This window comes from Crocodylus siamensis, chromosome 9, assembly GCF_052110815.1.
Source record: "Crocodylus siamensis isolate JL-2025a chromosome 9, ASM5211081v1, whole genome shotgun sequence".
Taxonomy (NCBI): domain Eukaryota; kingdom Metazoa; phylum Chordata; order Crocodylia; family Crocodylidae; genus Crocodylus; species Crocodylus siamensis.
The window spans coordinates 9814230-9875177 of record NC_143403.1 but is presented as its reverse complement, the minus strand read 5'-3'; the positions used below and the strand labels follow the sequence as shown (position 1 = coordinate 9875177).

Genomic DNA, 60948 nt, shown 5'->3' with positions numbered 1-60948 from the left:
CCGTTGCAGGACGGGATCCCGAGATACCCGAGCACATGGCAGGGACACCGTTCTTTTTTTCTGTCTTTCAAATTGTCAACATCAGCTTAGATTTTCTTTTCGATGACTATTCCTAACTGTTAATTAATTTGTGGTAATTTCCTTTGAACTTAATCATGAAAAGGAACTTGACGATAGGCTACATACATTCATTTAAAATGTGAAAGAAATTTTGAAGAAAAAAGAGACTGTGTGAACTAAGTCCCTCACTTGCTCCTTCGTCTTGTTGTAGGATGGAAATAAATTCCTGTATACTGTCAACATATATAAGTTGACATATATATAAATATATATACATATACACATACATACATACACACACACACACTGATATACATATATATATTTATACACACACACACATATATATACATACATATAGAGAGAGAGCCTATCATCAAATTCCTTTTCATGATTAATTTAAAAATAAATTATCACAAATGAATTAATGGTTAGGAATAGTCATGGATATATGTGTGTGTATACGTGTGTATGTATATATGTATATGTGTGTGTATACACACACACACACACACACACACATATACTGTTGACTTATATAAGTCAACAGTATACAGGAATTTATTTATTTATGAGAATTTTTAAGGTTAAAAGAAACTGGGGTTGTGTTATAAATTTGTGTCATAATTCTAGAGGTGTCCTTCAAAGTAGGATATTTCGGGAAGCAACAAGAGGAACCATGGGACATGTTACTCCAAACGTCATGGAAACTAATTGGGAAGACAGAAGCAGCTTTAGGATTACACCCTGTCAATTGCTTTCAGCATCAAGCCACAAGTTTGTTCTTGAATATGGAGTTCATTTAAAGATGACTAGGAGATTGCCACCTCGTCCGGTCTCTTTGAGAGATCTGGTCCAGCCCAGTGTGCCTGGAGGGATGTGCTTTAATCGATTCTAAGGAAAGTCCATAGGGATTTGAAAACAGTCTTGGGGCTCATTCTGTGAAGAGCCCATAGTGTTCTCATCATCTAGTCAGTCTTGTCAAGTGTATGCTAAAGTACCTGGCCTTAAAGAATACACATGGATAAGGGAAATTGTTAAATTAAGTTTACTTTGATGTGTAATCAAAGAGGAAAGTTTCTCTTTGGTCAATTCCAGTCAAACCAGGCTGAATCCAAAGCCCACTAGAATCATTGGAAAGACCCATGGATCCCAATAGTGTAGGGGCAGACAATTATTTTGACAAGCCATCGATGGCTGCATAACAGGCAGCCCAGGGCAGATTAATATTAATTTTCTAAGTTTTTTAGGGAACTGCAGGCCAGATAGAATGGCCTGGCGGGCCACGTCCAGCCCACAGGCCGCATCCAGCCTACTCCTGCAACAGTGCCTGGATCAGTCCTGCAATCCAAAAGACACCATGCTAACTGGGAACATAAGCTCATTGAATTTCTGCTCTCTGATTTCCAGTCTTGATAAGCAAATAAGGATTAGTGTCTTGCTAATCACAAAGTCAGGGTCAGGCCAAATGCAAACAGCCATATCCTTTTGCAAATGCTCTCTGATTATTAGCGAGGTTTTGCCTCTTATAGGCTTTCCTGCTGGGCCAGCTGCACTTGATTATCCCATTCCCTAGCACACCAGCATTGCTCCACAGCAAACACAACTGCAGCAATTCCTCTCTCCCGCCTGTCCAGCCAAAAGCAATGCAAAATTCCTTTTATGATGCACACAGCTGATGGTTGGGAGGGGTTAATACCCCACCTCTAATGTCCTCATTCTCTGAGCGTTTCATGATTAATTCTGGTAGCTCTTCCAAGAATCGGCTCTCCCAGTTATTGACATAACTGCCAACATGTACGGCGTACTAAACACTTCCCGCTCAGGCGAGCAGCGGGGGCTTCTCTCCCGCTGCCAGCCCTCCAGTCCCTTAGCACAAGCCAGCCTCAGTCCTAGGGTTAACACTCACCCTGCTTGCAGACAAGAGCTGAAACAATCATCAAGTTATAGCTGGCACCTGCATCCCCATTAATCAAACAAGGCAGCTTTGTTCCAAGCCACATGTAATATCCCAGCGGACTCCCCCAGCAACTCGTTTCCTTCAAGAGAAGAGGGTAGAGTTTAACCGCGAAGCAGCTTTATCATCTTAGTCTGAGCTGTCGCTCGGATTGATCCTAACGAAGCCGGTTCCCTTCGTGTTTACCTAGGATCTCTCCAGCAATTACTTCGTGTGGTTATCTGAATGCCGCGGGATCCCCGCCAGCTCTGCTGGGCACCTCACCACCAGAAAGGTGTCCAGAAAGTGGAGGGCATTATGAACACAACAAGGATGATTAAAAGGCTGAAGGGAGTGATGTCTGAGGAGAGATTAAATTAGTTACTGACATGTTTGCTGAATAAAGACAATGGAACAGAGCTCACTGTTATCGACTCGAGCAATGTATTTCACCTTTATCCATCAGATGAATTTGGGATGGCATGGTCACGCTCCTCGTTCAGGGAACGCTGGAATTCGCTGCTGGCCCTGGCGAAGGTTGACAGCGAGATGCTTTGCCTGGGCAGAATCCAAGCCATCTATTGCCTTCTCCACTAATTAGGGATGTCAATCAATGAAGAAGAGCAGGAAAAACCTGGACCCTTTCTTCACATACCCAGCTATCCCAGGGGCTGTGGGACTCTGTGCGTGGAGTTGCTCTGCAGGAAACCAGTTTGCCTACCAGCTTCCTCCTTACTCCATCCCTGAAACCCCATGGCCGCATCAGGGCTCCAGTCTGCACCGTGCCGGGAGAGGTGGTAAGACCTAAGCCCGTGGCTCTCAGAATACCTGTCCCCATTTTGGGCAGTGTTGAGGCAGCCATGGTTTCTCATCAGCTACTGGCCTGACTGTATTTGGAGGCCTCAGCTGACCCAAAGCTGTGCCAGGCTCCAGTGGAGATTCTCCATCCGATCCTCCCATAAAACTTCCAGATCCTGCAATACAAGGGGGCAAGACCTCCTAGGTTGAAACAGGTGTGTTATTTCATGTTTAACAGGGATGTAGCCCTGTATGAATTAAGCCAGCCAGGCATGCAAGCCAAATTGGCGGGGGAAGGGGGAATGGAGGTCAATTTGCTAAAGAGAATTTGGGGGTTTAAATCTCTGCCAGGCCATTCTTCTCTGTGCAGCAGCATTCGAGTCACTTCATCCTTGCCCTTTTTTACAGTAGCACTAGAGAGCTGTCCTATCTCTCTGGGGACTGCGTGCACAGCTATCGCAGTCAAGGTTAACTCTTTCCCCGTTTCTTTTATCACTGAGAGCAGCGTTTCTGAGAAGCTGCAGGATCTCTCACTGAGACAGCAACAGCAATGAGGGGAACGAGCATCATTATACTGCAGCGCTCCAGGGGGTAATCTTGTGCAAAGCCTGAGCAAGTGGGATTCCTGGGGGACATCTTCAAAGGGGCTAGATGAGGCGCACTCCTGCCTGTGCCGCTGTTCCTACATTCACAGCAGCTCCTCGGACACCCTACTGGTAGGATGAAGTGGAGGTGTGCCAGGTGGATTATAGCAGCCATATCTCCCCTTTTGCATCTCTCTGGGCTGGATCACCACGTCAGTGGTCTGAATCCCTCAGTACAGCCACACTATGGCCATCTCTCAGGAAGATGGCTTTATAGGCCCTACAGAGTAAGGCAGGCTATGCCTTTCGGTGAGCAAAAAGAGGTGGATTAATTCCCCCTGTATCAGGAAATTCCCTCGAGACTTTGGACAAGGAGGAACAGAAGCCCCACGGCTTGTGTTGCCCACTCTCACAAAGTTCAGCATTTTTCTTAAATAACCCCAGCTCCTGGAGGCACATGGTGATGTGAGATACTCTGCCTCTGTCTAAAAAGAAACAGGTAAGCCTCTAATCTTCAGGTTGCTGCAGAAGAGCCTGAAAAGTCACACAAGTAAAAGTTAAAAAGATGGGGGAAAAAAGCCGTTACTTACTATTGGAAAAAAAAGTACTTTTGCATCAACCTCATGATTTTCAAGGCCTGCTTTAGCATTTTGGAAGGCTTGAGGTTAGTAGCAGCTTTCTATACAGCCTGAAGACGGGCAAGCCTGACTGCTAGAGGTTAAATCACTAGACAGTAAATGCTGCTGGGCTTATATTACCCTACAAGGCCCAGCTGACCTGCATAAATAGGATGGAGTAGTCTGGACTTGTGGCAGTGGGGGAGAGGAGTTGTGGCTGGCTTGTTTGCACTGGGGGGTGGGCAGCTGACTTGTCCTTTACTCTAAAAGCTTCTTTCATTGCAGAAGGGATAGACTGAAGTTTCCAACGCTATAGTTACATGGCAAAAAAAAAAAAAATAGGGCTGGGGGAAAAACAGTGGTGCAAGAGGTAACTAGGCTATTCTACCCTGGGATTTTAGGGTGAGAGTGGACCAGAGCTTTCGGGGACAGGGATGCTTGTGAAACTGTGATATTCTTCACACAGCCCATGATCTTAGCTCTTGCTTGGGTTTTGCAGACCGTTTTCACCATTTCGGCAGCAATATGTTGCTTCCATTTCCAGTGCTTGTGCTTGCTTGCAATCAATCAGCTCCCTACCACCTGCAACCCTTTCAGAAACAGCTCTGCCTCTGCAGAGACCTGAGCCAGAGCTGTATTACTTTTCTGTCAGACCTGAAGCCACTTCCCAGCCAAGTATCATTTTCCTGATGAAGTGCATTTTCCAATAGAGATTATTGCATGTTCCTGTCCTGGCTAATCTTTATAGATGCATTTTCACCCCCTCGCCACACACACTGGTTAGGCTCTCTAGCAAGGGCTGTGTTAGCTGGTGCAGCATCTCGGCTGTCATGGCAAAATACCAAGCTGAGCTTTCAGCTATATGCACCCCATTGTTGCTGTGTTATGTATGGTACGTGCCTCCACAAGAGCTGTGCTGGAGCAGGGCTGAGCCTACGGGCCACCTGACAGCAGGGAGTCATATAACCTGAGTCCTTCAAGTGAAACAGCCGGTGATTCGCAAACCCTCAGTGCAGCAAGCGCAGCACAGCCTTTTTGACTGGCACGCATCAAGCCCTAAAAAGGGACTTGGTCCGAGCGTGGCGTTTTTGCAGCAATTCAGAGAGAAGGCGTTCCTTTCACTGCTAACGCCAAAGAGAGCTGCTGATGCATGAAGTGCTTTTTTTTCCCCCCATCGCTTTCAATGCCAGTTTGCTTCGGCAGATTATTTTTCTGTTATTTCACTCTCATTGCTCCTTTTTCACCCCTCTGCAATGCCTACATTGCGTATGATGCTTGATGTCTCAATGTCAAAATGGGATCGGGGCTCTCATGACTCACCAAAGTCCTTATTGGTCTCCGCGTAACACACAGTATCCTTTCAACGGGGTATTTAGGGTCCCCTATTGGTATTCCATGTTAGTGGGCATATAGGAAAAAGTTAAGTGATTTGTCCAGTGCCATGTAGGTCGCTAGTAGCAGATACTGGACTGGAACTGGGGCCCCCTGTTCTCTAAGCCCCTTTCCCTAGAAAGCCGCACCTGGAACGTGGTTAACTGGAAGTTATTTATAGACATTTTTACTCTTAGCTGAAAGATTTGCTCCAAATGTGTAAGCTGTGTCTTGACCTTTAATATGTAACCTGTTATTATTTCTAGGGTACTTTCTGACAGTCCCAGCCACCTAGATTTGAGAGTACTCTGCCCACAGAGGTGATATGAGCAGATAGGGGTAACAGCTGGAAGGACAAGCTGTTAGGCTGAACCCCCCCAATGTTCAGCCTAACAGCTTGTCCTGGGCACTGAGGAAGAGGACTTGCTCTTTAAAGAAAGAGGCTCTGTAAATGTGAGCCCATTTAGTCAGTCCTACTAGGCCTATTTCCATTGTCCATTTCCCCCGTAATGACTCGGGGAAAGACTGGCCAAACATAAGTTTGATCCAGTGCCACAGGGGGAAATTCAAAGCTCTTGGCAAGGTTAGGCAAGGTAACCAGCCATATACTCATGCCACCCCTCAGATGACTTGCGCTGAAATCAAGGCATAATTTGGGGGTAAGACTATGAATAGCAACAAAAAGCATCACCTATTTATTCTGAATCCCCCCCTTTTAAAAATGTCCCTGGACCCTAAGCTAAATGAGGGGATCGTTTCATTCGGTCTCTTCTGCAACTAGTGATCGCACACTGATGAGCTGTCTGGAAAGCACATATCAGATAAAGTGCACTTCTCTGCCCACCAGTGCCGTTCCATTTAAATCACTGGAATTGCAATGAGAGGAAGACGAGGCCTTTTCTTTTCAGTTATGAAACTATTCTAAATAGCACTGTGAAACCATGGACTGAGTACAGAATTATTCCTAGGACTCCTAAGACATCTGCTGGACATGAGCATAAACTGCAGTGGAAATGTGCTCGAATTTGAAGTAAAAAGATAGAAACATTTACAGCAGGACGTGTACTACAGTGTTTGCATTTGCATGGTGTCTAAAGTGTGAGGTGTCCTTGCATCCAAGAATAAATAAGAGGGGTGATCGCCTAGCGCCTTGAAGTATGCCACTTCACTTGCAGAAGCTGCACAGAAAGAACAGAAGTCGTGTTATCATACTGTCTTTCATGATGCAGTCCTTTCAGGCTTGATACTAATCTATTCCATGCCTAACACATTTGCATCATTTTTTCATTTGACGGTTGCTTTTCTATTCACACAGTCACCATAGTCCCACTGAATTTCTGCTGCAAATGTTTGTGTCTGGATAATGGATCACTGTAGTATTCACCCAGGTCTACAAACAGAGGCTAAAGTAATAGAAGTTACAAGGGACAAAAGGGACAGGGCATAAAGGAGCTTGCCTACCCACCCTTTCATGACTAGCAGCTACTTATACCTAATATTTGCATGGATTCCTTCTCTCCACATTGTTGTGGGATTCTTTGTCCACCAGGCATAACTCCTGTCTCCAAGAATGCATGTAGGTCTTCTTAAACTGGAGGGCATCCTTTCTTATCCTGGACTATTGTGTAAGCTTTCCCATCGACATCTCCAGCTCCCACTTGTTTAAGTAACTCTGGAGATGAAATGGCTAGTTCATGGTCTACAAATCCATAGAATTTCTTAAACAGCTTGGTGCAATTCATTACTCAGCTCACGAAGTAAGGGTTTGTCTACACCACAAACACTGCTATGACTTCAGCGCCAGCAGGCATTCCTCAGCTAGTTTTAAACTAGCGGAGGAGCTGCAGCAGTTCAGAATGGTTGCAAAAACATGCTTTAAAAAACGGCATAATAAGGGAGTCATTAGGTTGTTCTGAACTCCACGCTACTGCAGCGATGTGACTAGTGGTGCCCAAGCTGTCTAGTTTCAGGATAGCCCAGGCACGGCTGCCGCTGCACTGTAGCATATTCGACCGTTTCCCACTTTCCACAAAAGGCGCTAGCTATATAGAAATCCTCCCATATAAAACATGTCTAGCACTAACAGGTGCTGCCCCACATACCCAGAATGCTAAATAATTCTGGTTAGACTTAAGCAGAGGGAGGTTATCAAAATTTGAAAAGAACCTCATGGGGTTTTTTTGCTATAAAAGAATCAGAAGGCTCTACATCTCGAGGAAGAGCATTTAAGCTGCTCTGTCATATGGTAACACAGCATAAATCTGCAAACTTTCCAGAGAGCACCAAAATAGCCCCTAACTGGAGGGGCTATAACAGAATTGATGGCAGGGTAGATTTTTTACCTTACAGACTAACTAAAGCAGAGAGCTATGGCATGAGCTTTGGTGAGCCTGAGCGCACTGTGTAGCAGTGTATCAAATGGATAAAATACATCTCTGACTTAGTCTACAGCAGAGGTGTCCAATTAACTCCAGGCCCGGCACACAGTAGTGCAGAGGTGATGGCATGCACTGGATTGCTCTCAGGCTGTCTGCAATGGGTCTGTAGGCTAGATCCGGCCTGTGGGCCCTATGTTTGGCACCCCCGGTCTATAAGGTGCAAATCTAGCCTGTCTTCTACTTGAATATAAAAGAGATGGGAGGGAGGGGAGTGGGGAGAGGACTGGCAAAACTGGGAGAGGTAAACAAGTAATAAACCTGTAGGAATAAAAGGGGTCACGAAAGCTAATCCAGGTAATGAGATAAAAATCCTTAGTCCCTGATTAGACCAGGAAAGAGAACTGAAAATTGGAGGGACTGCTGTGTCCCCAAATGTCCACAAGATGGCAGGCTTTCTGAAAGGGAATTTTATTTCCCAATAGAGGCACTGCATTGTGAGAGGAGTAGAGCAACAGTTATAGGATTAATAAATGCTTCCATCCCCTTTTGCAGTTGAACTTTCACACCCTTCTGAAACGACCAGTCACTTTACACCAGTTTCTCAATGACCACAAAAATGTTACAATAGTATAAACCAGGATCAAGTAAGAGAAAAATCAGGCCTTTGCTTTCCTCGTATTTCTTGTTAGTAAAAGCAAAAGCTGCAGGTCAGTCACCCACCTACTCCCTACATACATGTACAGGCTGTGAAATTAAGCAGAAATGCAGCGGATAAGTAAAACTCAGTTTCAAACAGGATTTTCCAGGGTTGTGTCTGAGTCTCTTTTGCAAACATAATGTATCATTTCAGTCTATCCTTGCAATGACAGGCACATCCAGAAAAGTAGGAACATGAGTTCCTTCGGGGACAAGTAGTAGTGACGCACCTTGTGCCACTGGTACTTGTATCCGGGGAATGCCTGTGTTACGGATGCTCTGATGCATAGCAGGTAATCCCGGGTAGGGAAGGGAGGCTGAGGCCTGCAACTGTGCTGGCCCTAGCAGCCTTAACAGGGGTCCTCTGGGAGCTGCAGCCACAGCAATCTGGCAGCAGGTAGCCTGATCAACAGCCGGAGTGTGGCTCTGGTCAGTCAGGTTCCAGTTTTGGGCAGCATGTGTTGCCACCACATGTGTGCCTTGCTCTTTTATGGCATGGGTTTTTTTGATCCCAGAATCTCCTGGGGTCAACCCCCCTCTCCACTCTGTGCTGCAAAATAGCACTGTGGGAAATGCCTGCATGTGTAGTGTGTGGCACTGCAGATGGGTCTACAGCACCACATACCACACGTTCATACTCATCTGAATATACCCAACATGTTGAAATCTCCTGGGCCTTTGGGCTAGGGACAAACATTCAAAAAGACTGAGCCTGAATTGATCCAATCTTTGCAGGTCTAATCTGAAAAGCTTGAACTGATTTGGAGGTGGATAGACATTCCCTTTTCATTCCAGACACGCAGGCTCATGCCTGAAGTGGCTAAGGCTAGAAGCCAGGAGGTGCTAGAGCAGCCCTCCCTTCACTTCTACAGTGCTGAGCTCGGGGGGGCAGCGGCATGGCCAGGCCCTGGCAGGACACTCTGATTATTTCCACCCACTCCTAAGCAGCCCAGCAGGGAATGTTTATCACCCCCAACTCAGTGTTTATCTATGCATTAAGGAAACAAAGCCCGCCTCCATTAACTAATGGAGCTCTTCTTAAGCAGCTTTTCCAAGGAAGGACATTAAGCTACCTGTTGATTAGCTCCAAAAAGCCTGTCTGCCTATTGTCCCCTACAGCACGGACTGTAGCCAGCATGTGGTCCGCTAGCTAATGCTGACGTGTCTGCGTAAAGCGAGGGGAGGGAGAAGTCAGGCAGATGCTCTGTGCCTGCAAGTCTCTGCTAGAGCTACAGCCAGGGAGCAGAGGGGAGAGGCCAACCCTGCTGTGGAGCAGAGAGCTCCAGCCAGCCCAGAGAGCATGCTGGAATGCTGGGGGTGTCTGGTTTAGCTTCAACCAGCAAAGGGTCTGGGACAAATCTTGCATAAACCAGTTGGACCCAAATCAGTTAAGTCTGATACTACATTCAACCAGGTTTATCTCAAACCAGCTTCAGCCATTTTCAAACTGGTTGATGTGCACTGAACATCTGTTCTGTTATAGGTTTAAACCAGTTTCTGATCACTTAAACCAGTTTATGTGTAATGTCTATCCCTGAGAACTGAACGTGCATGCACAAGATTTACCAGCTAACTAATCCAGAGCTTGGATTGACCTACTTCAGGTCTGCTCCTCTTGGATTAATGCAGTCATGTTTTGCCTTGTTCTCACCAGATTAGGGTGTGCTGTAAAACATTCACTTTAATGGAGTATGGTTCACTTCAGCATGAGAGAATGTTTCAGAATCTAGCCTTAAAAAGGGAAGGTAGCCTCTGTGCAAAGGCTCTCTTGATGTTAGCATTTGTATCTGTTCTGTGATGTTAAAAGCCTGAGGAGACAATGTCTTATTTCAAAGGAGGCAGCTACAGCAGTGAATTTTGAATTATAAATATCATGGTCAAATGCGTCATTGTACATAGCCTCTGGAGAAGTGAGAGCAACATGAATCTTTAATGCAGTGATGTCAATAATGCAAGAACAGAGATGAGTAACCCAGTCCCTTCTGACTGGGCTTCAAGCTGAAACAAGAGTCCCCTAAAATTGATATTTTAGTGAGCAAGAGGATATGGAGTTCCTTTCACACAGGCATGCCGTGGCCAGGCACATGGTAGAGCCCTGACAAGCATCGAGTGGAATGCCTTGCAATTAGAAACAGCCTGCGGAGGGAAAGGTGGGAATATTACAGTAGGTTCATATTTTGCATTTGTTTGAAATTAGACTTTGCATTTTCCATCTGGTTGCCAAAATGGCATGCTGCCATTAGCCTGCTTGGGACAGACTAGCTCAGGAAAAGGCTTAGATTGAAGTTTAAGTGTATTGCTAATTACATTATCAATATAAACAACTCCCAAGAAGCGAGTCTGCACCATATCCAGGGTGTCTGAGGTTTACTAGCACCACCACCTTTGTAATCAATTTGTGGGAAACGGGAGCTGTAGCCCTGCCATTAAGTCTAAGTACAGACATTCAAAGAGTCCAAGACCGAATTGACTCAATCTTCGCAGGTTCCTCTAACCTGCGTAGACTGAACCAAGAAGCAAGTGAATAGACATTCACTTTTGATTCTAGAAATGCAGCCATGTGCTTGCAGTGGCTCAGGCTAAGGGGTGGGGGGTGCTTGTGCAAGCCCTCCCTTCTCTTTGGCAATGGCCAGAAGGCTGGAGGGAAGCTGAGCTGAGAGGGTGGGGGCATGGACAGGCCCTGGCTGTGCTCAGTATGATTGGGAAGAGGTTTACCCTCACCCTGGCCTGCATGGTCCCCAGCCAGGGTGTGCAAGGTGGGGGAAGCTGCCCTTGCTAGGTTGTCCCCAAACAGCGGGGGGTCATGGCCAGCCAGAAGCCTGGGCAGCACCTCAGGCACAGGGGAGGGAGGAGCATTAAACCCCTCTGCCTCCCCTCTCCCACTGGCACAGGTCCCATGCTTGTGGGAGCAGGGAAGCAGGGATGTTTAATCCACCTCCTGCCCCCACCCTTTGCCCACGCCATTGCCTGGGCCACTGACTGGCCACAGCCCCCAACACTCAAGTGGCAAGCGGGTGGGAGAAAGTCAGCTAGACACCAGCTGGGGTCTGATGCCAGTAGGAGAGGGGAGATAGGGAGGCATTACAGACTAAGAACGAATAAAATAATACTCGGGGCCTGATCCAGTGTGCAGTGAAATAAACAGCGGATCTGTCGTTTGCATCGACTGATTCCAGATTAGGTGGTAAGAGACCAGCAGCGAAATTCATTCATCGGAACTAGTTGTCTGCCATTTTACAAACAGGGCCGGATTACCCTACCTAACCCTCCTCCCCCACACGTCCTCCAGGCACAGTAGGAATCTGCTATTACTGACCGGTGGTAGCAAAATGCTCCCTCCCTTCTATAAAGGCAGAGGCAGCAGCAGACCAGGGTGCTTTATATCCTCGCAGCAGGGTCTCCATAGGATAAGCAGGGGCAGCTCCAGAGATCCCCATTCCCCCCAGAGGTGCAAGCAGGGACAATCCCTAGCATTTAGCCTAGCAGCCGGGATGTCTGGGTTGGACCTTTTCCCATCATGCACAGAAATCCTCTGCTAGGCCAAGGTTGGCAGGGCTTGCTAGAGCAGTACATCTTCTCTTTAACCTATGTTGTTTTACCACTCTAGCAGGAATGAGCTGAAATACAGTATGTTTTCTCTCATCTTTTGTCCAGGGGAAAATTATATGGGCAGTGTAGTGGTTTGGTTTAGTAAAGTATTGTTTGTTCGGCATGTGTCTTGGAGGTAACGTCCCAGTAAGATACTGGAGGCAATTCGTGCCTCTCAGCGTGATTTGTTTGGGGTGTCTTCAGACACAGGCAGACATCAGTGCAGTCGTGGTACTTAGCTTGTGTTTTTGTTACTACCACAGAAACTAAAAGCTTCCTATAAATGTTACATGAAAGCGGAGATTTGGACCACATCACAGTTTCCCAACCTGCAGTTCTAGATGAGAGCTGGTAGTGCATATGCATTTAGCCAGCGCTTAAGCTGAATCCCTAAACTGATCCAAGATACCATAAGCTGAATCCTTGCAGTCCTTTGACAGACCTGAACTGAAATTGCGTGGTCTGCCTGGCCGGTCACAAGAATTCACTCAGCGCCGGCTGAGTCATGCCTTCATCAATAGCAATTTGTGCGGGCCAGGCAAGAACAGTAGCATTGTTGGGATTTTGAAAGGAACTCAACCCCCAGCCACAGAGGAATTGCAGACCTGTACAGATGCCACAGTCACATGGGCCTCACACATGTCAATGAAGGCAGGACTCAGGACTTTGCATTCCTGAAACGGGCCCCAGCACTTGAGGCAAGCATGTTTGTAGTATTCAGGCATATGATATATCCTCTGTATGATATAACCACTACAGAGGGAAATCATAGTATCATAGTGTGTCGGGTTGGGAGGGACCTAAATAGATCATCAGGGGTCATATCACCCCAGTCAAATATCTGTCCAGTCTCCTCTTGATAGACCCCCAGGGTAGGGGGGAGCACCACCTCCCTTTGGAGCCAATAGGGAAATGACCATGCTCTTTAAAACACGGGTGGGCAAAATGCGGCCCACGGGCCAGATGTGGCCCACCAGGCCATTCTGTCCAGCCCGCGGGGCCCCTAAAAATTTAGAAAATTAGTATTTATCTGCCCCTGGCTGCCTGTCATGTGGCCCTCAATGGCTTACAAAACTCAGTAAGCGGCCCTCCGCCCAAAATAATTGCCCGCCCCTGCTTTAGAAGGTGTGACTTCCTATACAGTACAGGAAAGCAGTACAAGTATATACACAAGCCAGCACTTTAATTCTGCCTGGCCTCTCTGGCAACAGGCAAACTGCGCTACCAGTAACCTGTTATGAGCTTGTATATATGTGACTCAAACTGTTTTCCCTGTATATCCCCACTGTATAAGTCAAGGGTTGCCCAAGTTATTTTACCTGGAACTGTCCTATCTATTAATAAACAGTAAGATGGCATCACCGCTAGGCTAGGAAGCATTATACTGGGGACTACAGTGACAAGAAATAGAGTATTAAAGAAAAGAGTGAAACACTCACGAGAGCAATGTTCTCAGATCATTTCCTGAAAGGAAAAGAAAGCACCACACATTATAGGGGAGAAAACACAACAGGTCATCTCTGTTTATAAAAGAGAGAGGGAGAGACGTAGGTCTAAACAAACTTAGCTGCTGCCAGTAAATCCCAAGTCAGGGACTGAAATCTTTGCCAAATCAGTTGAGGTAGCATCTGAAAAGGATCCATTCAGCTACTTCTACTGCAACCTGGGACCTTAAAGCAAACAGGCAAACAAACAAACATGCTTTAAAGCTTTAATTTTTAATCCTAACTTTCATCTTGAAAGAAAAAAAGATTACATTTTATCTTTGACAAAGAAAGTATCATTCTCCCCCTTCCAAAAATGCAGGATGTATAATACATAATAAAGGTGGTTTTATACAAAAAGCACAAGCCATGTCCTGAGTATGACATCGCTAGTCTGCAGGTATATATATTCTGATACTCTGCTTCATTTGCCCATTTTGCACGTTAATCAGTGGAGAAATGTTTTGATGAATAGCTATTTATTTTGCTGTTTATTCTGTCCAATTAAATAGCATGGGGATTTAGGAGCAGTCTAGAAAATGTTCAGTGCTATTTAATCTGGCAGGCAGAGGCCCAATGAAAAATGAGATGTTAGAATTAACTACCTAAATGTTTGATGCAACCCTCCCCGTCAAAAGGGCCTACATATTTAATGCCTAAAACTGTGCTGAAATAGAAAATGGCCACCACTGGCTGAGTTCAGCAAGCTGTGTGGAACTAGGTCTGTTCAGGATATTTGTATATTTTAAAGGTTAATAGACTGTAACCGTATAAAGGGACTGTCTTACTAGTGCATTCACTTCTGGAACAGAAGGTAGCCAAGTATGAACTGATTTGGTTCTTTGTAACGAAACTGCAAAGGGTTTAGCCTCAGAAAAATGTTGTGTTTGGACTGTGACCTGCACACTATATTAAAAACGATATTCACGTGAGGTTTATTTAGAAAATCTAATAAAATATCCAAGCAGAAATTGCAAAATGGTTAGACCAGTGTTGTGAGGTGTAGAGGAAGCTCAGCTCTGACAGCCAGCTCGAAAAGGAGGCCACTCAGATCTTCAGAGGATGGGCCCTTCGTTTGGCCATAATGGATATGAGGAACGGGGCAGCTGAGATCCCCCGCCATTTACATACTTCGACAGAATAAGAGGCCACATCTACTTGAATAGGATGGTGATGTCTGCTTTAGACAGTCGTATGACTAACGCAAGACAGGTTCTTCTGCTGCCACCTCTAACACAGCCAGGGGCCATGTAGGATCCTATTGTGACAAAGACGCAAAACAGAGGAGACAAATATCTGTGTTGAAAACTTAAACTCTTGTCCAGTTTATTCCTTTAGTGAACATACGTTTCTTAGTTTTGTAACTCTGTTTCTAGTTTTGTTCCCTCTGAGGGGGGAACAAGTTTGAGTGGAGCACAAATAAGAACTAAAATAACTAAGAATTAAAATGAGAGGCATCCTGTGAACTGTGGACCATTTGACAGCGAACCCTGGAAGCCCCTCGTGTGATCGAAGTCCCAGCTTAGGACACAATACAGACTTAGGATGTGTTGACTTACTCCAAAAAAATCATCAGAAATATTTCAACCAGGAACTGTATTCAGTACAGGAAGGGGGGTGAGGGGGAATCTCTTTTTGTACAGCCTGGTTTGTGCAGGATAAATTGTGCCCCTTCTATCTCCAATGCATAGGCTGGGCTTTCTTTTAGCAAAAAAAAAAAATCCTTGAAAAGAATACGTCAACATGACATGAAAAATAGCTGGTGAATGCCAACTGGCTGTTCAAGCCCTGAATCTAGTTAAAGAGGTTTCCCATACTATGAAAAGGGCCCATCCCTTTTCCAAACATACTACTTCATTTATAAGGTCTCCCCCCAAATAACAAGTAGCTACCTATGTGTTTCCTTGTTCTGGGATCCCAGCCATGGTCCCTCCTAAAGCTTGCTTGGTGTGAGATCACTTCCTAAAAAAAAAAAAAAAAAAAATTCTTGCAAGGCTTTTTGAGGCCAGCACAACTAAACATACTGTTATTTTCCAGGGAGGGCACATGCGGTGACTTTAAGGGTTTGCAAAACTTGTTGAATTTAATCAGAACAAATAAATATAAGCCAGTCCACGCCACCCTTACCACCTCCGGCAGTCATGAAATAGTAGTCAAAGAGAGAACTTTAAAGACACCTTATTCCAAGCTTGACATCATCCAACTTCAATCAGTTATGTTAATTTGTTGGTTTGTGCCACCTGAAATACCACAAGTTGGGAGCAGCTCAGTGCACTTCTTTGGCAGTTTCCAGATTCCCTTTATGACCGGCAAATAGCCACAAGTTTCACAAGATTTTCCATCCAGGCTCATACTCAGCTTGTTTGTCTGAAACTCTGGAAAACAACTTGCTGTGACTTCTCTAGCAGATATGACAAGAGCACATCGGTTTTTCACTGTATCCAAGAGTGACATCATTAAAATCATAATATATTAGTTTTAAAACCTGCAGGACATGAAAAACCTCTGTAAAATGTTGTTAGACTGAAGCAGTACACAGACCATTTGCTTTTCAGCAGACTGATGCCTTTACCTTCTTCGAAAGTATTTTGACCCGCAGTATCTTCCTTATACCTCACCCAGCGATAAGTGTATGGGACTCTTCTGCACAGTAACTTCTTATTCAACACGGCAGGGAAACGATCTCTGCAACCAGGGCTATTTCAGGAGCTCAGGCCCACAACTAGTTCTGGTCTCTCACGAGCCATTTCACACGGCTTGTGTACCTGAAAACTGTTTTCGCAAACCCAGTACAAACCCTGCGAAGGCTGAGAATGGGAAGGCAATGCAGAGATATCAAGAGGTTGTCACTAGGTCTGTGCGAAGCTTTGGGTGGTGATTGGATTCGGAGGAGATTCGGTGGCTGAATCTCTGAATCCAAATTGAATCAGGGGACCAATTAAAAGGAAAAGATTTGGGGGAGCTTTGATGATTCGGGCAGTCCCCAGTTGCTGCAGCAGGGAGATACAGCCAGACTCGAAGTTGGTAAGTACTAGAAGCGGGGAGTGGGGGCTGGGGGAGGGGACCATGGGGGACCCCTACTAGGCTTCATCCCCTGCCTGCTCCCACGGCCCCCCCGACCCCCGCCCACTTCCCCCGTGGCTGCTCCACCCACTTACAGGGTGCTGCCAGGCAGGGAGGTGATCCCCATTGCCCCCCACTGCCCACGCTGCATGGGGGGCTCTGCCACGAGCCCCCTGACCCCCCCTTGCTCCCCCAGCCCCAACATGGGTGCCCTGCCCAGGCCAGCTTCGGGCCTTTAAGAAAAAAAAAGACAAGAAAAACTCCAGGACTCACTGCTGCTGCAGCGGCCTCGTGCAGAGTCCCCCACATAGCGCAGGGCAGTGGGGATCGCCCCCCCGCCTGGCAGCAATGGTGAGTGTGGGGCTTTCTCGAGGTTTTTTTTCCTAAAGGGCCATAGCCGCAGTGGGTGGGGCAGCCATGGGGGGCTGGAACGGCAGGAGGGAGGGTCAGGGGGCTCATGCAGACCCCCCTACGAAGTGGGGGGCTGCAGGAATCGCCCCCCTCCCAGCAGCACCCAGTGAGTCGGGGCTTTTACTTTCCAAGTGCCAGGAGCTGGGGCAGCCATAGCTGGGCTGGGAGAGCAGGCGGGAGATTGGCCTGGGAGATTCGGAGATTTGGCAGCAGCCGAATCGATGCAGGGCAGTGATTCGAATCACTGTCCCCCAAATCGGCCGAATCCGAAGCAAATACTAGCCGCTTTGCACAGGCCTGGTTTTCAGAGCCTCAGATAAACACCTGACTCTCTGACCCTGAGCAGAAGAAATAAGACCTTATTCTCTGAGGAGCCTCCCAGGAGACAATGGCAAATTTCTTCAAATAAAAGATTCTCGTATTCCTAATGTTCCTGCCATTTGAAAGCAAATGGACCAATCTGAGGAAATGATAGCTGAAGAAACAGATGGGTCACTGAACAATGCCATGACCTATAAGCGTACTACCAACTCACTACCTACTAATTTCATTTTGTGACCCCTAGTTCTGTACTCGTATGTGGCACAGTTAAACTTGCGTAACTGCATCAGCACTTGGTTTCATGAGGATAATTATACAGGTTAAAAAAAAATCAAACGCCTATTCAGTATGATCAAATGAGTACCAAAACCTGTGTGTAGGTGAAGCCTAAGGAAAAGCACCGGTTTCTCAGTACTGCTGGACTAGTCACATACCCCTCTGCTCCCAGAACAACTTCTTGAGGGTATGGACACAGGCACATTTGGATCCCTTTCGAAAGGGCAAGGTTTCGAAAGGGCAGCAGCTGGTGAATTCTAATTGTTATGTGTGAAGGAGCTGAGAACAGTTCAAAAGTAATAAAATCACTCCAGCTTTAACCCTGGATGAAGCAATGTCATGCTGATGCCAGCAGGTACCCTGATTTGTACTATGCCGTCCCCTTTCTGGAAATGCCTCTGTTTTTAAAATAAATATGCCCACGGTAGAAGCAGAAATATGATTCTATTGCCATCGATTTATTCAGCTCACAGGCTGGTGTGTGTTACACGTTCCCTGCTGTGCCTGATCTACAGGGGTTATGAGACTGTTTCGTTTCTCAGCATGGATGCCTGGCTGTTTTGGTCACACTGAAGAGATTCAGTTCTGTCTCTGGCATGTGAGCTAAAGAGGCAGCCATTATACTTGCCTCCTAAATCATCAAGGAAATACATACGTTTACATAAACACCTCCAATTTGGTCTGTGGTACTTCAGATCCCCACTACTATGGGATCACATAATATCTAATACCACCCCTGAGGAGTGGTTAAATGTCATTGCTGGTATTTAACCTCCCTATAATCACCTATGAAATATTTCAGTACAGTGAGAGATATTATAGAGCCCCCATTCCAAGTTATATTTATAAATAGGTCATAAAGGAGTAATTAATGATTAATAGATGTTTTAATGGTTGCAGTCTAACAGGTTATGTCAAACTCCTCCTATTGCTGTACTTATAACCCATATGTGAGTAGGGCATGGGACTAGCCAGTACATACGTGCACTGTATCAGAGCTTCTCTGAAAATACTCTTTTGTTCTCCATTGCAAAAAATGAAGCCTCTCATTTAGAAATGAGAAAATCTCAGAAACGTGAATGGCATGTCACCACTACAGAGATGACTGCTGTCTAATTGAGTTTGGAACAACAGCTCTGAGATGTGTGAACTGCCCTGTTCAGCTGATTCAGTGTGTTGTGAACAGATGCCCAGGGATCATTTGAATGTCAGCGTGTTCAGCTGTTCCTTTCCGGTGGAAGAAGGAAGAAGGAGAGTCACAGGACTGTCCAATTTGCTGTGAGCAACATCTCACTTTGGTGCCCCAGGTTAGAAGGAGGTGCCACAATCACGGAGCCAGGCGCAACGATGCTAGCAGCAGACGCGGGCATTGCCAAGCCCATTGAAAGAGCAACCTTACTCAAGAGAGATGCATAATCGCATTTTGGTCATGCGCACAGGTATCATCCATGGCAGCGATTCAAAAAAGCGGAGCTTTTTGTAGGGGGAGTTTTAGTTCTACCGCCTGCTTTACAACAAACTAGCACCTTTCTGTTAACATCTGTAATGTGCTCATAAAGTCTATTAGTCCTCTATTAGCCCTTTCTAAACTATTTATAAATATCCAACTAATATAAAGTATAACCTTAGGCAGATCGTTCCAGAGCCCAGGCCTTTTGCCTTTGAACTTGGTGTCAAAAATTACAGTCATCAGTGAAAGGAGGATCATGACTATCCTCCGTTTTAAGTGGCTGGGGCCAGACCCATTTGGAAGAAGCTGCATTGCGACCTTGCCAAATGACACCACAGAAGGACATCTTTGAAAGGGGTGACGCATGGCTTAGCATTATTTGGCCACCCATTTGCTTTAAAATATTATTCCTAAAACAATTGAATGAGTTCGCTAAGAGGAAAAAACCCAACAAAATGTTCAGTCCTGAAATGCTCCCTGAAAAAGCTCATTTGAAACCAACCAGGAAATCAGAATCTAAGATGAGGAATTGAAACAAGGGGTTACCTTATGTTGGAGCCAGCTGAGGTATTCAACACATGTCGTAAGCAAGGAGCACAGCCAAGTCTATCACTACGCTTTCATAAAGCTAACCTCAGTCAGTTCACATCGGGTTGTGGCCATATGACTTGCTCTTTTAGCTGCTGTAGAGACTCTCTTGAAGGTTTGCATTAGTTTTTGTAGAAGAGACATGGCACAAACGGGACTTATCATTTTTCTGCTCATTACCTTACTACTGCTGGATCAGACAACTGGCCAGCCCTCCAGATTCAAAACCAGAAAGCACAGTAAACGTCGAGTGAAAGGTAATCAGTTTTATTCTGGGGAGAGTGTATACCTGGGGGGTTTTAAAGCTAGGGTTTTATAGTGTGCTTACACACTATGTGATTAATCAGAAATTAGTAGTGTGTAAATACTTATTAGCAAAGGAAATCTTTGCCTGTGTTTATTCCATTGAGAGAAAGGACTTTATATACATTATTTAGGTTACAAGCAAAGTGTGGTATGTCAGACTGGATTTGCAAACCGGTACAGCTGCACAGGGACAGACACTCTGCTTTCAATTGTGCCTATTATATCCCACTGAGAGTATTTAGGATACATACATTTAACTGAGGACAGAACCTGGTCTCTTATATTTAATTACGACGGATATCGCCAGGAAGAATCATGTACAGGAAATCGCTATTCGCGGGCTCGGCGTTCGTGGTTTCAAATATTCACGAATGCCGAACCTGCATCTTAAATACGCTTACAGGAGCTCCTTGGGAGCTTGGTGCTTGCTGCCGCCAGGCTCCCACCGCTGTCAGTGCAGCCGTGCCCCCTCCCCCAGTCACTGGGGGCACTATGTTCATGAACGCAGGCGGCATTCATTAGCGCAGTGCCATATTTGCGAATTTTGCCATTTGCAAGGATCTCGAGAATGTATACCCCACGAATGGCAAGGGTCTCCTTTATCGTGTTCATCTAGTCTAAACAAGCAGAATAAAATAATAAGCCTCTAGGATATAATATATTCCAACAATAATACAATGCCAGAGAGTTATTTGCATTTTTGATGAGAATATTTGTGACAGAGTTGTAAAATAGTATTTTACCCAGTTATCAAATGCTATAAAATAGTGCAAATAAAAAAGAATTAGTAGAAAAGAAGCACAGAGTAAATGCCCTAGAGGAGGACATCGATAACCCCCTTGAATATTGTTCATCAATTAGATTTGAACCCTTACTTCCATTTTTTTTAAGCATAGTGTACGCTGCATAGTTGGTGAGTACTTAACCGCTAGTCAGTGATGAGTAAATAGCTTTCTAAGGCCATTTCATAACATGGTCTGTCTATCCTTAAACTAAGGAGCATTTGCATAGGTATTTCCCTGTCTAGTAAATGTATCTATCCCCTTTCTTCTGAATTCCATAAGAGTTTTTTGATTCCATGAATTTTACTGTACAACAATGGCATTTTTCTCCCACGTATGAAAACATACCTGCTTTTTCCCACTAGGTTTAACATTCAAATCTCTTATGCATTATTTTTTAGTTTAACATAAACTCACTTTTTCCTCCTCTGTTTCTTATTTTTCTTTTGTTCTTTACCCCCAAACCTTAGTTATTAATTGAAAAAATGGAACAAGAGACACTGAGGTGGAGCTGCTGTGTGGGAGGTGCAAGATTTTTTTTCTCTGCCACCATTTTGTTGGTGGTATTTTAAGTGCAACAAAATGGTTACTTATTGTCCTCCGGCAGGTTCTGTGTTAAATTGCTATGTTCGTATGATCAACATTTCTGTAAATAAACAATATGCTTCTCCAGCCTGTATTTAAACTCGGTGCACACGCACATTGAGGAGCTGGCGCAGAACTGAATGTGCAAATTCTGGACTCTATTATAAACTGGCATACAGATGATCAACAACCAGTAGTTACCTGTAACCCACATTTTTTTCAGGCAGCTACTAACATGTGCTCACATTGAAAGCTGTGATTAAATTGGGGGATGAAAGGCCAGGTCATACTTTTCTCATATGGGGCCCAGAGATTCTTTAATTAAGCCAGCATTTAGGAAAATTAGAAGGTAGCGCGCCTCTTCACCTTAGAGCCACTCCTATTCCACAGGGGTCAAGAGGTTTGCCACTGACTTCAATGGGGCCGGCGTATCAGCCCTGGTATCTAGGTTATCCTACTTTTGCCCACGGGTGGATAAACCAGGCACAAGGTCTGAAGATTTTCTCTTAAAAACCCACACAATAAAATCTTTGTTCATCAAGGATTCAGAGCAAAGAACACCTGCATAATTGTTTGTTTAATTGCACCCCAGGAGCCCACTACTAATTTATGTACTTTTCCTGTTAATTAGCATGTTTACAGTATTCATTGCAAATTGCTTGAATCAGCCACAGCAGTAACAGGAATAATAAACTAACATTTTCCAATTCAGGCACCTAATACAGGGTACCAAAAAAGTGACTGTGGGGTTTGCTTGAATTTCTTTTGCTAAGTGTATGAAACAGGCTCCAAAATAATCATTAGAAGCCCAGTCTTAAAAAGCAAAAATCAGTTGAACTGAATTCTCAACTCCATTATCAAATCCCCATGAGTAAATGTCTTTATATATAGGGGCACAAACAAAGACCTTCTGCATGTCTTCAAAAATAATGACTGATCCCTGCTTCAGACTTTAAATTTATTCTGCAGCAGCCTACCATAATGCTAAACTTTCCCCTGGTAAGCTAGTTTTATTAAATGCAGTTACTAGAATCAGTTATCTGTGCAATTGCATTGTTCATGAACATTTGTTGTTCTGCTCCATTATCACATTGCTATAATCCCACTGACTTCTTTGGAAAAATGTCCATAGATATCACTTAGAACAGAACTGGACCCTGGGTAAAGATTTTATTTAGTTTGTATTCATTACAATTACATTGGTTTAGATATTGCATGTCTATGACATTGAATTAATTGTTATTTAATTCTGCTGTATTCTGATTGTCTCTGAAAAACTCTGGAGTTTTTTCACCTGGAGAAGGGCAGGGAGCGATTTCATCAATATTGTAATTGCTACTGTCATATTTATCTCCACAAAAGACAGTTCTGACTTGGAGACATTCTTGGATGTATGTCGATGTATGTTATTGTATTTTTATTAGTTTGCTTCTTTGTTTGCTTATTTAAGAAAAGGATGATCTGAAGACTCAGATTGACAAGCTGTGGCGAGAAGTAAATTCCCTGAAAGAAATGCAAGCACTTCAGACAGGTAGACCATGTTTTATTGGCTCATTGTTACAAGACAACATCCTTCCACCACCTGACATACTACATCTTTAAAAAGGAATTCTGCCTCCTTGACGAGTAGGATTCCTTACCAGAATGAGTTTTCCAAAGAAATGAAAAAGATAGCACCAAGAATAAATCTGGAGCTATAAAAGCAAAACTTGAGTGGAGACAAACTCTTTAATTCTTTTCCATTTAAGTCTATTCAAATGTTTGCATGCTGCAGGACTGGCTCCCAGGATCTGCGTTATTTCTGCAAGGATAATACTGCAGTAGCCACATACTGATGGCATTAGTATAATGATGGCCTTTATGTAATAATGAAATGATATGTGTAAATATTGCTTTGTCACTCCGCCACCAGATGTTCTGCTGAAAGAAAATGGCTACTACTGTAAACCACCTGAGCATGTGCACATCTGTATACCTTTGGCAGCTCCAGGTGTCTCCACTCAGCAGCTCTGCCACCAGAGCATATAGTTCATGTACCACTGAAGGGACCACAGCCCCTCAGCAGAAGGTGAGGGAGTGTCTACACATACTTTGTGCTAGATGCTGGTTGGTGGCAGAAGCTTTACTCCACTTACTAGAGGTCTGGATGTGGACAGAGTGTCAGGAAATTTCTGCCAAGTGGTCATGAACAACTTTCCCTTTTCTCATGGCTGCATGGGCAGAGAGGTTCGATCACACTGGGAGTGGGGACACAAATCTAAAAAAGGTGGATGGAAAAGTCTGAGAATCTACAGCTTATATAAGAGAGGTTAGGAGGCTAGAAATTTCTTGAAGTGTACAAGTTGTTAAATTCAAATATTAATATTACTATAAAACCAAGTTTCAAAGCAATCATTGCTAGTTGAGGGCTGGCCTGATTGAATATACAAAAGCTTTAGAACAGGGGCTCCCAAAGTTTTTATGCCACAGCCTGGAAGCAGCCATGGCCCGGCAAATTGCAACCGAGCAGTCACAGCCGACCACAGCTGGAACTGCCAGCCAGAAGACAGGTAAGAATACCTCCATGCCCCGGGCAGGGTGGGAGCAAACCCTACGCTGCCATGGGCCCTGTGGAAGGAGCCACAGCCCCTCCACCCGGCTCTGGCAGGCCGCGGTTTACCAGTCCACAGCCACTTCCAGGCCAGCAACCGACCCACCACAACCTGGCACCGGGCTGTGGCCCAGGGATCGAGAACCCCTGTTTTAGAAAGTCTGATGGACATTTGCAAAATAAGGAGATTAATTAACTATCCAGTTAGGAAATGGTTCTATTGTGCTGCCCTTAAACAAGTTGGCAGTCACACATGTTGGGGGACATTGGACTGGAAGTGACATCACTGACATGAGGTGAATCATTTTTTGCCCAAGAATAATGGTATTTGAGGAAGTTTGTTTGCCACACAAACTAACTTACAAAAGTTAGTTTTGAGTTTTACAAAACATAGTTCCCTTTTAAATAGTCATAGGAATGTTGAGTTGAGCAAATAATTTACAGCTAACTAAACAGAAGTCTGTGCTAAGCTAATAATTTTCTTGTTCAGAAAGTAAATGGTCCTGCTTCTCCAAATAGCTGGAGAATAAATGTCCAGAAGCTCAGAATTCAAACCAAAGACAAAAGGAAGTCAACCATCAACACTTACTTTTAGCCTTGTTTCATACGTAGAACCTACAATGATCAAATATGACCAAAAAGAGGTCCTCCATGTCTTGCTGTCATCACAAATGGTTGCTAAGAATCCCATAACATTTTTAAAAAGAGCTGAGTGTTTTAATTCATAAGGATGCTCGAGATTTCCATATTACGAGACTTAGTGCACTATTTCTCCTGGTTTCTCTTTGTCATATGCTATTGTGCACTGTTGCTAAATGACGTTTATCAATAGAGGCTTTCCACTTGAAAGATGGCTAAATTTCAGTGCTAAGTGTATGGCTATCAATACATAGTTTTTAAAGTCTTTTGGCAATCTTTCCAGATGAAAGATCTCCTATAAAGACAAGTTGCTAAGGATTATTGTATCATTTGCCTCTTGTAACTTTCCTAGTTGCAGTGGCTGAAAAACTTGAAGGATGTTCTTCAGCACTTCAAGAAGTTAAAGAATGAAATGATGAACATAAAATGCAACCGATGGATTAATTTCATTACTCTAATTGAAAATACTGCTGACCTTGCAAATATACGACTTGATCCAAAGTTGCTAAAGTAGATGGATTTGTGAGTCTTTGGGTCAGAACCTTAGGAAATCCTGACATAGAAGAAAACAAGCACAAATTTTAAATGTTCAGGGATTTGCAACAGTTTAGAAGAGTTAAACATGGGAGATGCTCATATATTTTTCACAAAAGAAGAAACTCTTTCTAAAATATGCATAAAGCATCATGACCCCAGTGCATCTATTCAGGCAAGAAAACATTTAGCACTTGTGAAAAACAGAGCCTTTAGGAGAGTTGTGGGACTGCCACATATGGCTTTACATGAACTTACCTCTTGAAATCCTTGTCTTAATGCAAGTGAATATTATTTGCGTGAAAAGCAGTAGAGGAATATATTAACTTGGGGTTTGGGACATAAACATGAAATACTGGAATTGCTGCAAATTATGGGACTGATGTAGACATCTGCATACATAATTCTGCATTTTTGGTGCTAAGGTACTGAATGGTGACTTTGTTTTTGAGACTTTTTGAGTAGAAACCTTCATCTCGGCTAGGTTTGTGCACATTGGAAGAAAGCTCTTTGGAAGTATTTATCGGAGTCACCTCACTTCCATGTAATTGTCTGCATTACAGGAGAAGAGAAGTGATAGTTCACCGAGGGTTAACAATTCATTCCAGCAAACCCTTCCTTATGTGAGTAAAGCTGAAGACACTATAATGACTGCTCTTCAAGGCGAATTGCAGGCTTTAAACCAAATATATATCCCAGTACATTTGTTTTTGCCATTAAAACATTCCTGATATGTTCCACTAGATGGAACCAATGAAGACGTAGGCTTTGCAAAGGACAAGCTGGCACTCCTTGTGGTCTGTAACCACATGGGTTGTACAGACAAAAGCAAACAGTTTAGTAAATGAGGACAGAATGTCAGCTTCTAATGACAATGTGTGCACTGTCTCCTTTAGAAAAAGGCATTTATAGCCCTAACTCACTCTAGGTCACTTGCAATGGGAGTCGGAAGGGAAGGGCTTTATTTAGCTGAAAGAATGAACTGACTGGAAATGAAGAGCTAGAGGTAATTGTTTTATGTCTTCTGAAAGCTCTTCTGCCAGTGGCAATATTTATTCATCACCTGTCCCAAAATGATGAATTTCAAATCAATATCTTTCAGACAAGCAAGACGCTGTAAACAGCACCGCAGCAACATCTGTCCCATACTTGTTTGCTAGGAAGTAGGCTTAGTTAATGCAGAATGCTTTACTTTGGCACCTTAAATGTCCTAAGTATGAAAAGACCTTTAGATCTAGACTTTGGCGCAAAGCCAAGTATACACTTCTTGATGTCTTAGCCTCATCTGCCAACAGCACAAACATCTATTTCACTGCGGAATAAGTTATGAAACTGATGAAGTGAGGCGAAATATTCAGAAGTGGCAGTAAGGACTATTTATAAAAGTCGGTCGTAAGACAGATAAACAACAGGCCGAGGTCATTTTTAGCATTCTGAAATAACAGAATAAGTGATCATAAGGAAACGAAGTTACTGGAGGGGACTGGGATAGAGGGCTCAATGTTCCTTCCTATAAATAAGCTACAAGTCAGATTTTTTTAAAGCACTTTACAGAGTTACAGTCACAAGCCACATGGATGTTAAGTGGGATTCATGTCCAGCAGCATAATAAGTGGTGGGCAGCCAGGTCATCAGCTGGTGCCCCATTAGAGGAGTCATGTGAACAGCAGCTGCTGCCAGCCCAGGTGCCACAGCTGGACCGGCTCTTCCTGCTGCTGTCACCCAGGGTGCAGTCTCTGGCTCTTATGCCTCTACATGTGCCTAAATCCCATAGGTACTTTAGAAAATCTCTCCCTTAAGACTCAACCTTTTTCAAAACTATTCATTTCTTACTGAATATGTCAAACCAAATCTGTTCACAGTCTGTCTTCGTGGAACGAAGGTTCATAAGAAGTGCTACCTCGTGTCAGAAGGTGCTAAGCATTTCCACGAAGCCAATGAAGACTGCATAGCCAAAGGAGGGACGCTGGCTATCCCCAGAGATAATGAGGAAACCAATGTTCTTCGAGACTATGGCAAGAAAGGCCTTCCAGGGGTGTCGGAGTTCTGGTTGGGTGTCACTGACATGGTAAATGAAGGAAAATTTGTTGATGTCAATGGTATGGCTTTACACTATTTCAACTGGGACCGCTCTCAACCCAATGGTGGGAAGCGTAAAAACTGTGTCTTGTTTTCCCAGCCCTCTCAAGGCAAGTGGATAGGTGAAGTGTGCCGTACTGCCAAAAGATACATTTGTGAATTTCTGATCCCATAACTTCATTCAGAGCTGGCTGTGCCAGCTTATTTAGTCATTAATATGCAGTTTTGCCTGGCAATGACCTTCCCACTTAGACAGTGGTGAACTGAAAATATTTGTTGAAATTCCTCACCTTATACACACCTCTTTCACAGGCAGGAATTTTCTCTATTAATTTATTTTCCATTCTCTTGCTACAAAATGTCATGTTTAGTGAGTTCTCTCACCACCTAATTTTAGCATATGCCGTATAGTGAATATAGCTAACACTGTTTTAAGCTGTATTGCATTGTATTATCGTAGTTTGGTGTTCGTTGTTACTAGTGCCTTGAAGTGAAAATTCATCTCAGACCTGCACTTCATATGTCTATGAATGAGTGTTGGCTTCAGCACTCTGGTCAATATTAATGAAAGTGACATGCACAGAACACCCCATAGGGTGAAATTTGCCAACCTATAAAGTCTCACAATCAACTGAAGTCCCACAATTTAAGTAGATTTTTTAACAATGTGAACTTCTGCACAGGGTGAATTTCACCATAACCAATCCAACCAAGAGTTCAAAGATTTTGACCTAAAGGGAAAAAATCAAACAAATCTGAAGGCGATATAAAAAAGTATGGAGTTGTAAGTGATATATTCCTGAAAGAAATATTCACAGTAGATATTCTGAGACATCAGCCAGGCTAGAAATGTTTGGTTCTGGTCCTAAGAGTTTGATTATTATTAAATGTAATATGTACCATTTGGAACATTCTTCTACCCATTCTGAAGTGTCAAATGAGGGCTAGGCCGTGCCCTGTAACCCACAATATGGGGCACACAGAAGCACCTCGGAGGAACAGACAGAGGTATCATACTTCAAAGAGAAACATTACTTCTCCCAGGTTGATGGGATATATAGTGGACAACGTACTCCCTTAGGCTATAAACAGATGTCGCATTTGACCCAGGTTGACTGTCCCAGGATTTGGTCCGAATTAAAATTGCTGCAGCATAGTCCTGCACACACGTTGCCCTTGCTGTTCCTTCGTCGGTAAGCGACTAGAGTGAGCTTACAGTCTGACAGGGTCGTTCCTATAATAAACTGCAATAACCATACAGGCATACAACAATATTCTGGGAAAATGTACTGGTGGATTTTATCCGGCATACCTGAGAACGATTTGAAGGGGGTTGGTGGACATGTACAAGCCTGGCGCAAAAGGCTTTCTTCCAGGACAAATGTGACATCTGTTTGTAGCCACCTCCACTCACTGGTATAAGGGGTGATCTGACCCATGTCTTCCTTATGCCTTCCCACTTCTTTCCCAGCTACTTCCCCTGAGACCTACATCAGAGGGTTCCCCCTACTTCCCCATAAGCCTCATTAGCCAGGGGGTGCTCTAACCCTCTTTAAATACTATATTTCAATTTGGGCCTCTTTAAGGACAAGTAGATCTCTTCATGGGTAAAAATCGGAATAGCTCCACTACAGTCAAGGGAGTTTCACTGAATTACGGAAGAAGAAATATCACTTCAGTTTTTTGCTGTTCTTAATCTTCCAAAAACACCCTATAAACTACAGAAATGAAATTATAGAAAAAATGGCAGCCAAATGCTTTACTTGGCATCAACTGAATATCACTTTATTTTAGTATTATGTTAAGGGTAATTTGTCAGATTTGCATTATAGGACTTGCATTGATTATTTAAATGTACTGCTGCTTGGAGGTCAACTCTTTCTTTTCCTTTATTTAATTGTGCAATAAATCTTTGAATTCTGCAATATATCTCTACTTGCTAGTACTTAATGGTGCTATTTAATTGTATTTTTATTTTGAGAACCCGTACAATCAGTATTTCAAATATAGTATATTATATATAAGCTTATATGCATATTTTTTTTTCTGTAGAAATGATGTATGCATTCTGTGTGAACAAAAAAAAGAATTCAATACTGAAATGAATAGAAATCTGTCATTCACTAACTATTTGCTAAAACAAGAAAAATTGAAAAGGCTTCTTCAGGCTGAAATTAGTTTGGGATTCAGATTTAGGATTCAGATTGAAGTCTTCATACAAATTCAGCTGCCCTTGTTACATTTCCACCATCTGGTGCTTAATCATTCATGAGATTTCAGTACTGTCAGCCAGTGCCATTTCAAGGTGGGGGGGGGCAAGCGGGGCAACCGCCCCGGGGTGCTGAAGCTAAGGGAGGCCAACAAGAGCTGCCCAGCTGGGGTGGGGCCCAAGATGGAGCTTCAAACGGCTCATTTGGGGAATGCAGGGATTGGGGAAGGATGGCTCCCACCACTGCACTCCTGGGTAAGCATGGGGGGGCATGTGCCCCCCAGATATGTGCGCAGGGCAAGGATGGGCTGCTGCTGTGGGCTTTTCCCCAAGCACCATGCTTCCTTGCCACGGCACTGCTGTCAGCTATACAAAATAAGCCCATTCTGGTTTTAGATCTAACCTAAAATTAAAATTGTCAGGTTCAGGGCTCCATTTGCACATGGGCCCATAGGAAGTCTAGGTGGAGAGCTGTACTTTTATGGAAAATAGTCTGTGCGGCCACATACCTCAGTAGTCACTCAGGGTGGAGCTTCCCACCATTAGGACTAGTCAGCATGAGGACAGGAGACCTCCAAAGACAATATTAGGTGCGGCTAGAAATGCTATTGACTTTTTAATATGTGTCAGTTTTTCCAATAATCCCATGCTCCAGTAAGGTAGCAAGGGCCCTATAGGGTTAGTGGGGCGATCTTCCAGGTGAGATATGAAATTACCTGATGGCATGTACTCATTTACTAAGGTAATTACCACAGGGCCAACAGGGGTTAACACGCATTCTCTAGCCAGTTTTCAGTTTGAACAGTTGCATTGTATCGAACAAAATTATCCTCACAGCTTCAAGCAGACAAGGTATTCTCATCTTCAACAATGGAGCAATGGTGCTGGACCCTAATAAACAGCTGCTCCATTCCATTCTCAGTGATGGGCGATGGGGTCTTGACATATCACTCAACATCCCGCTTTTTCTGGTGAAAGTTATGGGGCAGCAGACCAGTATCAGGAGCAAGTGTATTCTTAGACACTGTTTGAGGATGCAGGGTAGCATTACTATTAGTTCTACTGCACCTGTACCCATAAGAAAGCTATTTGCCCAGAGCAGTGGTTGTCAACCTTTTGCAAGTCAAGGAAACCCTTGTGTGACTCAAGGTACCCCTTAAAAATGTCAGCTCTTAGTTCTCACTCTGTTTTTGATTATGGAAAAATAATAGAGCAATTCTTCCATTGCAAAAAAACCCCCAACAGGTCAGAATATTTTCAGCACTACGGATGCCTATTTGAAATCTCTGTCTTTATCTTGTGAAATACCTTTGCATGTTTGCACACCTAACAGTATTAAGGTTGCATGGCATGTAGCACCCTTGAAAGAATCTCAAGGCACCCTAGGGTACCACATCACCCTGGTTGAGAATCACTGCCCTAGGTGAATGTCATTTGTCCAGCTCTTCATGAATCTGTCATAAAGCCCAAACGAGACACCTTTTTATTCATCTTCTGAGGAATTGTATCAAAGGAAAACAACCCTATCCAACAGGCTGTTAGGGTCTATTTTGCTTATCAGATGCTGTTGAGTTTTGTTGCTGACTTTTAATTGTGATTTAAATGTCTACAATAACTTGTCATTGCCTTGAACTCTGGCTCATTGGGCTAGTTAATTATGTTCACTATGCAAATGTCAAATTCAAAATAATTTTGGAAACATTTACAAGTACAGCAACACCGATATACACCAGCTTCAAAGGTGAATTATTTATTTCTTGTCAGTTTTCTTCCTTCTGCTTTAGGTACTAACATGTTTTTGAGGTTACGAACAGCAGAATAAAGCAGTTATGGACAACATTGGAAGACATACTCCAAACTCACTGAATGCCATTGTACGCACTGTTAAACAAACAGGTACCTTACTAATAGTCCATGAAGACATACCTAGTATGGGGACATAACTCAAGGTCTTAAGGCAAAATATGTACCTTTACAGTTCAAAAAAAGCAAAAAAAGATGAGGGAAAAAGAAGCTGGGAGGGGAGAAGAAAGGACTGGGAATGAGGACTGCAGAGTGAACGAAGGAGAAACCGGCACAGAGAAGAACGGGAAGGGAAGATTGAGGAAGAAAATGTTCCTCCCACCCTCTTACTCTGATCCATGAATGGCTCCCCAGAGGGGGTCCATGACGCTGGTACTTGTGAATCCAGACACTAGTGATGGGAGACCCCTAGCAGCTGATTGCTCAGATAGTGTTAACACATCGTCTACTACCCTGAGTTCTCCTGTACGCATCCTCCTTCCTCCAGCAGACATTGTTAACCACCAGTTGCACACAATTACCTACAGTTCGGTCTCAGGAGAGACCAGGCTTGGGTTCAGATCTTTTCTCCTTTCCCTCCGGGAGTCAGGGTAGCCCCTTGGCACCAATAAAGAGTCCCAGAACATAGCAAAGCTGGTTTGTTTGTTTTTTGAACCTGAAAGCTTGCTTAAAAATTGTTTCCAACTACTTAAGTTGGTCTAATAAAAGATACCAGGTTCACCCAAAGAGCCTTGAGACCATAGCAAAGGCATACTAGTTCCTTCAAACCAAACTGCTACTCAGCTCTGGTTTCCCTCCGAATCACTTTCTGTGATCATGTCCCAGTGGGGCAAGTGGAGTAATCTGTCAGCAGATGACAGGCATCGGATACCTAATGGAGAAACAATTCTGGCACCGATTACAGAAAAAGTCAGGAAGTTTCTAGCCTCTCTGTGCTAATGCTGCAGCCACTCCAGATGCTAGGACTTTACTTGTGTCCCAGAACGGTAAGTGAAGCAGGCTGTTCACATGTCAACTACTGCTCTTGTGTTTGAGGCAAGAACAAGAGACTGGGAAGCAGCATGAAAAGCATTGAACTAATCCCTGAGCTGACATAGCGCAGTAGTGTTCAGCCTCTCCTGGAAATAATCAAAGTTTGAGGACACTGACATAAAACCATTCCTTCATCGAGAGAGAGAGAAAGAGCAATGTTCTGAAGAAAAGTTCTTTTCCCAGGTGCTCATGCACTACAAAGACAGAAAACATAGACCTGTGTATACAGGCAGGATTACACAGCCAGACAGGCCACTGAAAATAACTGCGCACAAAACACTTTTGCCAGCTTTTTAACCTCTTAAATAGTCTGTCTCCCCAACTTCAGTTGTAACTCATTGTAAGATTAATTAGCATTTTCCTTCTTTCACATAATCTGTGAAATAAAAAGACCAAGATAAATCAAGGTAGGGAAGAATGGAGCTTATATAATAAAATAAAAAATGAAAATGGGAAGAATAACTATTAAATTCTACACATTTCAGTACACTGGATGTTTCCTTTATCTTTCTGCCAAACTATTATTTTCCATACACTCTCTGATCTTAACATTTAATATAGTGATACTTAGTGAGCTTTTGGAAATTTAGCTACTGGTTTGTCTTCAAAAGAACAGGTTAAAAACTTGAAACTTATGTTTGGAATAGACCCCTTCATAGCTTTTTCCTGAAGAAAAAAAAATCCTTCATAAATCTCAAAATTTGCATTATATACATTAAAGAAAGAGTTGTAGAAATATTTGTGCTTACCAAAAATGTGGTCTTGGGCAAATTAAAATTAATTATTTAAAATATTTCCAATTTTACTGGAAAAAGTGTGGAGGGGAAAAAAATTAAACTAACAATTTTTCATGAAAACTTTTGGGTAGAGAAACAGACTATTTTTAAATAAAAATGTTTTTATTAAAAAATGAAGTGAACTGATCCAGCATTGACCACCAGCATTTTGTTTCTCTGGAGATGGTTGGTTGTATCGCAAATGAAGACAAGACTGTCAGTATTTCTTTCACCCAGTAGAGGTCTACCTTTGCTTAGCAGAGACCAGAAGGCTTTTCAGATATGAGCTAAAAGTATACATAGCACTAACCAATTTACTCAAATGATTTTTTTTGGCTTTGATGTCATAACATAGAAGTTTGGTTAGTATGTAATAAAGATTAAGAACAAAAGTAAGGTAAAACCTAACTTTGAGAATCTATGTAGGGAACATACTTAGAAGACTTAAAAATGAGCTATGGGGCTGCTACTCCCTAAATATGCTGACAGTCACGTAAAGAGATTCTCACTTGAAAATAAATTCATAATTTTTACTGCTGTTGGCCTCAACCTCCAGGAAACACAATGTACCAAGACTTCACTGTGTCAGGTGCTGTACAAGCACAGATAAAAATTTGGTCTCTGCTACCGAAAGACAATATAAACTCTGTACCCTTCCTAAAAATGGAGTATATTATATATGTATTTATTATTTACTATAAGCAGGTCCCTCTCCTACCCAGATTCCTCAGTGGTTAGTCCCACTGATAATTTGAATTTCCAACACAAAATCCTCCACGGTAACCTACCAATGACTCACTCCCAAATGTTATTTCTACCACTTTCCCTCAACAATAGATTCTGCTAGTTCCTTCCCTTGGCGCATGGTTGTAAAGTGTCTAGCACCAGAGGGCTACCATAAATCATATAAAAAGGTCATCAATGATTTTCCATTATGAATGATGTCATTGTGTGACTCCTTTGCACAGGTTGCTGGGAGATCAATCTTATGCCATTGCCATCATGAGCCCTTGGTAGGACAGTGCTGACGTGGGGTGTCATCTTCACATCTACAAAAGGTAGGTGTGGAGATAACTAGACAGCTCCCAGGGGGTAGATACCTTTCTCACAAATTCTGCTTTGCCACTTAATGTTATTACTGCCTTGCACACTTTTTTTTGCCATTTCTGTTTAAAAGGCCTATCCATTCCCTACCTTGGTTCTCCATCACTGCCTAATTACAGCTAAGAGCTCAAAAGAGTTAGCCAGTAGGTTGCACTTCATCAAGCACACCTTAAGGAGCCCGGCCTAGGCTCTGCTGGCACCACCAGGCATGAGTGAGTTGGTACCAGGGGTGGGGGTTGCGACCCTGATTTAGGGTCACAGCAAAAAAAGGTTAGGAGCCACTGAACTATAGTAAGGTATTGGGAGAGCATTGTTACCTTGAAACAATGAAATAATACTTATGTGCCTACTATAGCTATGCCATCAGCTCACTCTTGAATTAAAGCACTGGCCTATGGGTGTACAGAAGGAACTCAATCAGGGAGAGATTATTCTTCACCACATTCTTTTTAAGGGAGTAGGGATACATCTGAGCAGTAGTAATTCAGACCAGGTAAGGTCACCAAGAAATAAATTAAACGGGGAGAACTGAAAAGGACACAGAGCAGAAGCCTAAGGGGAGTAATAATATTGGAGACTATGGGCACGTCTACCTGTCACCCTACAGCGACACAGCAATGCACCACATCACCGTACGGTGCACTATGGCAACGTGGTGATCACACAGGTCTACAAGTGCTCAGCAGCTATGTCACCACAGCAGCACACTCCCCCGGTATAGCGCGCTCCTATGGCAACATAGCAGCAAAAACTAAATGTGCGCTCTGCACACAGTGCAGTAACCACTCACACTGTGCTGTGATTTAGTACTTACAAAAAGAAGCGCTAAAGCATGATGCTATAGCAACATCGCCGTACAGCAATGTGTAGACACACCCAACGATGCAGAAAGAGGAGTAGCAACCAAAGCACCTGCAGCTGTGGCCTTGCCGTATATAATAGTCACCTTGACAACTGCTGCAGGGGTAAATGATTAGGCCATATATGTAACAAACAAGTAATGAGCCTACAAGGATGCTACTAATACTGTGCAAGTTGGTATCTGGAACCAAGTTATGTACATCTAGCATCTTAGCAGATTCAGAACTACTGAGTTGTGTCTCAGATACTATGCTACTAACAAGAGAGACATCCAAGCTATATACTGGCCATTGTGGAGACCTGAGCAGTCTTAGTGTGCAGTACACAGACCTTGAGAATGAGGCCTTCGATGGAAAATGAAAAACCCTCTTCACAGTTTATCATCCTCAGAACTTGGTACTACCATAGGCCCTTCTCCCCACACGTCCTGCATTACTGACCTCCACCGTCTCCTGCCTTGGCATCTGGTGACTGCAGTGAAATGTTATGCCAGGGACATCAGGATTATACGTATTCCAGCTGCACATATGGACTGGACACAGCTGTTCCTCGCCAAGAGCCTTTGCTGCCTTTGCTATGCCTTGGGGAAAGACTCAACCTTTGCTCAACTTGAGACTCACCCTCTCGGCCCAGTGTAGTCCTTTATATAGATGATTCACCGCCCCCTCCCCCCCGCCCCAAACTCTTATGACCCAATAATTACAAATATTTTAACCAGCTAAACTGCAGGTTACCATATTGGGCAAATAGTCCTTATTAGGGCAGCATGCAAAGCAGTCATAATCTCATGCAAATGTTGCTAGGGAGCTTGCAAGCCACAACAGCAGGAAGTTAGCCCTTCACTCACCAGCCAGTATTTACTTGCCATTCTTCCCCTGCCTTTTTGTTCCTACTTTCCTATGTGTTTTTTAAAGGGACATTTTACCCTTTAGGAACTGGTGCTTTGAGCAGGACACTCCCAGATCCCAGGTCACTGACCTGTGCAGTTTTAAGTAAGTCAGTTGAAGTCTCAAATTTTTTTTCTGTAAAAGTGCAGTAATGGCCTCCCAGAAGTCCAAAGAGGAGCCTAGTCCACGAAGTGTGACACTATTGATCATTGTAGCTCTACAGCTGCAGAAAAGAGAGGCAGAGACAGGAACTCCAGGAGCACAAGCAAGGTAGTGACACTGTGGTGTGCAGCACAGACGCTGTGCATCTGAGTGCTGCACCAGCTGCCTGCTTTAGCTACGTTGGAACTCCAGGGGCAGATGGGATTTAGGCACATTGGGTCTCTTCTTTTCTCATCCTCAGATATGTCCCAGAATGCCTTGCTCTGCCTAGATCAGTATTGTTCCAAGATTTTTTTGTGCCTTTCCTTGTTTCTTCTTCTCTTTCTGCATCCCTCCTCCCTTTTTTACTGCTATATCCTTCTTTCCCTGACTCTTTTTCTACCTTTCGTCTCTCTGGTCTCTCACTACTTTTCATTATTTTTTCTCTATCTTTCATTCTTCTCGTGGATGGTGGCAGGGTGGTTTAGTCATCTAGCTATGGGTTCCAATGCGAGTCTGAGTCTTACTCAGGACTTGAACCAACCACTCTTGTTAACCCATTTGTTACTGAGTATGTGGGCATTTGGGCTAGGGAGGAGTCAAAGGTCGTTGGTCATATGGTTGTAATATTGTTCTTTTAAACTGGTGTGCCTTAACTACATTAACCCTGTAGGCCACCTAGACTTGCAGTCTTTGACCTATTATTTGGTCTCATCTTTTCCATAAACTTCACCTATGCGGAGCAGGCTGCTGCAAAGGAACATATGAGCCTAAAAAGTTTCTCTTTACAATCATGTCTATATTTAAAGCAACTCCTGAGCAGCCTTCCTGACAGGATGCTAATGCTAAAGCCAGTCCCTCTGATACTTTCCAACTATCTCAGAGGGCCTAATGTAATCATGCCACCTCTGTGAGACCTGTGCTGTTAAAAGGTTCAGTCATGACCTGTTTCATCAGAAGCAGTTGTTCTGCCATGCACAGGCTAATAGCATGCAATGTTCTTCAGTTAGATACTGAATAAAAGAGATCTCTCTTTCAGGTTCCTTGGTCCTGAGTGGTTACCAAAAACATGCATGCTACTTAGACACAGGGGAATGCTAAAATTCAATTCAATCTTCATTAGTCAGAAATAGAGATATGTGGAATTGCATAAACATGACAACCTGTAGCTCGTGGCCACAAGTACTTGGTCTACTGCATAGCCATAGAAAGCCTCAGCTGGGCCCAATGCTCACTTTTCTTAACTCCCAGCCTGAATTATTCATAAGTCAGCTCCCCATCTCCATCCCACGTGGAAGCTTAGAACGTAGTGGAAAGTGCCACTCCGCCGGTTTTGGACACAGTGCTGCCTGCGGGATGAACTGTGTACAGCTGTCAAAATGGAAAACAGTCTAATGTTTGCTAATTAAAATGAACTGGCAACCCACTAAAATGCTGGGAAGCAGATTCCAGGTTTTGCATTTCTGGCCTCTTGGTCATCGCATCCTGTATAAACCTCCACCGTTTTATACAAGTCCATTCTCCCAACCACAGTTACTGCTGTGCAAGGTCTTCCAGTATCCCCTCAAGGGCATGACACAGCTCTCTTATTCTCCTGCACTTACTGTGCCTCTAAAACAGGGGTGGGCAAAACATGGCCCATGGGCCATTTCTGGCCTGCCAACTGATCTTATATGGCTTGCTGCCCACCATCAAGTGCCTGAGGAGGGAGGGTTGTGCCCCACACTGCTGGGCTGGGCCAGGCCACACAGCATGCAGACTCCTCCACCCCTTTCACATCCAGCCCCCCGCCTGTCTTTCGTTTGGTGCTGTGGCTACACAGTCCTGGCACCATGAACACTGGCAACCACAGATCGGGTGAGTGCACTGAGTAGCCATCCCACTTGCCCATCACGATGAGCTGCTGCTGTTGTGGTGCCATTTGTAGGTGAGTCTGGCCTTGGCCTGGGAAAGTTACCCCTAACTTTCTTGGTGTGGCGTGGTGGCAGCAGCTCATCAGTGTGCTGCACATGCCCCATCCCATGCAGGCCCTGCTGCCAGCAGCCATAGTACCAGGACTGCCACAATACCAGGACTGCACAGTGCCCCTTGGCCAATCAGTGGCAGGAGACAAAAGCGACGCCATATTTTCAAATGCAGTTTTTGCCTCCCCACCAATCAGGAGTGAACTGCAAGCACAGCCTCTTCACCAATTAATGGTAGAGGGGCGTGTGGGGGAACATGAAAGATTAAAGGAGCTGTCGTGCACCTGCTTCCACCGTGTACTTGTAGGTTCCTACCTATTAAACAAGGCAGCAGCTCGGGTTTACAGGACTGAGATCCAGCCTGAGATTTCAGCATCCCAGCTGGGAGTAACTCTCAGATCAGGCCTTTAAAAGAAGCTCAGCTCTGCTCATGAGGAGGAATGGTGGCAGTCTGAGGTTAGGAGCAGGCCAGTGCTCCAGGGCTTTTTGTATCTAGGCAGACCATTTAGTTCATGTGAAGGGCATGCATGTGACCATAGCCTTTAACAGTCTGTGCTCTTGAGCTTAAAGAAGAAAGCTGTGAGTATACCAGGAACATGTGCTTTGCTTGATTTGCTCCTGTGAATTTCTGCCCCTGACCCACCCCTGTTCAGCAAATGGAGCATCTGCTCCCTGGATTCCATGGTGTAAACTCTCTACGTGACCACTGGCAACCAACAGATGTAAAAGGTCACTGGAAGCTGGCCAAGTGTTTCCCCAGCTCAATCCAGTAATATCTCCTGTTTGCCTACTGACATACTGCCAAGAAGCAGATAAAAATGAGATTATTTTTTTCTTTTTGTACCATCTTAGGCCATTTCCTCCCCCAAGAGGGATTGTGAATGAAGGCAGAACTTGGTCCATTGAGGATAACTCAGCTCAGATCTGAAACTCTCCTGGCACTGATCTTTGGGAAAAAAGTCTCAGACCAATATTTGCATTGAATCTTTTAAAATAACTCTATTTCTAATGTTGTTTGTTGCTTGCTCTTCATGGCTTGCAATAGCTCTTAGGAGCATGGAAATAGTTCCTTCCCTGTTGATTTTTTTTCTGTTTACAGTCCAGGGCAGGCAGTTTTCTCCAAAGTTTTACTCCAACACAATTACTCTCTTTAAGTTATGTGTCCGTGTGTCACTCAAATCTCTAATAAAAGTAGGATTGGAGCTCAGATGCCAAACGATGGGTGCCTCAGATGTGTCATCTAATGCAACGGTTCCTAGTCTGTGGTATGTGTACTACCAGTGGTACGCAGACAACCTGTCAGTGTTACACGGTAACAGATTTATTGTAATGACTTTATATGACAAAAGATTGCTGGTAGTAAAGGTTGTATCATTTTAAATTGGTGGTGTGCACTCTCAGAGTTTGGGAACCGCTGATCTAATGTGAATGCATGATGTATTTAGGGCCTGGGTCCTCTCACACTTACAGCTGTGTAAATAAGAAACACAAACACTATAGTCAGTGGTCATGATGTTCAGTGTCTTTTTCTCCATATTTTGAACAAGAAAGGAAAGGTATACTAGAGGCACTCTTACGCCACCTTGGAATGCCCCATGGTCTGAGCAGTGAAGGGTAGGGCCAAAGTAACATTGGGTCCCGGTAAACAGAGTAGCACTTGTTCTCCATATGCCTCCAATACTAGAAGGTAAGTGTACAATCACAAAAAATCTTTTTGGCAGCTCTAGACCAGGAAGGGAAGCCAGATGACTTCTAACCAGATGACCTTTGCCTCTCTGTACTTCTAGTGCAATATGGCAGGCAGAGTAGGTGGGCTTTGAATCTATAGAGAATCAGATGGAGGGTAGTTCTGAGCACACTTGTAGCACTCTGAGGTTGTGCCTCAGAAGTATGTGAAATTCAAGCATGGTGATGAGATTCAGCAACTCCAAATTAACTTTGCATTAAGTGTCAGGTTGTGTTCTCTCCGAACCTGTTTGAAGAATGCCAGTGAATGAACGTGGATGCCGTACTGGATCCAGGAGCTGTAGCAACTATGGTGGCATCACGATGCTGTAGCACAGCAACAAAGAGAAAATCATGCATCGTCTGTTGATAAAAATGACAAAGCAGGGAAGGAGGATTGGCTGAAGCTGTTGACTTGGGCATAACAGCCTGTGCAGTACAGGCATGCAAGGCTCTCTACCCCTGCTGGTGTGAATGCTTGAGGACCTTGCCCAATTTTTACTCTGGGGAGTTCAGGGACACTGGCTTTACTGATCACAAAGAACAAGTCACCAAAAGGAGAGAGATGGGGAATAGGCAGTTTACCCCACTGTATCACAGCTCAAGAAGCCTTTCTTGTATCCAAAGCAACTTCCAGAGGGAGACAGCTGCTTGACATGGCACTTGCACAATATAGCCCCATTATTTTCAACCCTCCATAATCTCTCCCTCCAACAAAGAGGCCCTTTCCAAAGTCCACAGTTAATCAGCAAAGTAGTTGAGCTCATGCTGCACTTAAATTGCTTTGCTGGATATGGAGCTCTGAAATATTTTTTATCCAGACTCAGAAGAATAGATTGTGCTGTATCAGGGGTCATTTTTCAGCTTCTCAGGGATACATAGTATGGGAAATTTTGCATTAGTATGCAATTTTGCATAAACCATGTCTGTCAGGGCAGCAGAAGGACACTGGCTTAAGAAATGGCAGGTAGACATTTGGCAACAAAAATCAGGGCCAACACTAGCAAAAGCAGAGTTGAAAGATCCTCCAGCTTTAATATGTTGGAGTCACTGAACTGCTAGTAATTAATTACATTCTTTGAACTTAAAATAGCTTTCTTTCCTCTACTAGAGCCAAGATTACAAAAAATATATTTTTCACTGATACGCAGGCTTTATTTCTACTCCCCTACCACCAGGAAGGAATAAAAAACTATCCTACACTTTCCCTACATCAATGAGCTGCCTCAAAAACTATCTTTCACTTTTCCTACACTTTATCTACATCAATGAGCTGCCTCAAAAACTATCCTAGACTTTTCCTACATCAATAAGCTGCCTCCAAAACTATCCTTCACTTTTCCTACATCAGTGAGCTGCCTCAAAAACTGTCCTACACTTTGTTGACCGTAGACGGGTTGAAATGACCATCCACCTGGCAGCAGTGCCAGTTCTGCAGGTGGGACAAGGGGCGGTGCTGGGGCACAGGGGAGGCAGAGGCTGTAGCGGTGCTGATGGCGGGCACGGGCCAGTGGGGTAGGGCGCTGTCCATTCAGCGCAGTGCTGAAACAGACAGTGCAGGACATGCAGCTGCCCACAGCAGGTGGCCCTGGACCCGTGCAGTGGACAACTCCCACAGGTGCTCAGCATAAACTTGCATGGCCTGGAGGGCTGCTGGCCCAGGGCCACCTTCTTCACCCACTTCAGTGTCTTCCAGCAGCATCTGCTCAGCCTGCTGGAGTGGCACCACCCCATGTACTGTTGGGTATCGAGGCATGCACCTGTGGCCTGGCAGGGGTGGGGGGTTGTGTGTTGGGGGTCAGTGTGTGGGGGAGTCAGTGTGTGCAGTGGGAGGTTTGTGGGGGGTTGTGTGTGTAAGGGAGGTGGGGGGTTGTAGTTGTGGTAGTGTTGCTGTGTGTGGAGAGAGGTGTGCATGTGGAGTGGTGCATGGCAGAAGGTGTGGGGGGGTCAGTGTGTGGGGTGGGAGGTTTGTGAGAGGTTTGTGTGTATAGGGGGAGTACTGGGGCAAGGTGTTGTGGGCGTGTTGATGTATGGCAGGCTGTGTGTGTGAGGGAGTGTGGCAGAAGGTGTGTGGGGGCAGTGTGTGTGGGATGGGAGGTTTGTGGGGGTTATGTATATAGGGGAGGTGTGGGGGTCTGTAAGTGTGGAGGTGTTGGTGTGGGGGAGGTGTTTGTGGGAGAGGTATGTGGCGGAAGGTGTGGGGGTCAGTGGGGTGGGAGGTTTGTGGGGGGTTGGTGTGTATAGGGGAGGTGGGGTGAGGTGTGTGTGTGGAGGTGTCAGTGTGCGTGGGGGAGTGTGTGGGGGAAGTGCATGGCAGAAGGTGTGGAGGGAGGTGTGCGTGGGGTGGGAAGTTCAGAGGGGTTTGGTGTATGTATGGGGGAGGTGTGGGGGACTGTATGTGTAGGAGCACTGGTGTGTGGGGGCAGTGTTGGGGGGGTCACTATGTGGGGGGTAAGGGTGTAGGGACCGGTGTGTGTTGGGGGGGAAGGTGTGAGGGGCATCAGGTGAGCTGGGGGACACATGTGTGGCGGGAGGTGTGGAGGGTCGGTGTCTGTGAGGTGGGGAAGTTCTTTCTCAAATCTCCCAGCTTCTTTTTCTATAGCGACTCTTGATTGCAGTCTTGTTGTTCATATGTTTTACTCTATTGTCATCCATTATACATTGGTATTTTTACTCCAAACACCATGGAGCAGTTTTGTTTTATCCTGCTAACCATGCTTATTTTGGGCTCCTTGGGGGAGGGGAAGGGGGGAGGCTGAAGACCCCAGGGCTGCAACATTCCTTGCTAGAGAAAGGTAATGGAAGAAGTGAAAGAAAACAGCTTTGGCAGGCCTCAGTTGCAGTACTGTTCCCTTCCCCCCTAAATCTGCAGTTGCTGATTTTAAAACTCCATAGTGCCACCAAGATCAAGGCCGTTTTGTGTGAGGTGCTGAATATTGCCCCTGTGCAATTGCATTTTAAATAGACACAGAACAGAATATCCTTCCTGTTTCACAGATAGGGAATGGAGGCACAGAGATTAAGGGTTTATGAACTTTCACAGAGGGAATCTGTCAGCAAGCAGTGGATAGAAACCTAGACCTCCTGAGTCCCGGTCCCCATGTCTGAGTCACTAGATGGTGCCTCCTTCCTGAGCAGTAGACCTACAGCGTGACCACAGCTGTAAATACTTCTCACACTCAAAAGTACTTATTTGTACCTTCCCTTTTAGGATGAGAAAAGTCAGCATGATTTTTTTAATATAAGCAATGCTGTTTTCTCACTAGCATCATATTAATGCCACGTTTAAGCTTGATGCGCAATACATTTTCTTGAGACTGGTCTAATGACTCCAACAACATTATATGAAGGGTTAAATTGACTCAGATATCATTTGATATTTACTTCAGCATGCATGAAGTAATTAAGTGACTGTACATTACCTGGTTAGCTTAACAAATTGAATGGATCTATAAACCTAACGAGTTGTTAAACTAATTATTATCTTAAATATTTAGTACAGCAATCAGTCTCATCCAGGTAAAGTAAACAGAATGCAAAATATTAAGATTAAAGGCACTAAACAAACTGTGGCCAGCCTCTAATTAAGCAGGGATCACCATTCTGAAAGGCAACCTCGAAAGGTTCATTTTGTGTATGAGTGGAGTTTACAAAGCTTGTCCAGATATAACCAAGGGACTGATTTCATTTAAACCTACCAGGCCTAGTTAAGGATTAAGGTATTTAGTGCTAGAAGGCTGGATTCGAATCTAAAAGTGAAAACAAGTTTTGTTTTGATCAGAAACAAATAAAACAGAATGCACCACATACATTATCAGTATTCAGGCACTTGGGGATCTGTGGTAAAACTGAGGCCAGGCATAGACTGGCTGGAGTGCCGCTAGTTAAAATTGGGATCTATCTGCAGAGTCCTCCCCTAAATAATATTTGCCTACACCTCTAACAGTGTCCCACTAAAGCCACAATCCAGCAAGATGTAAATAAGGATGATGAATGTAGAGGTGGTTTCTTCATCAGGAACTAATACCTAAACTTAAGCAGGCAAGGTTCTTTGAGTAGACAAGATATCTTTTATTAGACCAAGTGAGTAGTCCTGAAGGCTTGTTCAAAAGCCACTGAAATGAGCGATCTTTCCAACCCTGCAATCTGGCCCAATAATTCACTAGTCTGAAGTAATAATATAATACTAGGCCATTTTTTCCAGCTATATTGACAGAGATGTACAATAATCAGCTATTTTCAAAATATCTTGGAATTTCTCATGACCTCAAACAGTAGTGTTTAATTTTTAACAAGATGACCTTTCCTCACACTGTGCGTTTTGAACCTGAACTGGAGGGACCGGGAGCCCATATCAAGATACTAAGGTGCCTCACAAGCCTGAAGCATGAAGAGTTTACCAAGACTCTTGCCTGTCATGAGTGACCAAGGGAGAAGGGTATAAATATAGCTGGCAGAGGAGATAGCTAAGGAACTGGACAGGTCTCTGCTCTTTAAGACTTGTTGTTTTAAAAGGTTGTCTTTGTTCCAAATGTTTTAGCTATGAAGCAGTTAAAAAAGCAAAAGCCCGCAAGGACTTCATAAGGAGGAGTTTAGCTTCTGATTGGCCAAAAATAATTGTGGTAGCAGATGGATCGTATGGTGAATCAAGCTCAGTTCTTGAAATCAGTTCAGATTACATTGTGGAATCCTGTAACGCTTACAGAGCAAATGTAGCCATTGAGAGACCTGACCAAAGACAGGCCATGAAGGAAATGTTTCTTATCAGTTACCGGCTATGACTTTATAGACTGACATTGGGGATTTAAAGGCTTCTATGACTGGGTAACACTTCCCTAATGTCCTCAAGTTTATTTGTAAACTACCTCTCTCCCAAATATTGTTGCCAAGATGTTGCATTAAAACTAAATTTCCCCACACCTCACTCCTACAACTTCAGGGACTATGGCAGATTTTACGGGATCTTTATCCACCAGCCCAAAAGTTTCACTCTCTCATTATAGGGAAGCAATATAAAAACTAATATTTACCTTACTAATATTAAAGTATTAGAGATGTGTCCTGATCACCAGGTTCAATAAATACAGGCATACAAGAATGAGAAGGACGACAAACTTTAATTGTGGAGCAGTGGGCAACCTCTATAGACCCCGTAACAGACTCACTGCTATTTAACAAGGGACCATATAATTTTTTTTAGCTACATCTTCCCTCCTAACAATAAATACAAAAGTCATTTAACCATCTACAGAGGAGAAGTGACTAGCACACGATTCACTTTCCAACCCTCCTTTTTCGGCAGCTCTTCAAAGAAGCCTCGATGGTCGTGTCTACACAAGACGCTGACTTGTGCAGTCTTTACTGCACAGTCATTTAGTACTTGTTTATACATACATTTGGGTTACTGCACAGTCATTTAGTACTTGTTTGTATAAGTACTAAATGATTGCACAGTAACCTGAATTACTGCACAGTAGTGCCGACAAATGCTGTTTTTGTGATGCTGCTGCACAGTAGCCTAATACTACTATAACCTAACACTACTATATTAGGCTACTGCATGGTAGCATCACAAAAAAGTGGGTTTTGCCACCACTGCTGCACAGTAGTATTGGGCTACTGTGCAGTCAGCATCTTGTGTAGATGCAGCCAGTGAGTCCTTAAAGTTTCACTTTCTTCTCAGATCGATGACGTATCATATCTACTTCCCAATTTGTTTTTGGTGGGAAGCTTTTTGATAGACTTGATAGACTTGTGTCCTTATCCTGGACTCCACTTGACTTGTACTTCTGGCAGCTGTGCTTCCGCATATAGGACAAAGTTCATTAATTACAGACTTCTGGTGCTAATTCCCTCTGCTTCTTGTGTTCTGAAACAATTGGTTTCTTTCTAAGAAAACTGTCCAGATTTGGGCTATGATGAATAAGAGGATCATCTGGATGCACAAATCTTGTGCCTTCTTGTACTACAAACATACACTTAACTAGACTCAGTTTCTTACAAGCTACTGGACCCCAAATTGGTGTCATCTCCTTAGGTACCACAATGAAAAGGAGTTTGTAGACTCTATTTTTAATTTGGGTGCTAGCCTTTATAACTTTTATCGCTACAGTGTGAATATGGGTCTCAAAGACATAAAATGTGTTGTTATTGGAACCCTATATGGAACCCTGCGCTATAGTTAAATAGGTTATGCATTATATCAGTGTCATGCTTGGAAGGATTGACAAAAGACTTATATAAAATTCATAGTTGATATAAACATGTTAGACAAGTAGCGTGTGCTGTAGATATTTTTTAATCACATCAGCTGATAGTGTTATGGTTATAAGCAACTTCACAACCAGCCGGCCCATGAAAACAATCAAAGCATGTATAAAGCATATATTAATCATGTCTTGATCTTAATAAGCTATTTATAACTGTGATTTTCAAGTAATGGGAGCCATGTTTTTGATATTATTTTTCTGCCAGTATTGTTATTAATCTATTCTCAGTATTATGAAAGATAGTTTTCAGGTATAGCCTCATTCACCTTTCTTGGCAACTACAATAAGTAGGGCTGAATAAACGAGGTGATATAAAGGAACATTTGATTAGAAGGAAATGATTACTGTGTGAATTGGGTAGTTATATTACAATACTAATGGAAGAAGATAAGAGTAGAATGTGCTGAAGACTATTTCAGTTGCCTTTTCCATGTGCTGCATATTAGTATTGCTATGTTAATCCATTCTTTTTCTGAAAGGAAACAAAAAAAGCCATAAGTGAATCAGCTGGTAAATGTCAAGCTTTAGCAAGATGAACATATTGTTCATTATCCAGGATACAAAGACCTAGAAAGGAGGTCACTGATAGATCAGGAAAAAGAATGGATTTTTCATAATGGTAGCCAAAACAGAATAAATCAGGGGCAAAAATATTTGGCTTGAGTCAAATCCAGTCAAACGTTCTTCAGGAGCTTTAGCAAAACAAAGCAATTGAAAAATTCTGTTTTGGCTTAACTTTGAACATTGCATTTGATCCAACTGAGATTCATTTGGAGGCTTTAACACATTAAAAAAAAATTCTCTGAAACTTAGATTATTTTTTTAAGTGAAAGATGCCCTTCTAAAATAAAAAGTTTAAATCAAACACGTCAAAAAGATATATTTCAACAGTTCCAAAATGAATCACTTGGTTTTGAAAATGTTAACATGAACTATTACATTTTTCAAATATCTCTTCCCACTTCTCCCTAAAACTACTCCCCAAATTCAACCTGAATTTGTGAAATCATTTTAGTCCCTCTAAAGCTCCGAATTTTAGTGAACTGCTGTAAAAGGAACTTGAAAATGCATACTCCATTATAGTCATTAGCTGCAAGAATTTAATCTTTGCCAAGCATATGCTTCTCCCCTTCTCTGGTGAAATAACAGACTGTGCTTCCTACTAGAATATCTCAGGGCTGCTGGCTTTGATGTTCAGAAGGATTGCATAATTTGGTCTCTTAATAACTGTGTTTTCATTTGTTAGCCCCTACAGAGTTCTAGGTCGTGTTCACCCATGTAAGAAGAATCCATGCCCCAAAGAACATACAGCTTAAGTTTTGCATCTTCTTTAGGTAGCACTGATAATTTTAGCATGAATAGGGAACGAGTGAGAAGAGCTATAAGGAGGGAAATAGCGTGCATTAAGAAAAAACAAATGCTGAGTTATGTTTACTTTCTCAACATCGCGTTCATCTGTTTCTAACACATGGAACTGTTTATCATTGCCAAATAGCCCATGGAAGAATAATATAAATTAAGCAGGGGAATGGGACAGGCTGAGGATTTTGAGGATTTTAAGTCTTTTAAGTCTACCTCAAAATATTTGTTACTATTTCCGACAGATTAATGTATCTGGCTATAGAAACTACCTGCCATGAACTTCAAAGGGCCTTTTGTTTGAGTAGTATCTTTGGGGATTTTTCCATAGGAAAACTGCACAGCCTACATCTGGCTTGCTTGCCAAGTATGACAGGGAGTCTAGCGATGTCTGCTGCAAGTCAGCATTGTTCCCAACGATCCAGGACAGATTTCCCCTGTAGACTGTGGATGACTTCACTTTTTGTTAAGTATACTCCTTAGCAGATGCTGCACAGTAATATATTCTGAAACAAGAGTCAGCATTGGGAACTACACCTGGACTTTAAAACAACATTGATTTATATGACATTAATTCAGTGTGATGTTTGCTACTGTTTGGCAAAAAACTGCATACAAATAAAATGCCGTTCTGTTACTGGCACACCTTTTATTTTTACAAGATAATTAAAATACACATGTGCTCTAACAGAACTGATTACAAGTCAAATTGGAGCTGTAGGAAACAGTTGGAAATGAGCTATTTCACTTAACCTAATTTGAACTCAGGACTTCTGTTAGTAAGTCCAGAACTAGCTAAAACAAGCCACAGGGAAGATTATGATGTATGGTAGGAGCAGGGCATACCTTTACTTTCTTGAATGGGCCTGTCTCTGCTGGGCTGCTCCCTCCCCTACACACAAAGCCTGAGAGCAGTGAAGCAATGCCAGAAAATCGGTGAATTATTGACTCCCAAGGCAGTAGCCAATGCAACTAAGACAATCTGGTGGAGGAAATAATCTTTGTTGGGTATAGGGTGAGTGCACATTATTTCTTCTTTCCTTTCCGGAGAAAGCAAGAAACTGGGTCCCTTCTACTGTCGTTTTGATTCCTAGTCTGCCCTATGGCAGCAGACAGTGTGCTGTCTCTTACCCAGGGGGTGTGGGAAAGCCACAGTCTGGGTTACAGTTTGCAAGTTTGGATATTATTTGTATATCTAATTAAAACTGAATGTGCATCTTCCAAGAGTAGCAGATGGAACGGTGTTATAGATCAAAAAACTGCAGAATAACAGTATTAATATAAAAATGGTGGTGCTGAAACTTTCAAGATGGTATCAGATTCAATCCCGGTTAATTTCCAAGACTGCCATTGAGTTTAGTAGTAGTTGGATCATCACCTAAACCAGTTAAAATCCCAGCCTCCTACAGACTCTCTTTTTATTTGAGATTTATACATCTATCTGACTTCAGTGAGACAACGCATATCCCTGAAGTCCCTATTGCATATTTTGCAAGCTTATCACCATTGCTTATCACCACTGCTTTTTGCAAGCTTATCACTATTGCATCGATAGAGATCCACAGTGCAGCATGAAGGCAGGAATTTGATCTAAAAGCTTTCACTTTTCATGGTTTTTTTTTTCTTTTTGGTGTTAGGAGAGTTTACCATGGACTAAAATTTGACCTCTCTGATTACAGCATGGATATCTCCTCCAAGGGCAGGGAAACTCTGGAGCCCGGATTTCATCTGAAAATCTATCCGGCATTCTGTAATTGATACCTGGCACTGGCGAGCCCTGCTTCCGATTCCAAAACTGTTAAATTTCTGCACCATGCTCTCAATTCTGCAGTGGGTATTCAGTTTTTCAAATGGCAAGAAAGTTATTGAACAACGGTGCTGTGCTGGTGTAGTATTTTCAGTATTCTGCGTTTTGTCCTTCAGCAGGCAGCAAAGGGCAAGATCAAGCAGCCCCGATGCCATTGCCTTTAATAATTTTGTTCAATTGCAGGAAACTAGCCCAAAGCATCAGATGGTGCATGCATATGCACAAGCACACACTTACAAACCTCCTTCGCTCTCTTGACCAGTATAAGTACCATGCTTTCTAAGCAGGTAACTATCTCATTTGATGTTCAGAATCCATCATAGCTGCTTTTCTGTAGGGCTGAGAGATAGCTATAGAGCAGCGGTTCCCAATCTGTGGTACATGTATCACCAGTGGTACACAGACAACCCATTAGTGGTACATTTTAACAGATTTATTATTATTACTTTATACGACAAAAATTTGGTGGTGGTACTTAAGCTCGTATCATTTTAAATTGGTGGTGCACGATCTGTCCAAGTTTAGAAACTGCTGCTATAGAGCTCTTCAGAACTCATTAATTTGTGCTGAGATTTTCATGAGCATTTTCTATCAGCAGAGCTAATATATATATTTATATATAGAGAGAGAAAGAGAGACAGAGAGAAAGAGTCGAAAACTGCAGTTAAGTCGAAAAGTTTCCTTTTCAGCAGGAAGGTTTCTGTGGTCCAGCGTGGAATCCCCACGTGTGTCTAGAACAAGGTAAAGAAAGACCCTGATGGAAAACATGAACCTTTAGGCACAATGATGATGGTCTCACAAAAAAGGCTGTGTTTTCATTATAATTGCAGAACAAAAACAGATTTTGAAATCTCAGTCATGAAACAGAAATGCCAGCTCTACCTGTTAGGATTAATAGAGGTTACCCAAAGGAATCCCACAAAAACTGGTGGGCACACAACACTGTATAGGCTAGCCAGGGCCCTTAAACTTTATTCTAAGTACTGGCTCATAGCTTCCCTAAAAAGACCACTAAGAAAGAGTTGTGCCTTAGTTTCAATTCTCTCCTTGCTACCACTTTGTTCCGGTGGTAGAGTACCGTATTTCATCCATTTTCAGGATATCGCATACTGTTTTGTCACAGTTGGCACACTCCTGCTGTACAAGCAGCCACGTCTGTTGGTTGCTGCTTTGGAAAGGTGGAGCTTCTGCCTTCTCTCCTTCCACTCTCATTCTTGCTCTTTTCCTTATCGTCTATCAGGAAGGCACTGCTTGCTTTTGCCTAGAAACCACACTACGAGAAGGTTCCCCCCACAGCGGTGTAGGAACACGACATGATCAAACCCTCTGGGAGAGGAAACAATGCTGATATCAAAGTGGGCTTACATAGCAGTCATTCGTTACTAGAGCCCAGTGAATAATGTTCAGCAATGTGGCCTTTACTCACCACAATTGAGCTCTGAGGGGGTCTTTATTGTTCTTTGTGCACGTGTGTTGGTTTTACTACTGTCACATCTAACATTTATGAGCACTTACAACATTAGCTGGGTGTGTATTGCAGAAGGAGCCTGTGTTTTGAAGGCTTTTTGTTAACAGGTTTTTAGAGCTTACATTTTGCCACCTAAAATACAAGTAATGGGAAGTATCTTGCAAGCTTAGTCGCTGATTTTAAAATATTGGATTCAGGTTAGCTATGGAATGGAGGTCCCACTGCATAAGCACTTTCTGCCAAGAAAAGTAATTGAAAAGTGAGTAATGAGGGTCTATGGTTAACCATTACTCTTTAAAGATGTATAGTGTATTTTAAAGGCTGAATAAATGCAGCCTATTTTTGGTGTCACTTTCCCCTGTTAGTCCCTCTTCAAGGAGAAATTATTAAAATGTACCAGGGGGAAAAAAAAGTATATTTATATTTACTAATAAAAAAAGTAAAGCAGTGCAAATTGAACAATAAAGGTCATATTTCCAAGAAAATGGAGGACCATCTAAGGATGGTTTGGCTGTGATTTTTTTCTATTCTAAAAGGCCTTGCATGAAAGTCTTGTGGTGCAATACAAGTGAATGCAGACTGAATTTAGATGGGTTCTTTGTTTCCCCCACAAACCTATTTGGATTTTTTTCTGAGAAGCTTTGTACTGAATTCTGTTTAGACATTGGTACCTTCAGCCATCTTTGATGAAGCACCTGTAAAATGACCTTTATTTGGACAGTTTGCTAATGCTTTTGCATGTGTACATGTAATGCATGCACTGACCAAGAATCCTCAGTTTGCTAGGAAGGATTGCAGCCAGAAAATATGATATGCTTCATTGAGGTGGTAAAGGACGGAGCAACAGTAGATTCAGAGGGAGATGAAAAGAGAAGCAATGTTTTAAAAGCAAATATATAGGTGTAACAGAGCACAGGGTCTCTGTTACTTAGAGGGGTGTGGGCAGCAGCAAGGCACCCTGCAGCTGGCTATAGTCCCAGTTAGGCAGGGCTGCCTGATTGGGGAACAGGGCCCAGCTGTGCCTTCTAAGGTCTGGGCCCTGAACAACAAGACTAGCAGTTTGCTGCTAGCCAGCCAGAGAGCACCACCTGGTTGGAGTTGCTGCTCACAACATCTTGGAGGTAAGAGAGGAGTTATGGGGATGGCTGGAGGCTCATGGTCCTGGGCATGACTGGAAACTGCACCCTGCTGGGGAAGAGTGGTCTGGTGGGACTGTTCATGGTGGCACAGTCCCCCAGAAATGCTGGGTCCGTTGCCTCCCTGGTGAAAGGTGGGTAGGGGCACCTGATAACCCCAGTCCCCACATCCCTGGTGAGTGTTAAGATCTAGACAGGGGGAGTCCAGGCTTACTGTGAGTACTGAGGCAGGGCCCAGGACAGGCAGACAGACCTGTGGCAGCACCCAGACTCGCAGTAAAGTCTGAGGCTGCACTAAGGAGCTGGGAGTAAGGCTCCAGTGGGGTGGGGCCATGACCTTGGGGAGCTATTAGGGAAGCTTTTGGGTGAAGGGATAGGAGTTAACTTAGGGAGTGCAGTGAGACAGAGCTTGGAGCCCTAGTCCCATAGTGAGGGATTTGGAGCCCGGGAATGGGGCTTGGAGCCCACTGTGGGGCCTGGAGGCCATGAGTTTATATTAGGGACATGATAAGGTTGGGTGTTTGGCCAAGAAACATCTGTGAGGCATGGGACACAATAAGGGTAGGTCAGAGTTGTGTACATAGGCCCTTGTCATCAGGGCAGGTAAATGGGCAGCCTCCCACCTTGTTAAGATCTATCAATCATTAACATCAAGGCATGGCAGGAGAGGTAGATGGGTGGTTTGGCTGGAAGCCAGTGGGCAGGCCTGCATTTAGACTGGCCCCAGGACACTCACTTGTTACAACAGGAAAGCAGAAGTACCACCTCTCCACAACTCACCCCACTCCTACACAACTTAGTATTACTCAGTGCACAGTCAGCCTTCAAGCCAAAAGGAGCTGCGTTGAAGACTTAAAAAAGCTTAGGCTCCTTCATTATTGAGTTAATTAATTATATGCCCAAACTGTTTAGCAAATAAGGGCTGATTCTAATGTTATACTAACATAAATTAGGAACAAGTATTATTCAACTGAAGTCAATTTTCAGCTATACAGCTGAGACCAGATTCCAACTAAGACTTTCTGGTTTTCAAATTTATTGCAGTCCACACTGAACATAGAAGATAGAATGCAATATTTCCGAAAATGGACAAAGATTAATATGTTTTTCACTTTGGTAATGCATTATGTTTGTTTTTAAAACCACATAGCTGCTTTTTAAGTCTGATCCTACTGGGCCACAGGATCATATTATACTGGCAGCTCCACTACTAGTTTATACAGATCCTGCATACATCACTGGAAAAAGGAAACATGCAGTGTGGGGAAGGGGAGAGGTAAATGGAAGATTAAATATTGTAAATATCATGTTATTCAACTGTAAATACAGTTCTGCCATATTTTGTAGTACAGAATAAGCTGGGTTTTAAACTCTATCCCAGAGCTTGCAATGTTTTTAACATTTCTGGATCACTAGCTTCCATTACTTACTATTACTTCATTGACATATCACAAATATGAGTTGGCCTATAACAAAAGACAGCACTGCTCCACAAAGTACAGTGTAGTATATAACAGGGTTTTTTTTCTCTTCAGAGCACTATGAATGATATTTCCTACTTTGCATCCTCCAATTCACAAAGAGTAGTTGTAGGTCTAAAAAAATGAGCAGCCACATTCTAGTCTGTACATAACTGGTGCTGTCTTTCTGACCTTTTCCATATTTCACTAATATCTTTTCTTCAGTGGATCATAATCATTGCATATCATCAGTGTTCAGTTGTCACATGGGTGAGTCATCTTCATATATATGCTTGTGCTAGGTTACTAACCTACTAGCTCAAGGAAATGAGCAAACAGTTACCTAGTTACCACTTAACACGTGAAAATGATATGTTGTGTTTCATTAATCCTAGGAAGAAGGCACTTTTCCAGAGAAGAATGGTGCAGTTTATAATAAATGGGAAAAGAGCCTCTACTTTGCAAATTTTATACCTTTATAGTAGTGAAGACAAGGTTTGCAGAGAAAACATTAGGGAAAAAAAGTTATAATCTAGTTAATCATGTATTTCAATTAAATAAGTTTCTTAAGAAAATGAATATTTTTATGAATAGTGCAATCCTCACTACAGTTAGCTTAACTGGAAATGTAGTCCTGTGTCTTTTTAGTCTTTAAAATCATCTTTATCATTCTTGACTGGTTAATTTAAACTTTTTGTATAAAACTCCACAAATATTCTCAGATTTTTTCTTCGGGAAATAGAGTAAGCTTCCTCTCAAAGTCAACAGTTAACGTCTACCAGTTTTCAATGAATAGTGGCTTTGTAGAATCAAGCATATGCCCTGAAGGAGCTATACAGGTACCTTCGGCTGGTCTAATAAAAGATACTGGATTTATCCAAAGAACCTTGTCTACCTATACAGGTACCTTGGAATACAAGTACCCTGGAATTTTCTTTGCATGCTTTAGAGGACTATTGCAACCAACTAGCACATTATCAAAGTTAAGCTGTTTTAAGCAGGCCAGGAATTTGGATCATGCTAGTTTGTTATCTTTATACAGTGCTGTAATGTGTTGTTATTATGAAGAGGACTTGAGTTGAGAGACTTCACAGAGGTGGCATGTTACAAGGAGGCCCTGAAGCAGAAGAGGGCGTGGAGGTGTTATATGAGCTTAAGATCTAAGCATAGTTAGCCTAATGCAAGCAGCCACAGAGATGGGAGCAGGAGGAGATGATGAGGCCCGTTTTGCACAGGATATTCAATTCCACCAAACAACTGAGCCTGTCTAAATGCTCTCAGATGAGACCCTGTATCCATATTGCTTCAACATCTTTTCAAGTTAGGTTGCTCAGTTGATAATCACTTAATGGAAGAGTGGAAAAGGCTGAACCCAGAAACTCAATAATATTCAAGAGTGACTAGTGATTATGGATACCTCAGCTTGTGAGTCGCCAAATTAAGACACTTTGATTTGTGAAGGACAGCTGGCCATGCCGCTGTATGTGATACCAGCAGCGGTAGTCCCATAACAATTACCCTGCCAGCTGGCAATTGGGCATGTTGCCATTTGCTACAGCCCTGTCCCCTTCTCCTCTTAGCCATGCTTTCATTCTGCCTCTCTTTCCACTTGACACAGCCTAGTATGTGTATGCAGGCAGCCTGGGTGGAACAAGGGGCATAGCATCAGCTCTGTTTGGTTTACGTAACCTAAAGATTCCCCTAATCAGGGTATATCCTCATCTAGTACTTTCAGGCTCCTTTGGTCTGGTTGAGCTATGAAAAGCAGTTGCATATGCCTTCCTGTGCAGTAACTAGGCTGCAGTGAATTTACTACCTGCATTTGCAGGTAGCAAATTAACCAGGAGTAGACCAATTTACTGGGCAGTAAGCACCTACATGTGTAGATGGTGATGCTTACTGTGCAGTAAATTGGTCTACTGTACCATGAAGCATCTTGTGTAGATGCACCCATAGAGTAGCATTATTCCAGCTTACATTAGATTCCATATCCTTCTTCAGTCTAATAATATTATGTTGCTATGCAGCCTGTATGAACTGACTTTTAGCATCAGATATCTGCAAAACGTAGGCAAGGCTTAGTTTGGCATCCATTTCCTTGTGTGGTCAAAGGTTTAAACAACAAAAGCTGAATTAATTCTTTGGCCACAGCTCTACTTTCTTTCAGGTGATGCCTTGATCTTACATAACTAAGGAAGTGTGACTATGACACTAACTCATTTTAAAATAGGGTATTTATATAACTATAGAGAAACTCACTCTTTCCTCACAGTGTTTATCTTCTCAGGTACCAAACCATTAAGGCCAAAATTTTAAAGCTAGGTAGGTACTTCACACCTACTTAGTTTTTCTTTTCTTTGAGTATCACTCCATATTGCGTATCTTTGTAGATGTGCAAGTACCTAATATTAAGACTTTTTTTGGCAAAAATCTTGTTGGTCTAATAAAAGATATGATCTCTACTGCGAGTCCTGATTGCTTTTTCCTCTAGACCAATACGGCTACAACCTGGATACCAAGTACCTAATAAGCATGCACAAATATCAGGTTTACAATTATAAGGTGACATTAGTATTAACATTTGACCTTTTTATTTTTTTAGATCATGAAGAACATATTCCACCAATCTTTCAATGCCTACAAGATGGATATAGAACCCAGGTTGAATAAAATGTCACTGCATCATGTCCAGTGTAGCAAAAGACTCTTTGAGATCATGATGTGTTATCAGAAGGTTACTGCAGCCTTCATTGAGGGGGGAAATGTAGTTGTCGCTGCAGAAGGAGAAGCTGCTAGAGTCTTGAATTTTGACACTGGCGAGTCGAAATTGGTCTTGCAGATGTTTTGTACATGAATCATGGAAAGAGAAGGTTAATAGCAATATTCAGAGTTGGGATCCTTTGCTAGCAACTTTGCTAGAATTAATGCAGTCCAAGTCATCTGCATTTTAAATGGACCCTAACCCTGATAATGCCTCACTTGATGCCTCTCTATTTGACTTCAATTGTTCCTTAGGCACCTGTATTTCTGTTTCTCTATCTGTGCTCGGGTTACCATATGTCTGGGTTTTCCTGGACATAGCCTCTTTTTGGGTTGTCTGATCCCTGTCTGGGTGGCTTTTTGAAATCTGATCACATCTGGGATCTTGCTTTGCTCCACTGGGGGAAGTGCGGGGAGGGTGATTGAAGGCAAGGGGCTGTGGCTTGAGAGTGAGAGGCACCAGGGGGGCTAGGGGACTGTGGGCTGGGAGCGAGGGGCACTGGCAAGGCCATGGGTCTTTGGGTCAGGAGTGAGGTACAGCAGCAAGGAGGTGGCGGGTGGGCTGCAGGGTGGGAGTGAAGGACACTGTCAGGGCCAGGGGGCTGTGGGTTGGGAGTGAGGTGTCCCCCCAACAGGCGTCCTCTTTTATAGAACTGGAAATATGGTAACCCTGTATCTGTCTGGGACTGCCGTTGTATGAGTGGTGTGGTACCAGGCTCCTGCCTGAGCACATTTATGCAGAGGCTATGCAGAACAATCCCAGGCATCCATAGGAGTGATCAAAGCACACCTAACTCACCAGCAGGATTGCGGCCCCTGAAAAAATACAGTTGGTTTCTATTTAAAATGCAGCTACTAGAGAAGACCATGGAGCCAGCGATAGTGGTGCCCACCCTCTATGTATTAGTGTCATGGATTTAGCTAGAAAGTGAGGCCCAGGTTTTTCACCCTCAGCCTGGGGGTTCTTCAAACTCGCTTCTGAAGAGTTGCAGGCCACGTGGCTGCCTACTACGGAAGCTTGTGCTGGGCAGAAAATAATTCAGGACTCATAGGACCTAAGCAAGGGCCTAGGTCAGAATGAAATTTAGTAGCCTAGGGGTTGGGGCAGTTACCTCGGGGTGGGGTGGATTTCTTCTTCCAACACCATTTTTATATTTTATGCTAAAAGAGTCATTGGATAAAAACAGAACCAATTCTAGGAACAGGAATCACAACCCAGCCAGCTGGGTGCCATCAACAATTGGTTTTGCAACTTTCTATCCACGTTTGAGCGGTAAATCCTGCAGGTGCTATTTGATTTTTGTCTGCTTAAGGCACAGCTACAAGCAAAAAAGATTAACAACTTCTTTTCAGGTGCTAATTGGCATATATTTTATTGTGAAATTATCAATGACTTTATTTTATGCTATCCACTTTCTGGCAGACTGTGTGGAGTTAATCTGGGCCTGAGAGGCTTAGACTCATCAGAAGAATTCATTTACAGAGTTGCTCCGGCAGTGCATCAGAGTAATACCTTTGAAGTGTTGTCTGCCAAAATACGGCACTCAAAGCAAGTGGCAGAGGATTTTAAGCAGAATGGATTATTTACTACAGTGTTTGAGTGAACAGGTGGAATGGCAGCATTGCAGTAATATGGCAATCTGTGCCTGTGTGAAGGACAAATGGGTATTAACTTTATGTATCCGTACTGCAAAAAAATCCAGGAACCAGAATTCAGTACATACCCAAAAAGAGGGGGCCACTTAACCTGGTTTCGCCTGTCCCCTCTCCCCTCATAAAGTTGCTGACAGCTTTTTGTGGAGATCTAGATCCTGCAGTCTGTGTTCTGGGAAATTTAAGTAGGAGTGCTGCCATGGCTTTGGACTACAGGACTAAGACCTCTATGAGAGTGAGAATTTTTAGGTGCTCACTGTATTTTCTAAGTGTGTGGGGCTCCTTTTCTGGAAGTCTTTGGCAAAGCTTCCACTGATTATAGCAATGATAGAATTGTATGGTCGCAGTTCCCTTAAGGGACAGGTGCAAACAGACCACTGAACCTGCACAAAACTCCAAGGAGGTCATCCCTTAATGTCAAGTGACTGTCTGAAATTTTCATGTACTTGTTTCTTAATTCAGGGGCACATGGGTAAGATGTAAATAATGCTGGGGGTAAAAAGCTGGGTGACACAGCAAAGGATTTATCTGATCCATTAGCAAAATTTCTCCAGCTGCCAGAATTTTCAATTTAGAAATGTGATTAGATATCATACTTCTCTAACAGAATAGCAAAGGTGGCCAAAACTTCGTCATAGCAAAAGTGGCCAAAACTTCTTCGTTGAACCACGGTGACAAGAAGGCTTGCATCTGAACTCTTCAGATGCAAGCCTTCTTGTCACTGTGGTTCAGGCTAGACCTGGCTAGAAAGTGGAAAAAAATGTGAAACGTGTTGAAAATACAGACTCTCAGGTCTTAGAAGGAAACTTTATTTTTTCTCTGTTTTGAAATGTTTCATGGACACTTTCTTGGAAAGTTTAGATATGCAAAAACTATTATACATATATACATACAATTTTCTATGGAGGCTTGCTTTTCCTTCTTTCATTCTTCCTAATTTTCTTTTATCCTCTCCCTTTTGCCTCATTTAGACACTTAAAACAGGTGGAAATGAAGTGAAAGCAGATAAAGAAAGGACTATGAACAGAAAAGGAAAAAACGAAGAAGCAACTGAGCCATTGAAAAAAATTCAGATTTATAATTCTGTTGCAGTTTTAATACTTCTGATTAGGACTTTGATCTCCAAAAGCACGTCGTTACTGTTAGTAAGGCAGTGGAAATGATTAGCTATGGAGGCTGGATTATCACAGAATCATACAATCATAGAAAATGAGGGTTGGAAGGACCTCAGGAAGTCACATCTAGTCCAATGTCCTACTCAAAGCAGGACCAGCCCCAACTAGATCATTCCAGCCAAAGCTTTGTCTAGCCAGGTCTTAAAAACTTGCAAGGACGGAGCTTCTACTACATCTCTGGGTAGCCTGTTCCAGGGTTTTACTACCCTTCTAGTGAGAGATTATTTTTTTCCTACTGTCTAGCCTAAAAGTCCCTTGCTGCAACTTGAGATCATTGCTCCTTGTTTTGTCATGTGCCACCACTGAGAACAGTCCAGCTCCATCCTCTTTCAACCCCCCTTCAGGTAGTTGAAGGCTGCTATTAAATCCCCTCTCAGTCTTTCCTCATAAGTCTTCTTTAGACTAAATAAGTCCAGTTCCCTCAGTCTTTCCTCATAAGTTACGTCCCTCAGCCCCTATCATTCATCAGGTATGATATATAGGAATAGCGTTCCTGCAGGGGTTTGGGTCAGATGACCTTTGAGGTTGTGTTCAGCCCCATAATTCTGTGTATGTTAAACTTCAGTATTATAACTTGATCCATAGTTTCTTTACAAACACAAAAAGCACTAGCAAAATTCTCAGTCTCATAAAATACTCAAATACTCGTTTGACTTTACACACTGAAACTGTTCCACTGAAATGCAGAATTATCACCAGGAGCAAGGGCTTCAAACTAACATTTTCCATTTCTCTTAGGCTGGTGGTTCTTAATCTTGTTAAAATCAAGGCGCCCCTCAGAAATGCCAGCTTCACTCGTTGGTTGTTTAGTTGTTGACTACAGAAAAATAATAGAGCAATTATTTGTTGCAAAAAAAACTCAGACCACAACAACTCAAAATGTTTTTAACACAATAGATTCCTGCTTAAAATCTCTGAGTTTGTTTTGGGAATCAAGTTTGCACACCTCACAGTGCTAACATCGTGTGGCACCCTGGTACACCCAGTTGAGAGTCACTCAGTTAAGGTGTTATATTACAATGGAACGACTCACTTCAATAAAGCTATATTCAAAGCTACAAACACACACCTGTATAAGTCAATGTGAGTTATGGCATGCTTAGACAACAAAACAGGTTTTGAGTGAATTTTATCTAAACTGTAACTGAGATAGGCAAGCAATATCTAAAGGGCTAGCAGTCGGAAGGTGAATAAGTGATAGAAGAAAAATGCAAAACAGATTGTATAGATGACTAAATATTAACTTGTAGTCTTAATTTCCATAGAGTCCCTCTTCAGCAAATCACATGTCTAGAGGTGATTATTATCTATTGTATGAAATAGTGATATTTTGGCTAGTGTTTATCTAGAGTGTTTTTAGAAAGGCAAATGCTTGCTGGATATATTTCTACCAAAAACCATGGATGCTTGCACTATATATGTATTTTAATTTAATCTCATATATTCTAATCTGAAACAATAATTTTAAGAGTTAATGTTTGTTATTACCACAATTTAGGACATTTTCCAGCTAGAGATGTCTTCAATGAAAACATTTGGTTAATACATTTGCATCACATTTTGTAAGTTATGTTGTTTCGGAGGGGGAGATGCAGGATTCTGCATACATACCTTAATCTTCTGAGTATAAAAATATTGTGCACTCATTTATGTACAAATTATATTTCTGCAGGACATCTTACAAACACTTTTCTCAGAAAGGTGTACTTTAATTCTTGGATTCAGGTAGAATCATTTCTGACTCCTTTTACTTTCTCTTTATATCCATACTTCATGATGTACAATTTACCTCCTTTGTTGTAAAATACAAAGAATAGTAAAACTTCGTATTTCTAAGTGCTTTAGAATACAGAAGGGGAATCCACCGGCTGATGTGGATAGACACAGGACACCTCTCATATCTCTTATTGGTTAGCTGTGTGGCTATGAGCACATATTAACTACTATACCTCTATTGCCTCACTGGCAACATAGTAATAATAACTTAGTCACATCTATTAAGTGCTATATTAATTATATTTAGTTTTGTACCAGATCATAAATGTATCCCTTTTTATCTTCTCTGGATGATATATTCATTCACAAGTGCATAGCAATTTAACATTTAATATCTTTCCATTAAGATTTATAACTTTGCAATGATCCACATGTATCTTATAAAATGTCAGGATTTTTAAAGGGCTATTTCAGTGCGGTCTTCTCTCTATATATTTTTTCATGTTC

The 60948-nt window shown here is 43.0% G+C and overlaps 1 protein-coding gene across 1 annotated transcript; it reads left to right on the top strand.

Annotated features, from left to right (window-relative positions):
* The first annotated feature begins 19688 nt into the window (after nucleotides 1-19688).
* Nucleotides 19689-29424, top strand: CLEC3A (C-type lectin domain family 3 member A). Its single transcript, XM_090063528.1, has 3 exons — nucleotides 19689-19878; nucleotides 22745-22825; nucleotides 26920-29424. Exons 1-3 carry the CDS (start codon nucleotides 19764-19766, stop codon nucleotides 27309-27311), a joined length of 588 nt encoding a protein of 195 aa, XP_089919654.1. The 5' UTR covers nucleotides 19689-19763; the 3' UTR covers nucleotides 27312-29424.
* The last annotated feature ends 31524 nt before the right edge of the window (nucleotides 29425-60948 follow it).

Bases quoted from the DNA above. Each gene is read 5' to 3' on its own strand.
- CLEC3A (XM_090063528.1), top strand. From the start codon at position 19,764: ATGGCACAAACGGGACTTATCATTTTTCTGCTCATTACCTTACTACTG. The intron at 19,879-22,744 runs GTAATCAGTTTT...TGCTTATTTAAG, and splicing joins CAGTAAACGTCGAGTGAAAG to AAAAGGATGATCTGAAGACT. The intron at 22,826-26,919 runs GTAGACCATGTT...ATCTGTTCACAG, and splicing joins AATGCAAGCACTTCAGACAG to TCTGTCTTCGTGGAACGAAG.